Raw genomic sequence first — 72,089 nt, 5'->3', positions numbered from 1 at the left:
AAGACAAGAAGCCCTCTTTGAAGCCAGTATCACCCAGAGAAGTGCCAGAAACAGGCACTACGATGATGCATGAAACAGTGCTCGCCGAAGTTGCACAAAGGAGTCCCACGTCGACGGAGACCAACTTAGAAAGTCGTGCAATGCAGGTTAGAGTGCCGTGGACCCAGGCTTGGCTGTGCACAAAGGATTTCCACTGGAAGTGCACAGGGGCCGGAGTATTAGCAAAAGTCGCGGTTCCCAGCAATGCAGCCCAGCGAGGTGAGGCAAGGACTTACCTCCACCAAACTTGGACTGAAGAGTCACTGGACTGTGGGGGTCACTTGGACAGAGTCGCTGGATTCGAGGGACCTCGCTCGTTGTGCTGAGAGGAGACCCAAGGGACCGGTAATGCAGCTTTTTGGTGCCTGCGGTTGCAGGGGGAAGATTCCGTCGACCCACAGGAGATTTCTTCGGAGCTTCTGGTGCAGAGAGGAGGCAGACTACCCCCACAGCATGCACAAGCAGGAAAACAGTCGAGAAGGCAGCAGGATCAGCGTTACAGAGTTGCAGTAGTCGTCTTTGCTACTATGTTGCAGGTTTGCAGGCTTCCAGCGCGGTCAGCAGTCGATTCCTTATCAGAAGGTGAAGAGAGAGATGCAGAGGAACTCGGCTGAGCTCATGCATTCGTTATCTAAAGTTTCCCCAGAGACAGAGACCCTAAATAGCCAGAAAAGAGGGTTTGGCTACTTAGGAGAGAGGATAGGCTACTAACACCTGAAGGAGCCTATCAGAAGGAGTCTCTGACGTCACCTGGTGGCACTGGCCACTCAGAGCAGTCCAGTGTGCCAGCAGCACCTCTGTTTCCAAGATGGCAGAGGTCTGGAGCACACTGGAGGAGCTCTGGACACCTCCCAGGGGAGGTGCAGGTCAGGGGAGTGGTCACTCCCCTTTCCTTTGTCCAGTTTCGTGCCAGAGCAGGGCTAAGGGGTCCCCTGAACCGGTGTAGACTGGCTTATGCAGAATAGGGCACATCTGTGCCCAACCAAGCATTTCCAGAGGCTGAGGGAGGCTACTCCTCCCCTGCCTTCACACCATTTTCCAAAGGGAGAGGGTGTCACAGGGCAAAGCCCGCCATGGCAAAGCACCGCTGAACAGTCCTGAACCGCCATGTCGAAGAACCGCTGAACAGGGCAAAGACCGCCATGGCAAAGCACCGCTGAACAGTCCTGAACCGCCATGTCGAAGCACCGCTGAACAGGGCAAAGACCGCCATGGCAAAGCACCGCTGAACAGGGCAAAGACCGCCATGGCAAAGCACCGCTGAACAGTCCTGAACCGCCATGTCGAAGCACCGCTGAACAGGGCAAAGATCGCCATGGCAAAGCACCACTGAACAGTCCTGAACTGCCATTTTGAAGCACCGCTGAACAGGGCAAATACCGCCATGGCAAAGCACCACTGAACAGGGCAAAGACCGCCATGGCAAAGCACCGCTGAACAGTCCTGAACCGCCATGTCGAAGCACCGCTGAACAGGGGAAGCACTGGGTAGGAATGAATAGACCGCCACATCAGGCATCCTTATCCCATGTGCAGCTGGGACAGTGACAGGACAGGAACTTTCACGGGGAGACTCATCCAGTCTGGGCACCAGTCCCCCTCCAGAACCAGTGGAGACCTGCATCCACTCTGTCTGTCCTGCACAGGATGAAACACTCTGGGCACCAGTCCCCCCCCAGTACCAGTGGAGACCTGCATCTACTTGAGAGACTGTGGCTTTGCACTCCCCAGGATGGCACAGTGGGCACCCCACCCACTGTAGAGACTTGAGAGACTGTGGCTTTGCACTCCCCAGGATGGCACAGTGGGCAAGCCACCCACTGTAGAGACTTGAGAGACTGTGGCTTTGCACTCCCCAGGATGGCACAGTGGACACCCCACCCACTGTAGAGACTTGAGAGACTGTGGCTTTGCACTCCCCAGGATGGCACAGTGGGCAAGCCACCCACTGTAGAGACTTGAAAGACTGTGGCTTTGCACTCCCCAGGATGGCACAGTGGGCACCCCACCCACTGTAGAGACTTGAGAGACTGTGGCTCTGCACTCCCCAGGATACATAAATGGGCATGGAGCCCCGTCGTGGATCTGGCTTTGCAGTCATCCGGCTGAGGTGCCCCCCCTTTCCTTCCCCCTGAGGTGCCTGTAGTATTTTTATCTGATGCCCCGGCAGTGTTCTCTCCGATTGTGGTCAGGTATCCTTTGTGGGCCTCGCCCATGCATTTTTGGACTGTTGGTGCACGGACATTGTTGTGTACATATCTGCACTACTTCTCGTACTGTATATAATTATGACTGATTTTCATATATATCTGTATATTTTTGTATGACAAGTATGTTGCCACATTACAATGTTTGACCGAATTTTGCTTTGTCTTTTCATTCTTCCGGGGGATTGTAGGTTGTTACTGTGATTTTTGTGAATGCATTGGTGTGTATGTTGTATAATGCGAGGTTGGGGGTGGGGTGGGGCTGTTTGGTGGGTGTCCCCTAACTTTTGCCTCCCCCATGTCGTAGGTGCAGTACTCACCGTTGCGTTCGGCGCCTACGTAGATGATGGTCGTAGAGGAGCAGAAACACAAGGGCAGGGAGTATTTGGAGTTCCGGGTCCATGGAGTCCTCGTGGGATGTGTTCAGGTGAGCGTTTTCCCATTGCCAAAGCTGTTTCCGCTGTGTTTTTATCCACGGTGAATCCGCCCCGGAAAAGGTGGCGGGTTGGCGGGTTGTGATACTATGGGTGGTACATTGTGTTCCGCCTGTCTGTTGGCGGTGACCGCCGCGCTGCTTGTCTGTACCGCTGTGGCGGGCGGTGTGTTAAAGTGGCTGTCCTCGTTGGCAGCTCCCGCCAGGGTCATAATTCTCTTTTTTTGTCCGCCGGCCTGTTGGCGGTCTTACCGCCTCTTTAACACCGTCCGCCAGGGTTGTAATGACCACCTCTGATTCCTGAGTAATCCCACTTGAGCGTCGCTGCAGGAGAGTCCATGACACCGACTGAGGCGGTTCTGGACTTTATGCGCTTATGATGCCGGTGTTGCGGCCACACCGTGGGTCCCGCTACAGGGGACAGACTGTCAGCCAGACTCTCAGCCTCTGATGAGCCGCTGCCACCCTCCTCATTCAAGTCATATCCTCTGCTCGCTGCTTCTGATTCTTCCGTCAATGAATAGAATTTATCTCCTCCATCCTTTAGCCATTCACCATTTCTTCCATCATACTCTACTTTTTCGATCTCCGATGGACAGTTTTTATCCATATCCTCCCCTGCAGCAGCTCCTGTTCTTTCCTGCGCTGTCCTCTTTTTGACACAAGAAGCGGGACAGCCTTCAATCAAGCTTTGGGTTTCTTTTACCCTTTCTTGTTCTTGTATATTATTGTGAGCAATGAGATGGTCAGACCCCCTTATTTTCTGCTCCGGCCGCTTAGCCTCAGTCACCTGCCCCTCCCACAGTCTTGTGGATTCTTAGAGCCCAGACTGTTTTCCCCAAGTTTTGCATCCATGCATAAGCCGATTCTCCCCTGCTTGCCCTCCCTGAGACTTCCCTAGGGCTAGGGGGGTTCTTAAGTGTGGGACCTGGATCCCCATAAGCCAGAAAGTGAGTTACACTTGGCTGTGTCTTACTCTGCAATTTGTCTCTTGGCTTGTTATCGGGCTGAACAGCTCTGAGTTGATCCTTCCCATCTCTCATGGCCCCGGCATTGATCTTACAACCAGCTTTTGTTAAACCCCCCCAGAGCCCGTTTCCCGGCAGAATGACCATCACTGCCCTCTTTTGCCATACGTGCCTGGCGTACACACTGAGTTTTGTCTGCCATATTTCTTGCAATTTTGGGTGCCATTTCCAACTGCATAGACCAAGACAGAGACCAGGCTCTAAACAATTCACCAATGTTTTGAGCTAATGTTCGCAAATGTTCGACTTCTCTCTTAAGGAGTTCCACTGTTTTAAAGTTCCACTAAATATCCATATCGGGCCTATCCTGGCCCCCTCAGACAATGTACTTTTAAATTCGCCGTACATCAGCCATCTTTTATTTGCTTAATATGCCACCACAGCTTATAGTTTTGGTAGAGGTGTGGTTATCGCCATAGAAGAAAAAACATACAGTCAAAGAAACACAGTGAGGACTTCACCGTCAGGCACCAGCCATATGCATCCCACTTGCCACGCTAACTCCTCATGACATCTCTAAGGTCCAAGGTACTGAGGTATCGAAATACCGGTGGTGACATCCGAAGAGGGGGGTTTGCAGAAAACACAGAAACAGAGCCGGATCCAGCGCGTACGCGCGCACCATGCGTACACGCTCAGCATGCTCCGGCGTCCATCCTCGCGCGTCCAGGGGGAGGGGTCGAAAACCGTTACCCAGCTGCCATCTTGCTCACAAATGGGCAAGGATGGTAAGTAAAAAAAAAATACTTTCAGGTAGCAGCTGTTTTCTTTTTTTGACGAGAATAAAATGTGCAGACCGAGTTACAGCACACTCCCTTGACCTTTGCCATTGCATAAACTTATTTATTTGCTTTTTTTTGTGACCTGCATCTCGAAAATCTTGGCAACCAGGCTTCACAACTAATTCAAAATTAACATACGCTAATATTTTAGTAGGACAGGATTGCAACAACTTTCTTAAATTACCATCATATAACCTTATGTTTGCATTCCAACACAATAATGTTATTGAAAACACCTTAAAACATTTCTATTTGTCCTTAAAACAATTCTATTTGTTTGATGCACCTTTTCACCATCCCTTCCATGAGCTCCTTCCACACCCAACACATTCTCACTTCTTTTAACCAAACACCCTTCCATGCAGATTCCTTGCCCTGTCTGGGCATCCCACACACTGTCATCTTTTCCCACCATGTTCCCTTCAGTCCCCCAGAGGGGTGGAAAGGCCAGCCCCTGACTCTCCAGCTCCCCAACTAACGCCATCCAACAAAACTCCGACAGAAATCTTACGGCCAACAAACCCATTGCAAAACCACATCACCCTGATGCCCTGCACCACACCCTCTCATTCCACAGCAAACCTTACGAGTTCCTCAACTACAGGATGTAATACTAATTTCCCATATCCTAAAAATGGACCTCATCATCAATAAATAAGCCAGCGTTTTTTTCCTTACTTCCTCCATGCACTAGAATCTCAATATTCTTAAATTGCCCCATGTTTCAGTGCTTCTCTCTATTTCCTATGAGGCACAAACTCAGTCAATATCACCGTTGTCCCACCCAAGTTTTGTTGAATGAGCAGTAGGTCCCTTTGTATGTGATGCAGTAGGGTGGGATCCGATAAGCACACCAGATCGTTTTCTCCCAAGTGACAGACCAGCATGTCCGGGCATCCCCACTTCAGTATCACAGTGGCCAAAAAAGCAGAAAATGTCCCCATTTCATACCCTTTTCCCCACCAGAAACCCTCATGCTGGCTGCTCGGCAATCCCAAGCTTCATCCATAGATCTGACTTTCAGCATATTTTGCTGCCTAATGGATGAATGAATGTCCCACCAGCTATGTGAATATCTTAGACCTTGCAGGGCTGCTCACACACCCTATGATAAAACAAAGAATAGTTAACCCAGACCCACATATCATTCCAAGACACCCCCTCCATCCAAGTCATGCACCCTGTTCGTGTTTCCTGCCATCTGCCTGCCTCACATGTAGGCCTTGATCTGCTGGTCACCACAAGGCCGCTAGTGCCCTGTGTGCCCCTCACACTACTAAGCCCTCTGGCTGCACAAGCCTCCCCCTGTCCCCCCAGCCCCCACCCTTGATTCTGAGACCCATATTCATTATCCCCTGTTGGCCTGCACACAAGGTGCCTCACCTTCCCATGTGCCATCTTTTCATTTTCACTTTCTCCCATTGTGTCTCAACTTCCTGGCCTCCTCCCCATTCCCTGCAGAGCCTCTCTCTTTGTTCTTAGGCTTCATCCACCAACCTGCTTTGTTCCTTTGTCCTGGCCTTAATATCTACCACCAGCCATTTGTTGTTCTGCCCCCTAACAAGACTAGTGTACCCTTCTTCTGTCCTGACTCAATAGTAGCCACTCTCCTGTTGTCCCTCCCTCACCACATTCCCATTCCCCAGTACCATCCTTTAGTCATGCACCTGTATAGCCTTCTGTCCCCCTTGTTCCTGTGTTTTGCTATTTTTGTTCATTACTTTCTTACTCATTGGCCTTGGCTGGGCATCCCCTGTGCCACTCTGGCCCCTTGTTGACAAATCATGAGGGGCATCTGAAACAGGTGGCCCTCTGATATCTGGGGTCTCCTTGTCTTGCCACTTGTTTCTCGCACCCTCTCCCACCGCTACTTGCAGCATTATATGTGCTATTTGTGCCCCTCCGTGATACTGACAGTTCAGGTGGGCCACTGTCTAACAAGCCTGAGAAGGTCCATCTTACCTGCCTCACCAAGGGTCCTTGGTGCAGCCCGCACTGCGTTTGCCTGGTTCTTTGCCGACTTTGCAGGTAGGCAGTCCACTGAGCCACTCTCCCCGCTTGCTCGCCGTTGAAACCACGTACTCGGAAGGCCTATACTAACCCTAAGCACTAAAAAACGTTCTCTTTTACTAGTGAGAGGGTAGCCCAGTAAGAGGACTACCCCTTCATGTGACCCCCTCATATAGTCTCACAATATCCTGCCCCCCTCCAAAGTGATATTGTTGGTTTTCCACATGAATCATCTTTAAATCAAGAAACCAGCCAAGCAGATATCTCCTAGTTTCCACATCCACAAGAAATGATATCACTAAATCCCCTAGAATCCACCTAAAGAGAAAATGACATCATTTAATTTCTCAAAAGAAGCCTTGTCAGGAAGCACAGTCATTGGTGTTTCCAACAAAACCATAATTTAAAGAAGATGGCAGCCAAGCCAACATAATCCATCAGCATCCACCTCTAAAGTAAGTAGCATCTGTATTTTCCACTTAAAAACATTTTTTAAAGAATAAACCAGACATGTGTAGCTCATGTCCCACCATCCTCCTCCACAGGAAGTGGCATCAGTGCATTTCCCAGTATTTACCTCTAAAGGTTTCACGGCATTATTCATACTACTTACAGCATCCCACCTTCAGGCACCACTGCTAATGCTGGACACAGGAAAGGGTATTGATTGAGCTTACTTGGTCCTGAAGGGCCTTTGGCTAGAACCGCTGCTCAATCTCAGCACTGCACACTACCAAACCCCATAATCACATCCAGTACTTAACCATACCAACACACGGGATCCTCACAACACATAGACCAAATCTCAAACAACATCCCACTAACCACTGCACATCCTCAAACTATCAGGAATTCCAATTCATGATCTTTAAAGCACTCTCTGCAGCACTCCATGCTCCAGACATCACAGATCTCATCCTCTATCACAAACGTGACACACTATCACAGAAACTGTCTCATCTCAACTTCTTTGCAGATTCTAGAGTTTCTTCCTCCCAAGGGCTACCACATCCAGCATGCTGACTCTGCTCATAAGAAAGCAGAAGGTCTTGCCATTGTTTAGAATTCTTTTTAGTCATGACCCCATATGCAAGCAAGCAAAACTCAGCTTCAATGAGCTTCTCACCTACCACTTCCCACTCCCGACAATCAACAGTCCACCTCCTTCAACCTCATCTACAGAATAAGTTATTTTTTGTGTATTTTTATTATAAATTGCTTTAGACTATCACTGAGATTAACAATAAAAACTTTATCACAAAAATTAAATAATTATAAATGCATTATTTGAGTAATGAATGATGTACAATGTACACCATTATAAAATATTTGTTTTAAACTATGGAAAAATGTTATTTTTTATAACAGACATGTTCCTTCTGAGGATTCATGAAGATGTGGATGAATGTGTTTTCTGAATTCATTTAATACTAGACATACTTGCAATAAATGATACCAATCTTGCGTTCCTGTCATGCACAGATCTCAGTTAAGGGAGTCCGGGTGATAATCTGCCATTCTTCCTTTCAGGGATTTGTGAAGCAAAGTGCCCATTCTAATAATTATTAATAATCATTTTAAGTAACGGTCAATAGAGAAGGAAAAGATATGGATGGACTTGGATATGTTTGCTGAGAAAGATTTGGGCATTTTCAGTCACCAATAGATTTCCATATCTAGATTAAAATTTAACAGACCAATCTGACGTTTGAGAAATAGTTGCAGCAGCCCAGTGATCTATGATTTAAGGAATTCCATCTGAGAACTACATTTTTCTAGTACCTGTTTAAAATTTGTAGAACATTTCATTTGCTCCCTCAAGCTGCAGGCCATGTCTTTGCTGAAGAGAGCTCCTAATAAATTATCTGTGGTATGTAGCAGCTTATAGCCCCAGAAATTAACTTTAGCTTGATTGAATGGACTGGATAGTCCAAATTCTAACAGATGTAGTTGAATAGGGATTGCTAGTCTACGGTGGTGGAGGTTTTACTTGGTAGATATTCAACAGGTGTCTCCCCAGAGACTATTAGAGGTGTTGAAGAGTGCATGCAAAACCTAAAACTTTACTCCATCAGTGGGACAAGTGAGATTTGTTACTTAGGTTACTTGAGAAGAATCTTTCCAAGTATATGAGAGATGTCACTACCTCAAGTTTGTCCTGCCCTAAAAACCAGCTGCACCCTAGAGACTAATTTTTCCCCCTAAATGCCAAGATCTTTGTTTTCAGCATAATTAATCAATTCTGTCAGGTACCCATTCACATTTATGGGGGTTATTTCCAATAAAACCACATCATCAGCAAATAAAAGAGTGTGTATCGATTTACCTCCTATTTGTGATGGTACATTTTTCACTTTAAAAAAGTGATGAGGAAAATCAGTCAAATAAAGTGCAAATAAAATTTCAATGGTTAACCCTGTTTCAATCAGTTATTTGTACTCATGGAGAGGGAACTTCCTTCATTTTCCCAAGAGGAATTTGCACCATGTAGCAATGAGGCAATCAGTGTCAGTAGGTTATATATATATATATATATATATATATATATATATATATATATATAAATATATAGATATATATCTTGTGAATTTTTTTTCAATGCATAGTTGTCTAAAAACTTCTGGACCACTGCAATGCTGTCTATAACATAACAGTGGGGTCTGAAACCTGAATGTTCTGGGGTATTACTATTGTCCTCGTCTGCCCACTTTTTCAGATGTTCCAGTAAATTCCTCCCAAACTATTTTCTAGCAACATTGAGCATGGCGATTTGCCTGTAATTACCTCAGAGTTTTAACAACCATTTTAATGTACAGGCACAATAACACTCCCTATGCATGATTTTGGATTAATACCATCTTGTAACAGTTTGAGAATAATAGAGTAATAGTTTTTGGTCCATTTTTCAATATTTCATTTCAACAATGCTACTAGGATTTCTTCTGTGCCTATTGCAGTTGAAGGGATTGCTCTATTTATGAAGCAATTTCGTTGTGAAAAGTTTGGTGGAGTGAAATATTGATTCAAATAGAAACTGGTCATTGGAACTGAGTACTCTGAATTCAGCTTAAAAAAATTTGGTCATCCCAAGCACGTGCAGGCATTAAATTTACTGAAGTTTATTTTTTGATCCTTAATTTAACACTACCGTTCACCAAAAGTTCCTTGAATCTTTTTCTTGAGCTGCTTGATGTAAATCATGCCAGTATGAATCAAGTTGCCTTTGCCTTTGTGGTGCCTGATTTTCATTTAGTTTTTCAAGGGACCGGTTGGAAGTAGTTTGGAGATATAGCTCAAGTGCGATTTGAAGTATAGCATGATCACTATATAGTCTGTTTATAATATTAATTTTCAGATACTATTTTATATGAATTGTAGGTTGCAATAGTGTTGTCAATCACTGAGTGCTGGACTTGATCCTTTGTGCAGGGCTATCCCCAGACTTTTTGACTTCACTTCTCCTATTTTTGCTGAATTAATTGTTGTTGGCCCTAGGACTCTGCACCCTTTACCACTTCTAACCAGTGCAGAAATGCTGATTTCTTCTCCTTAAAACATGGTACAATTGGCTTATGCCCAACTGGCACATTTAATGTACCTGTAAGTCCATAGTAAAGTGGTACTATCTGTACCCAGGGCCTGCAAATTAAATGCTACTAGTGGGCCTGCAGCACTAATTGTGCCACTTACTTAAGTAGTCCTTTAAACATATCGAAGGCCTGCCAATTCAGCCTGTATGTGCAGTTTAAAATTGCCATGTTGACCTGGTAAAATAAACCATTTGCAGGCCCAAAAATTCCTTTTAAATACTATAAGTCAGTCTTAGGGTAGGCCCTGGACAGCCAATAGAGTATGGTGCAGTGTATTTAAAAAGTTTGCATGCCCTCATAGTGAAAAACAAAAAAAAATATTTTTCACTACTGCAAGACCTACGTCTCTAATAGGAGAACATTGGAGTTATCTTATCAGGCAACCCGTTCATCTTTTCTTTCTTTGGATATATAGTGAAAAATCATCCTTTATCTTAAAATCTGATCCTGAAATAACATTTTCAAAATGTCACTTTAAGACAATTGTCATTTCCTTCCTTAGCCATTTAGTGCCTGCAGCCTGCCTCTAGGTCACATGACTGGATGTAGGTGACAGTTGGGCGTTGTATATTCCTCCTGAACAGCCTTACACTGCAGAGACTAAGGTGTGCCTGGATAGACCATCACTGGCAGGATGGGAGGGTGGAGAAGGCCCCAACCCTAGTTACACTTGAATAGGCTGTGTTCTGCCTCCACAGAAAGTGATGCATACCTCCTGTAGTAGTCTGGAGCAAGAGCAGAGGAGGCTGGGAACCTGAGTACTTCAAATGGAAAACTCTAAAAGCTTCTCCCACATCAAAGGAAGCACCTAGTATAAATATTGGGTCTCAGAAACCAACTCTTCAGTACACTTCTGGACCTGTGGAAGACTCCGCCAGGTAGAATGACTGCTGTGCTACTGAAGGTACTGCCGCTCTGCTGTACTGCTGCTCCAATGGACTACTGCCATACTGTGCTGACCTGCTGCCCGCTGCCCTCTTGCTGGGTAAGAAGGACTGGACCTGCATCTGTTGAACCCAGGACCCCAGAGTGACTGCAAGTTTTAATTGCCTGGCCTCCTGACAAGAGTCTCAGAGACAGAAGGTTCCAACAGCCTTCAACCCAGCACATGAACTGTTCCATCTGTGAGTCCTACCCTGCCAAGTGCCACCCCAATCTGGACACTTGGAAGTATGCCTGAATATATCCTGTTAGCCCATCTGTAGATCAAGCAGAATTGAACATCTCCTCTGCTGCTCAACATAACCCCAAACAGAACCAGCACATCACCTCAACTGCATGATGTACCTCCTGACACCAGACTACACAGCACAAACCCTCATTGTTGGGATCCTCACCAAGGATGCAGGATTTCACATCACAGCTTCACAGTTCTTTGGAATCGGTGCATCGCCTCAGATGCACAACCCATCCTCGATGCGGGACCTCACAATGCTCTGCAACCAAGATTTAAGGTACTCTTTCTGCAGGCCTAACTCGGTCCCTGTGGCCGGCCCGCTCTCCATCACAGTGGGCCTGTACTTGTGACTTTGTCCCGGTCCAGGGTGACCAGGACGCGATGACCAGGTCTCCACAGTTTGCATTTTGTGCTTTTTGGTGCTATTTTGACTTACATCTGTAAGCTTGCATATTCCCGGTCCTACTGATTGGATTTTTGTTGTTTTGGACATTTTATTTATTTTATTTATGAAACATTACTGATTTGTCTAATCTGGTGTAGGATCAATTTTGTGGTGTGTTTTCATTTCATTGCTGTTTGAATTGTTGAACAAATAGTTTACACACTGCCTCTTAGTTAAGGCTGACTGTTCTGTGCCAAGCTACTTGAGGGTTGAGCTCAGGTTAAGTTGGGGTTTGCTTGTGACTTCACCCTGACAAGGATTGTGGTTCCTGCTTGGGTAGTGTTTGAACCCCCCCCCCCCACAAGTAACCTGGCTTCTTACAGAAGGGGATATATATTTCCATTCCCTATTTTTTCACCCTTTTTTCCACAACATTAGCAATTTACCCTTAGATGACCGTGCTTCTTCCATTTCCAATTTTATTAGCTAAAGTATTAACTTCTATTGATACAAGTGAAGAGCTTTGTTTGAATGAAACTTCCTCTAATTTAGTTATTCCAGCGTTACCCCTTATCAATGTCAGTAGAATAGACAATATTTTCAAAATATGGTCAGAGTTAAACATTGTTTTTCTAGAAGATTCAGAATTCCCTGCAGCACATGTAGAGCCTTGAACACATGGACATAATCTTCAGGTAAGTGAGAACTGGTCTTCTTTGGAATTCATGTGTATTAGTCAGATAGGGAGCGGACTACGGTCAAAATATCTTAGGGTCTCCTTTGCAAGTGGACTTTTAGCAAAGGCACCTGAAGCTACCTTCATATATTTTTTTAAATTTTGGAATGAATTTGACAGTCTAAATAGATCACAGCTTGAGTGTATCCCAAAGAGATCGATGAGAGGATTTTTAAACAATTGTATTTTTTAGTTTGCGCTACTTTTGCATTACAAAAATGACGCAAATGCGGGGCTAGACAAGTATAAATATGGGCCTAGGTAGTCTTCATTTGGAGTATTTTTTTAAAAAAAAGATTTGACTGTTAAACTGCACTTTTCCCATGAAAATGGTCCTTGATCATGTGGCATTGCAGCAAGATCAACCTTGAAATTTGGTTCTTGAAAACTCAATTGCCCAGCATTAGGCCCCATGATGGTAGATATCAAGCATCAATTTTGTTCTATGAGTGTCTTGGTTTACTTGCATCTCTATTTAGGGTGGTGTGTATGTTTGTGAGGTTTCTATCAAAAGGGTGTCTTGAAAGTACTGTGGCAACATATCAGCACCACAAGCAGCACTGAAAGCTACCAGTCCACCCACAATGCCTTGGCTTACCCTCCTTCGTGCCTCACACATCTCCACACACCCCTCCTCACTCCTTCCCTACTCACCTATTTCACAATTTGGAAACATGCTGTGACAAGTGAGCAGGGGAATAGGGTCACAAACTTAACAAGGTCAAGAGGACAATGGTGGTTTGGATGAGATGTTTCTGTGTAGCCTAGGGTGCCTCAGTATGGCAGAAAGGGGTGCAAGATTACTTCTGAGGTATATTCCTTGGTGAACAATGATGCCTGTCCATGGGTGTACACAGGTGAGCAGTAACTAACAATATTTTCCTGTGTAGCCTAGGGTGCCTCAGTATGGCAGAAAGGGGTGCAAGATTACTTCTGAGGTATATTCCTTGGTGAACAATGATGCCTGTCCATGGGTGTACACAGGTGAGCAGTAACTAACAATATTTTCCTGAGGATCATGCACCTTGAGAGAGATGTGAGTGAGGTAGCATTGCAGTGATATTTTCCTTCCCGATTTGACAGGGTGGTGCTATTGGCACTCTGTGTGTCTGTTTGGTGCAGCTGCTAAAAATGTGAATAATATGAAAGTCTTTAAGGGGCTGCATAATCTACCACTAGTGCACCAGTAGCCCTTTGTAACACAATTGCTGTGCAGTTTCAGTCATGTGACCTCACTGCCTCCGTCACAGGCCACAGTTGGCCTCAGAAAACCACCATCACCCCTCTATTGTAAGGGAGCCAGAGTTCTGGTGTTGCTATTTCAATTATCCTTTTTACGGCTCGGTCCATGGGCAGTCTGAGGGCAGAAAAGTAGAAATTAGGGAGTCAGCCAAAAGGGTAATCTAGGGCCATATGTATCATTATTCCAAATTGCAATCACCTAATTCTGATTATCTGTGAATCACAATTAGGCAATTGCTATTTGAATATATGAAACTCCACGAGTTTCATTTAGCGTTTTCTAATGGGTCATAAGTCGACCTACCTTATTAATAATAATAAGGCAGGTCGCAATTTGCGACCCATTAGGAAACACAATAATCACAAGAATGGTGGCCTGCTGGAATCAGCATACCACCATGTCTTTGATTGCTTTTACATAAAGCAATTTTTTAAATGATTTAAAAAGAGAAAAATTACAATTTTCTTTTCATTTTCAAGAGTAGGCAATGGTCAGTGAGGCCACTGCTTGCTCTTAAAAAACATGTGTGCTACTGTTCACACAGTGGAGGGGGTCCCTTGGGGACCCCTTCCAGTTTGCAAATGGGTTACAACCTACTTAAAGTAGGTGGAAAAATTAAATGTTTTTTTACTGCGTTTTAGTCACAAAACATTCCTACATACAGGTGTGATTCAGTATTAGAAAGGGACGCCCTTGACATGCCCCTTCCTAAAACCGAATTGGGATGTATGCGAAATTCCAAATTGCGATTTGGTAACATGTTACCGAATCTTAAATTGGAATTCATAAATACCAAAAAGCATTTTTCCAATTGCAAACGCCCCGAATGGGCCATTTCCGATACACATGGCCACAAATGTGATCCTCTAGGACTCAGCTACATGACACGCGTAGGCTCCTTAGGCAGGTTTGGACGGGTTTGAGTGGGTTTAGGTGAATTTGAGGGGGTTGGCCCAGTCAATCAGCAGCAGGAGCAGGACCGTGTTCTGTCAGCTCTCCGATATCTCCAGTGTCTATAGTGTCCTCAGTAGTGACACCTTCCTCTCAAGGCCTGGCCTAGGGGGTTTAGAGACCATAGGGGGTCATTCAGACCTTGGCGGACGGCGGCGGCCATTCAAACATTTCCGCTGGGCCGGCGGGCGCTCTCCAAAAGAGCGCCCGCCGGCCCAGCGGAAATGCCCCTGCAACGAGGACGCCGGCTCAGAATTGAGCCGGCGTAGTTGCTGGGGTGCGACGGGTGCAGTTGCACCCGTCGCGTATTTCAGTGTCTGCAAAGCAGACACTGAAATACTTTGTGGGGCCCTCTTACGGGGGCCCCTGCAGTGCCCATGCCATTGGCATGGGCACTGCAGGGGCCCCCAGGGGCCCCGCGGCACCCCCTACCGCCATCCTGTTCATGGCGGGTTTCCCACCATGAACAGGATGGCGGTAGGGGGTGTCTGAATCCCCATGGCGGCAGAGCGCGCTCCGCCGCCATGGAGGATTCAATGGGGCAGCGGTAAACCGGCGGGAGACCGCCGGTTTACCCTTTCTGACCGCAGCTGAACCGCCGCGGTCAGAATGCCCTTGGGAGCACCGCCAGCCTGTTGGCGGTGCTCCCGTGGTCGGTGACCCTGGCGGTCACCGGCCGCCAGGGTCAGAATGACCCCCATAGTGTTTCACATGCACCCTACCCTGGCTTGATTACCATGTTCTCCCAGATGCGGCAACTGTGACGGAGATACAATCATCCTCCTCCTGCTTCAGTGTCTTGCTCCTGTTCTGCTCTGTGACCTCATTTTTTTGCTTCATCTTTATTAATTGTTTTCAACATGTATCAAATACACCGTGTGCACACATTTTCCCATCATTCATATTGTTTACAATACTACACAATTCTGCTTCAATTATACACATATTTGCTTAATAACAATACTAAGTGGCTTCCTCTACCTGCCCATATGTACTTGTGCCTCTTTCATTGTGTGCACAGTATTTCTAAAAATCCTCTTTCTAATTTTTCTTGTGTTCACCTATTTATACTGTATAACAAGGTATTTTGAGACACACAGTTTAAGTACTATTGAAGCATGTCTCCTTGCTTGACTTAAGGTTTATCTGAGATATATGTCTAAGCTCACTCCATATTTGTCCTCGTCTCTTCCTAAGTATATCTGATTATTTTGTTTATTTTTGTTCCCTTGTTTATTGTCGCTCGCTGTGGTCTAGAATCTGCAAGATTTGTCAATGTCTGAATGATAATTCCCATTTGGTTAGATCCTTCATGAGATTTTCATCCTTTGATTTTTTTTCACCTGTGTAACTTCAGCCGTCATCCATTCCATGACATATTTCAGCCTGCGGTCTTTCAAGTGTATAGCAATGCACATTTCACAAGAACTGTCCCCAATACAGCAAATTTCCTTTTCATTTAAAATTTGCTTTTATCCGACAGCAGGTATATTTCCCTGTGCCTCTCTTGAAATTTGCTATTACCTCCTACCAAAACGAAAATATTTTTGGGCTGTGTCAAGTCATGAAGATGAGGTTAGCCATACCTCATCACATCTGGGACACTATTGTGAGCTCTCAGGGTATATTTTACTCATTTTAAGCGGTGTGAGATAGGTCATGTGTATGAAGAGGAAATACATTAATTGAAACCTTGCTTCGGAGTGCCCCAGGGATCCTCACTCAGCCTGATGCTTTTCAACATCTACATGGCCATGACAACATGAGGTGAACATAGTCTCCTACACTGACGAAACCCAACTTATCCTCTTTTTGTCCAAGGACTCTGCGCAAGCCAAGAGGAATTTCCACAATGGGATGAGAGCAGTTCCCGCCTGTTTTGAGGCCAGTTGACTCAGGCTCAACTCGGACAAGACAGAGATCCTCATGATTGGCTCCACCCCTTCTGCCTGGAATGACTCCTGGTGTCCCACCAGTCTGAGTATCGCCCCAGCGCCCACAGACCATGCGTGCAACCTGGTCATCATCCTGGACTCCACTCTATCGATGACCGGCCAAGTTAACACTGTCTCCTCATCAAGTTTCCACACCCTATATATCCTGTGGAAGATTTTCAAATGGATTCCCCACGACACGAGGAAGACAGTCACTCACACACTCATCACCAGCAAACTGGACTACGGCAACGCACTATATGCCGGCATTACCAAGAAACTTCAATCAAAACTACAAAAAGTCCAAAATGAAGCAGCCAGACTCACCCTATACATCCCCTGTCACAGCCGAATCTCCTCCCACCTCAGAGACCTACACTGGCTCTCAGTCAACAAGCGCATCATATACAAACTCCTGATCCACACCTTCAAGGCACTGCACATCATAGGACCAGTGCCTCACCTTCGATGTACCCAGCAGACGTCTCCGTTCCTCCCAGCTCGCAATTGCAGTCATCCCCAAGATCTGGAAAAGTACAGCATTAGGAAGATCCTTCTCCTACCTAGTAGCCCAGACATGGAACACACTTCCCCTCAAGCCCAGGCAGACTTCATCACTTAAGCAGTTCAGGAAGGACATCAAGACCTGGCTCTTCAGCTGAGCAGCATGCCTACATTCAACGCCTTCAGACCATATAGGCCATTAGCCGCAATCTACAAATCCTTCATTGATTGATTGAAACTTGTGTCACCAGATATATCTTTAACCATCTCACATGCCCATCACCATTTCCATTCAGTGTGTCGCAGACCTTCTTCCCTCTGTTTCGGCTGACTGTCCCTCTCCCTTCTCAGTGCCTTGTAAATATTTGCTACAAGTCTTCAACAGTGTATCAGCAATTTGGGTTCATGATACATGATGACTCAGACTCTTCCGGGAATGTGTGCCACATCTCTTTGGCTGTTTGTGCAATTTTCACATATTAAAGGAATTATTGCACTTCAGTGCCAACCATTTCTTGTTCTCCTTTGTATGTTTTAAATCTATCTTCTTGGTAAAGGTCTCCTCAGTGAGGACTTGATTGATATATTCTTGGACCTCCTCACTAACTCATTCATCTGACATGCCCACCCCACCCTTTTGGGCAGACAACGAAAATATGAAAAAAACAAAGATACCCTTAACAATCTCATCGACAAAAACAATGAGCATGAACATGTCACAGAATGAACACACTCCAAAGGCCTTGATCTCATCTGCTTAACATCACTACCAATCCAGTGCAAATCCCCCATAACTCTGGACTGAACAGTCCACCTCACTTCCTCATTTTCTACTCAATGCCCAACATCCACACTGAAGTCAGCACAACAGAGAATAAACAAACTTTAAATCCCTCAAAGAATTCTACGCATAGACAATCTTCACCATCAGGGAATACTTTGCCAGTAAAACAAAAACACTCTAGTAACAGCTCTCTTTTCTATAGCAAGCAAATCTGCTCCTCCATGAAAATTACTTTAGAATTGCTGTACAGGTTTCTAGACTCAATATTGGATACATTTAGGGGCACCCTACTATCAGACCTGGCATCTTTGGTGTGGTTTCCCCATCCTTTTGCCTTCTGGCCTCCTGCTTCACTTCATTTTTTCTGGCTATAGGATTCCGTGTACTTTACCACTGTTGACCAGTGCTAAAGTGCAGGTGCTCTGTTCTTTAAAACATGGTGCTATTGGCCTATCCACAATTGACATATTTAAAGTACTTGCCCCTAGTACAGAGCACTAAATTAACTGCTACTAGTGGACCTGTAGCACAGATTGCGTCACCCACTACAGTAGCCCATTAAACATGGCTCAGGCCTGCCATTGCAGAGGCTGTGTTTGAAGCTTTAAATTGCCATTTGCACCAACTTGCCAGGCCCAAGCCTTTTTTTATATTAGATATAACCCCTAAGGTTGACCCTGGTGAGCCCCAATGGCAAGGTGTAGTGTATTTTAAAAGTGTGACATGTACTTTTAAGTTTCACATGTCCTGGTAGTGAAAAAAAGTATATTGATGTTTCACTACTGCAACTCCTATCCCTCCCATAGGATAACATTGGGGTTACTGTGAAGCAACCTTGACATGTAACTTCCGATATGGAAGAGATAGAAATGTTGAGTTTGGTGCCTCTGGACTCACAATTTAAAATACAAACATATGGTGAAGTCGGATTTTAAATTGTAAGCCTTGAAAATGCCACTTACAGAAAGTTGGCATTTTTTTACTTTAACCCTTCTGGGCCTCTGCCTGTCTCTGAATACACAACTGGGGTGTGCGACAGGTGGGCTTTGTGCATTGCTTCAAGGCAGTCACACAAAGGGAGCTGGAGTGTGACACATACATTCTGATTGCCCATCACCAGGCTGATGGGTCTTCCTGGGCAAGATGGGATGAAGAAGCTGACACACCTGCACAGGGCTCTGCCTCTCCCCACAGAAATCTTTAAAAATTCATATCTTGAGTTCAACTTATTGGATTTTCGTAGTTTTGGTCTTGTTTTACTCAGATAAATATTCTCTATTTTTCCAAACTGATGTGAAGATTTTCATGGTGTTTTCACTGTGTTACTGTAACTTAAGTGTTTCACAAAAACTTTACACATTGCCTCTTAAGTTAAGCATGACTGTTCTGTACCAACCTACTCGGGAGTGAGCACAGGTTATATTAGGGCGTGAATCTGACTTGCCCTGACTAGGATTGTGGGCCCTTCTCAGACAGGGTGCATATGTCTGCCAACTAGAGACCCAATTTCCAACACCTTAACATAGCAACATGTTTCCTGTACAACCTGATCAAATACGACCAAATCTTAATTAAACATCACTAGCTTCCTTGATGGCACTACCTTCAAAACCAGTGACATAATTTACAAAGCTTTCATGACCAGCACACCCGCATATATGGCTCCAAGCTTACCGTCTTGCCATACCCGCAGCTATGAGGCTATCAGAATTGGGCAAAGAGGTGTAAAAAAGAAAATACAAGGCATTAGCCCTTTTCCATTCATGCACCCAGAATCTGGAACAATATCACTACATCTTTCATGAACTCACCAACTCTACTTTTTGGGAAATATCTAGAGGCATACTTCTTAAAAGAATATCACATCACAATGCAACAACAGCCCACATCTGATCCCAGAACCCTGTTACCTTTTCAATCATTTATTGGCAGGTTTTTTGCTTATGACTTTGTACTGGGCTCGCCTGCCTTTTGATCTAGTTCACTGTATACGAATGCTGTCAGGAGTGTCAAGTACTGGACAGCTGGATTCCTCAGGAGCAGAAGCTAGTCCCAACCCCCCTTCACTAATATCCACACTGACCTTCTGACTATTACCAGTGTGAAATATCAACAGGGGAAGGGGATGTGGATTGACAAATAAGAGAGACTGCCTTGTGGGGGAATCTTCACTGCTATAATTCGTTTTTGCCTGATGTTATAACTTACAGCTACCTAGAAGGGAAGACAAACACAAACATGCAATTCGTATTTCAATTCATATTCTAATGTTACAAAACTCTATTTCTATTATATGTATTACACTGTTCCACATCCCTACAGAGAACCTATAGAGCAAGACTTGTGCTCTTCTCTTTTAAATAAACTCTGTCACAAATAGAATAAGATTTTGAATTTTCCTAAATTAGCATATGATTTTTACAGTGCAACAGTATGACAGTAGTGCGGTTGTAGTATTTGACTGAGTGAGTGCATACAGTTCGATAGTTAAGAAATCTATAATTTTTCACGGTTGTGTTCTAAATGACATGTATTTTCGATTATTCACAATATATTAATTGAGTTGTGAGAAGTCTTGAATTTTTCCTAAAACGTTATGCCACTTGAAAAAGTATCTCTTATTTGACCTTTGCAAAGACGTTAAATGAGGAGCTAGCACTCGAACACTCTTTGAACTATGAGTGCTGCAGCAAACTGAAATACTTGCTATTCAATGAAGAAAAGACTCTGTTCCAAGATGTGTGAGCTGCCTTCCATGACCAGGCTGAGTAGTGTCCTTTCTGACGAGGAATCTTCTGTGAGGTAAATATGTGCTGACGAGTGCTTCCATGTTGAGCTGAGATTTTAGCTCATGTGGGAACACTAGACCGCTAACTTTCCAGGAAATCTGCTATTTTGGTGATCTTAAAGTCAGACAGTGTAGCAAACATGGGGGGATGGCATTTAACAACACTTTTGCAGATGGCTTACCATGCCGCCAATGTGGACAACGGCGGGCTCTTGTCCATCTCTGGCCTTTTGGTCTTTTGCACAAGCAAGTCTTTGTTCCTGCTATTGAATTCCTGATAGTGCCACATGCAGACATGCATACATACATGCAATAAAGCTTCAACAGTCAACCCCGGGCTCCTGACAGCACAATTGACAAAGTACAACTCCTTTCAGTCATTTCCTTGTTTTGTTAAATGCCCTTCAGATATTGTCTCTCTGGGTTGTCAGTCACATTTTTGGACCAGCCTCAGGCATTTCAGTGATTTTTACAGTTGCCATAGGTGACAAGAAAACAAAGTAGTTCCGATTTTTGCATCTACTCCTAACTTGTGGGAACTATTTAATGACTCACCAGTTTTTTTTTCTGTACCCTACACACTGGGTATGTATGTAAATGTCTTATATTCTCAGGATGCTTACCAGCAACCCCCAGCACATACAGCTCATGATGCATCTTCTGACCCTGCATGGTCCTACTGCTCCAATATCTCTGGAGCATGGGAATGCATGGGAAGTGGGCCTCCTGCAGTAGAGCACAGCATGGTAGTTCAGCCCAGGCCCCATCTTCTGGAGCCACAAGCACTGGTGGACATGCAGCTGCGTGTCTTGTATGTAACAGCGATTACAATTATTCTGGCTCTGAGCAGCTGCAACGGTCAGTGCCTGACATGCATATGTGGCATACCATCTACAGTATGCCACACCCAATATTTACTTACTTGCTGAAAATAGTTTAAAGCAGGAAGTGACAAATGTCATAACACCAGGTTTTAGAATAGAGAACCTCAGTACAACTCTAGACTTATTCCTAGAAGGGTACAAGTCCCCATTGCCAGCCACAGCTGAGCCAGGCCAGTGATTGCAGTTTTCTAGGGTTTTGATTGAAATATTGAATGAAAAAATGAAAAGAAGGGGGTTGTGCCCATTTCTGATAAAGATGGCAATGATGATAAGCACAGACTGGTTGTAGACAAAGAAAACAGGCTTCTGCTCTCTTATCTTGGAAATGGATGAACCTTCAGTAGGGGTAGTGCATGTGCATGTTGAGTCAGGGCAGGAGCTGACCGGAAGGTCACTACTTTCTTGTTTGGTTAATTGCAGATATAAAGTCTCATTGTGATTTAAAATTACACATGTTAAAGTTGGGCTATGGTTTTACTCTAAATTTATGTTATCCAAAGCTGCTTAATTGACATGAGTAGATATACACAAACTGCCAAAGCTTTCTCAGTCCGTGGTAGTTTGGCAAAGCATAGCCAATATGTGAGGGATAGACCCGGTCTAAAGGGACTGTAACTGTTTAAACCCAAGCTATCACATGGCTTTCTTTTACAGAATATTGGTGCAGTGAGCACCTGGCCGGTCGCACTACATCTACCATAATTGCACACTTTACATTATCTCCTCATCTTATAAAAAAAGTGACTATAACCAGGAAGATTCCTTCTTCATGACCATAGCCCAGAGAAGACAGGAAGAAGTCATGCACCTCTTTATAACTATAAATTGAGTTTAAGAAACACACCTTACTAAATAGATCTATGAGAAATTATTAATTAAAAATCTTTTGGTGAAAACTCAATTCTGAAACCCAATCCAGATTTGGGGCATCTTTACGTGTTTGGTAGTACACGGACTCGCAGTGGCAGTCAGACCGCCAGGAGACTGCCACTACCACCAGGATCATGGATCTCGACGGGTTGGAGGTGGTCAAAGTCATGGTCAGCCATGGCAGTGCTGAGTTCGGCACTGCCATGCTGATCACAACTTCACTTTCTGCCAGCCTTTTCGTGGTGCACTCTCCCCCATGAAGATGCTGTCAGAAAGCCAGTGCTGGCGGGTGCACTGCCCACAACTCTCAGCACCCTTGGAATGTGCCCTGTCTGCTATTGCAGACACGGTGCATTCCGAGGGTGCTTGTGTGTGACGGCATTGGCCTCGGCTCTCTAAGGGAGCCGAGGCCAATGCTGCTGCACTGTTTCCACCGGGCTGACCAGTAGAAATGTGGTAATACAATGTTCCCGCCGGTCAGCCCGGTGGAAACATTATAAGACAATGGAATGAGGCTGCTGGCTTGACGTCTGCCTCACCTTTGCCGTATTGGCAATGCCGCTGGGGTTGTAATCAGACACTTAATCTGCAATGATTTATAAAAGGCAAGAGGTTAGCCCATGTGGCAGCTCTGTCTAAACCCCAAACTGATCCCTTGCTCCAGTCAGTCCATTCCCCTGGTGGTGAACTGAACAAGAAACCTCCACGCTTCCTTACAAACAACAAAATCACCTCTTTAACTCAAGGACTCATCATTTGTATAGATGATTTGCATAACGTTTGAGCTGAGTCAAAACGAATAAACAAAAAGTCACAATGTCTTAGTTCAGATGATCCGTAAAGATAAATCTTAACATTTCCAACCACCTCAAAATAATTTAACAGTACATCTTAGTCTAACACTGGGCTGGAGCAAACACAGGAAGGAGTACCTCTGCACCCTCATGTAAAGAAGAATTCACCTTTGCAATAAAGTCTGTCTTCAAATATTCTCAAATAAGGAAAAATCACCTGCACATCTAGCTGTAGAATGTATTAAGAAACTTCCTCCATTGGTCCAAATGGCGGGTTTTGTAAAGATTAAAGTGTGTTTGTTTAACTAAAAGGTAGGCACTAGGCTGAAAAGTATATTATTGTGTCTGTTGACTGTTGAGGTCTGAGCTTCTACCCTACCTCCCTGAGAAGCCTATGAACATTCACAGTCCAAACTCTAGACCCATAATGCAAAGTCTTAATAGGACTGACCTCAGGGCACTGGTGGGATTGGCAACCCAGGTATGCACCACACATATATCCACTGTCATGGCAAAAATGAAATTAACTCAGCATACTGGAGACATCTGACTTTTTATCTACCAAATTCAGCAGAATAATGCCCTCATTTACAACTGCAGTCTGACCTGTCAAATGTTCCAACAATGGATCTATAATCAATGACAGATGCAATTTTTGTTTACTTTTGGACAGAGGAAATTACTTCTCATAAACCTCAAGACTGAAGACCTATTAACATCCTTCCATTCATTCCTTAGAAAGCACTAAACCACAATATAGAAATATGAGTTCTGCAGGCATGTAAAACTCTCTAGACCACTCTACACTGATGGGAGACTGCTCCTCATCATGCAGAAGATAAATATAGACACACACTCTATTGTTCCTCTTTCTAAATATATTTTCACCACTGCCATCCTTTTCTATGTCTTAATTTGGAGACCATAAGGAGTGTCCATTATCTCTCAGGAGACCTAGTTGGTGGTAAGTATTGTCCCTGTCATTTGTTAAAGGCATCTGAGATGCCTCCAAAATGTGAAGCTGCTTATCTTACATTCTATCAGTATTATGTTATTTTGGAGAATGGTTTCTTCTACTGTGGTATCTATACTGTCTCCTTGTGAAGGAGGAGGCAAAGGATGCATCTAATAAGACTGCTTAACTATGGTAAATAACAGTTACCAGTCATCTGTGAGAGCCTTAAAATTAAATGCAAACAACTCAACAGACTAGATAACACTCCTCCTTCACTCTCTTTTTAATATAAATTCAAAACAATTCCTCAAAAAGGAAGTAAAGCATTTCCTCTATTAACTTCAACCTGAAACAATTCACTTGCTATGTTATGTTATACGGATTAGTAGCGCACACTATCAACAGAGAAGCTATCCTGGTGCCAAGAAGGTACAAGTCTAGCCATAACTTGGGCCTAGTGGGACTACTCAAAAATTAAAGTCTTCAACTTCTTGCAGGATTCGAGAAGGAGGATGCTCTTATTTGTAGCGGCAGGTCATTCTACACTATACGAGCTAAATAGGAGAATGTTCAACCACTGTATCTGGTTTGCTGCATGTATGGGATGTGTTCACATAGGAGTCCAGATGAATGGAGGTGTTTAGAAGGTATGTGAAAGCAGATGCAATTGTTGAGGTACGCTGTGCCTGCGTTATGTTGTGCCTTGAAAGTGTGGGTGAGTAATTTGAATTATGCTGTCTTGTGTATTTAAATACAAAAGCATTTACTTCAAACAAATCAAACTAAAATGACATTCTTATGCTAGTACAAAAAAAAACAAAAGGATTACAAAAAACACAACCACCCAAATCTCCACTTTACCTCAGGCTTGGTCTTATGTCATGAGAATGAAGCATTGCCCAGCTGACAGGCCACTGCTCCACTGAAGCCTCCAGGCTTCACATAATGTAGGGGAAAGTTTAGTTCATTTATAAGTGCTCACGTTATGCATCACTTGAAAACATGAGCAGGAACAGGTCTTTCACAATCATGCTTTGGCCAGAAATCATGCTCAGCATTAGAATCAAACAACATTGTTTTCATGCTGAAATGGAAGACCACATCTACAATACAGATTGTTTAAGCCATTGTATCCTCACCATCCAGGCAGAGGGAAAAATACTGTGGTGAATGGTTTGATCACAAAAAATCAACCATTTCAAGTGCTAACTTGATTTAGCTTCATCATTGGCTACCATTACTCCCCTTGATAACACAAATGGGTTCTATCTATTAGTAAAGGGCACTACTGTTCTATACACTCAGATAACTTCCATAATAACATCCCTCAGTTGCCATCCAATGCCAAAAGTGCCACAATACATAAAATACATTTTGTATCTCTTCTTATAATTACCAACAACTGTACAATTAGCACTCTTTCAAACGCTCGCAAACCAAAGTGCTTCTGTATCCCTGGTAACGCCTAATTTTGGTTGTACCATCATGTGTTACAGGAGTGACACAATAATGTAATTGACAATATATATATTGTGTGTTTTAAAGTTACCAATTTACACTGGAAGCATCTAAATTGTGTTACTGAATGCTAATTCACAGTAGAAAATTAGGAATTTGTATATATGTGTGTTCTAATGTATGAGTTTAACATGCTGAATCATAGTACTCATGCAAATTTGTTTACATGTACTCTGATTTTGTAGTATGGTGTAACTGCATATAATCACATTTCATATATCATTCTTCTTGTCATTTATAATTGTAAGATGCACTTATCATCATATATTAAGTTAACATAACCAAAGGGCTGAAACATTTGATTTCTTGTGTTTAACCTTCAGCATGGAGTTTTACTCGCATTGCAATATTATTTCTTTGCAGGTACGTTTGTGTGAGTCTAAAGTTAATGGAAGACATGTATGTATTGAAGATAGTGGTGTACGGGAGGATACTTTAGTAAGGACAAAGGAGTGCTAACAAACTGAAAAGAAAAGTCTCCTGTTTGTGTACCAGATACCAAGCAACATTCAAGGCCCTCCTGATGTCAAATTCATGGAATGTGAGGTTCGATTTGAGTTGCTAATCCTAACTGTGAAAGGAAGGTGAAAAACGTCTGGCATGAATGACATGACATGATTTTCTCAAAGGTTCTGCAGATTTAACTGGAATTCACCTAGTTAGACTAAGGCAGATTTTATTGAGACGTGGAGTGGTACAGATCTCTCTACTCTTTACTCCTATGTGTGGCTCTATGCCATGCATTACCTCTCTTTCAGAACTTCTACTGAGACATCTGTGATACTGCCACTTTATTGTATTTCCTGAGATTAAATCAGGATTTCCCTTTAGCTTAGTTTAGGGTATTTAGATTAACTTAGATTCTCCAAGGATTAGGCAAGAGGGCCTCAATTTATATACAGATCATCAGATTCTCTTTCTAATCTTTCTCACTTTTGGTAATATTGTATTTATATAGCATGTTCTTGAGATTCATTTACATCAGTTTGGCTCTTAATTTGTAAGACATCTTTAAACATCATCCATCGCCTCCTGAATTTAATGTGTGACTAAATGGTTTACACTGTCAAATAAATTGAAAGGTTGATTTCTAACTCTCCTTTACTTCTATAGCATCCTAAAAAGGTCCAACGGAAGAAGAAAAGTAACAAAATGGGTCCCGAGTGTCATCAGATGGTAGCAGAAGGAGGGTGCTTTGGGTCTAGAAGTAAAGAGAGCTAGAACCCTCTGTATCATATTAGTTAGTCCCTAGAGCAAGTCCCTAATGCTCATCTCCTAAAGTTGGAATATCAGCAGAGTTCTGGAGGTTTGGGAGAGAGTTTTGTCAGTGGCGGTGGGAGTATCAATAGGGTTGTGAGTTTCAGCAGTTCATGCTTAGCTTGCGGTGCTTTGTGGAGATATTTTGAATGTTGTGTAGGTGTGGTGTTCAGTAAAATAAGTTTAAATTGTTATCGGGTCTGACATGATTTAAGATCCTGGGGTGGTATTAAAAAATTTAGAAGACACTATATTGTGATTGTCTGCTAACTTTAGTGGTGCTTGTCGAGAGACGTCAATGGCACAATTAAGAAAGGGACATTTATTTTTGCCTTAATGTGAGATGTGGTTTCCATAGTGGATCCTAATGTGGAGGATGAATCTGTATCAGTCTGAACGATACACCACAGATCGAGGTTTCATTTGAAGTTCTTGATTACTTGGACTCTTGTGTGATTGGATATTATCAATTCCTTTGTAGAGCAGACAAACTTTATCTATAATGTATTTTGTTGTGTGTTTGATGCTGAGAAGAGTGTGTGCATGCAGATTGTAAAGAAGGGTGAAACGCTGTAAAGAGACAGGCTGACTCACAGTGTGCTGCACTGGTATTGATGAATTGGTATTGGGCCACACTGGCATTGGTTGTCTACATCACAAGGAGATATGCTGTGATTGGCTACTGTTGTTGAATGAGAACTGTGGACAAAGAGTTATTGTCTGGTCCAGAACAACATTTGTTCTGTAATTATTGATATTTAATTGAAAAACAAATTGTTTCAAGGTTATACAAGATTTATTTAGAGGAGATGTGTTTGTACCTACTAGAGAGGAAGAAGAAACACCACCCACAAATACCCCAGGTAGTTATATGGCACTAAATTTAGGGCTCCACACATAGATTTTGCTTATTCAGTGGCACAAAATCATGGAAAAAGAAGGTGCATTGAGAACTATTGAAATCTTGAGGAGTGTCTTATACAAGATAAAATAACCTCCTAGATCTGCACAGTATTAGGTGTGAACTCTTGGGAACGTGCTGCTTATGTTAGAGAGAAAGATAAGTATCAAGGAAGAGCTTGAAATGCAGTGCATACTTATGTTGATCCTCAATGGAATGCTCAACAAAAAAGATGGAGAACTGACATGATAGAGGTAATGAGATTGTACCTAGCCATATTGATTGAAACATTCAAGAGAGAAAAGGACAAGAAAGTGAAAGATGGAAAGCAAAAAAGGCAGATTTTATGAGTGAGATCAGTGACAGTGATTCTTGTGATAGCCTTTTGGATTTATTATTGTCAGAACATACACATCTGTATAATGAGACCAAAGTGGAGGGTGGAGATAGCACTAATGGTGGTGGGAATCTTGGATTAGCTATTGCCTCAACAATAAACTGAATTCTGATCAGTGGGGGTTACCCCTGTGAATGTGCATCATGAACCAATGGGAAAAGGATCAGGAAGTTGTGTTCCTGCTAACCCTACTATCTCAAACACTGCTGATGCTTTTACTGTTCTAGATAATATCGGTCCTGTGGGCCCCTTGTATAAGCCTGATTTCCCAGGAAAGACAACTTATAATTTGGCTGTCACTGGCGCAGCAGGTACTTCGGGTAATGCTGCAGCAAGTCCTGATACAAGAGGATTTGTCCCTCAAGTCGTGACACACACATGCTCTCTATGTGTTGTGAGTACTGATTTGACTTTGAAGCATACAGGGTGCAGTTTTATAGGTCCATATCAGAGAATGCCAACTTCTGGTTCTCCTGTATGGGGCCTACCTTTAAATTCCAGTTACTTCACCCCTGGAGATGGGAATATGTCTAAGGTCCCTGTAGTGTCAAAAAGACTCAGACTACAGAAACTGATGAGTGGGTGAAGGTTTTCATTACAAATACTGTTTTGGCTGATAGAGGGCGCTCTGAGTTGTTTTATGGAATGATTCAGTCACCTGTGAGAGAGAACTTGATGGATATGGCTAAACTAGTTAGAACTGGATGAGATGATTAGTGGGGAATCTTGAATTGACTTGTTTGTACTCCCACCGAGAAAATGAACTTGTATTCAAGTATAAGGATGTTCCTAATTGTGCAGGATAAGTTTACGACAAACTATTTAAGTTGGCTCAACAATATGAGTTAGGCTTGAACAAGACCAAAGCTTCTCAGAGGAGTTACTGTGTATACTTTAATAAATAAGGCATAGGCCCTCATTATGATGCTGTCGGTCCGAAGACCGCCAGGGCCGCGGTGGTAGTCTCACCGCCGACGGGACAGCGGTGAAGACTGCCATGATATGAGGTTGGCAGTTTGGCCAAAGCCAAACCACCAAATCCTCACCCATCCCGCCACTTTTCCCTGGTCCGCCATGCTGGAGGTGAGCACCTCCAGCACGGCAGATCCCGCGATTCCACCAGTGGTATTAGGAGCCGGGAGACTGCCAACATTTTTCTGGTGGTGGCACTACCAGCAAAATTCTGGCAGTCTTGTATCCTGGTGATGGGAATAAGCATTCCTGTTTCTTAACACACTCGCACACACATCAACATGCCTCCATGCATGCACCCAAACACTACTACACGCACACAAATACAACCCCAGGCCCATTCACACTCACACATACACCACTGCATGCAAGCACTCCCCCCTCCACAAGGCATTCATGCATCTCCACTCACCCACGCATTCACACAAACATACACGCTCCGCCACTCAGCCCCGAATTCATGCATTTAAACACGTATCCCCAATCAGCCGTGCATTCATACATTAAAACATGCACTCACGCTCAGACTCGCATTCATATATTAAAACATGCACTCACACTCAGCCCCACATTCATATATTCAAACATGCACTCACTCAGCCCTGCATTCATACATTCAAACACACACTCACACTAAGCCCTGCATTCATACATTCAAGCACACAATCACACATGCACGCACGCATTCAACACCCCCTCCCCCAGCATTCAAACCACACGCAGACACCACACACACTGACTCAACATCCCCCACCTCATTCTCCTGTCAGACTATCAACTTACCTCATCGGTCGACTAGGTCGTCTGGGAGGGGACGTGCCCTAGCACTTCCACCGACAGCGGCGCCCTGCCATCAGGACACCGCCACGCCATATTACTGGTCGGAATACAGCGTGCGGCGTCCTTTTGGCGTGGCAGTGCCGACGGTGGGATCACCTCTTCAGCACCAACCGCAAGCATGACTGCTGACGGATTGCCGCCTGATTTCTGGTAGAAATCCCTCAGCACTCGTAATTTGGTGGTCTGAAGACAGCCAGCACTGGTGGTCATTTGGCAGCCGCGGCTTTGGCTGTCTTGAGAAAAGACTGCCAAACTAGTAACGAAGGTCAAAGCCTGTATTGGACCCTTCAGGGATGAATATACAAATTAAAGAACTAATTCAGAACATTTTGAAATACAATGAGTTAGACAAATGGGAACATCAATGGGGGAGAAAGAAAGAAGAAAAGAAACAGACAAGATAGCTGCCCTCTCCTGTAACAGGATAGGTGAGAACATCGAATTTCCTGCTGAAAGACGTGTCAGGTGGAAGTCACATTCATGTGCCTTGGAGCAGAATTGATCTTGAATCATTCACTTACAACTTTCTGAAGCGGAGGGAAGAGCCAGTAGAGTGATTCAAGCAGGTTGAGCAATCTGTGAAGATTTCACAAATGTTGTGGATCAATTTGAATACTTTGTCCGACATTGTGTTTCTCAGTGGCTGACTTGTGGGCAGAATGTAAAATAGCCATTAAATGCCCTGAGTCAAAACCACTGAGGAGCCTAGTGGAGAAAGGTCCATCAGCAGGCAACAACATTTTTAAAGTCAAAGGTCTTACCCAGAGATATTGATTGGATCAAATATGACAGAACAACTCAAGAACCTAAAGAATTGATTCATATTTATAATAAAAAATTGTTGTAGGTGCTCAAACAGTATAGTGGAATGGAAACGCTTGAACCAAATGATATGAGACATTTTGTGTTGAGGTTTGTGACAGGATTGAGACTTGAAATTAGCATGATCAGTCAGCATCATTTGATTTGTTGGCAGCATAAATTGGTTGATGAGATTTGGAGATATGCAAAGTACTACAGTGATGAAAAAGAGATGAAACAGAAGAAACTAAGGGAGAAGTTAATGGTTGCTCAGATAAAGGTAGCTCAGAGTAGTCAGATCCAGCTTTTTGTAGGGAATGTTGGTGCTAAGCAAGAACTGTATCAGCAGGGATCTACTGTGATGCAGGGTGAAGGGTGCGGTGTCCCAATTGATCCTAGTACAGGGATAATGTGGGTAGTTTGAAGACAACAAGCCCCTGTCATTTTTTGCAACAAGTTAGGGCACTGGAAGAAGAAATGTCCTCTTAATTCAGCAAATCAACTCCAGAATTCAGTGTTTGTATAGCCCCAGGGTAACAACCTGGTACAGATGCAAAATGTAAAAAGACAGAGAGTGCAGGATTTTGATATGCCACAACCTCCATTGATACAGGTGTCATAACCCCCAATATCACAGTGAAATATGAATATCCCTAGTTTGAATTATGTTCACACTCCAAACATGAATTTAAATGCATTCCAAGATAATAATCCCTTCCAACGATTGAGACATCTGAGAGTTATAGATCCAATCAGTCAGCCTTTCAGTGCCTGAGGGGGAGGGAGATTGTTTACTTGGCATAGTCTTGGGTATACACCAGAGTGGTCCATTCAAAGATGGTGAAGTGAGTTGCTACCCTGTGTCATTTTTGGTTGGCACTGGTACTACCTGTTCTACTCTCAGAACAGTAGAAGTCCCAGACCTACCCCCTCCTGGGAAAAATGATCCAAGTTATAGGAGTTACGAATAAATAAATGACCCCAGAAACAACAGAAGTGCCTATGAAAATAGGGTCCTTTGAGGAGAATCACCAATTTGTTGTGTGTGATTCTAGTCCAGTGGGTCTCTTGGGGAGAGACCTCTTTTGCTAGCTCAACTCTGTCTTCTACTATGCGCTGAGAGGTGTAGAAATGCACTCATTCTGAGGATGTCACCTTCAAGCTGGTGAATAATGGTTCTTACACTGCATTGTTTACCATGATGACTATTGATGATTTGCCACTAGACCTTAAAGACACTGTCAGGTCTGAGGTTTGGAATTTTACAGGAAAGGACATTGGGTTGATGAACGGAGTTGAACCTATGCCAATAACAGTGAAGTCAAATGCTGAATATCCGAGACCACCCCAATATAATATGACACCTGAAATTATTGCTGGGATTACGCCGATAATTGAATCCATGATTCAACAAGGAATTCTGAAAGAGATTATGGGGAGGTCATTCAAATCACCCATTATGGGCTTATAAAAGCCAGCTGGTAAATATTGCTTGGGTATAGCCAAATTTCAGTTTTGCAGTCGTGTTTTGGGATGGGGCCAAGACCACAAGTGTATACCTAGAGTCCCGCCATTTTCAACCAAATTCTCAAGAAGAATCTGGAGTCCCTTGCAACTCAATCCTGGTCAAATATATCAACGGCCTACTGGTGGTGTTGAGTACTAAATAAGCCTGTAAGCAGGATACTATTACTGACTGAGAGTGGAAATAAAGTGTACCCAAATAAGTTGCAATATGTCAGAAAGAAGTCCAATATCTTGAACATCACAATGAGAAGTGAGTGAGTAAAGTGTCACAGAAAAGTATTCTGGCAATTATGTAAATTAATCCACCAACTACCCAGAGAGAAGTCAGGATGCTTTTAGGAATGGTGGGCTACTGTTGCTAGTAGGTACCCAACTTTTCTCTAGTGGCCAAGCCTTTGCAGAAGCTGACACAAGGATGTATCTGATCCTGTAGCCTGGGACAAGGATTGCTTGATTGCCTTCCTGGAGCTGAGAGAAAGTTTCTGTCCCTGTAACGTCACTGGTAGTGCCTGATTACAATAATTAATTTGTGCTTTTCTGCAGTGAGAGGGAGGGCTGCGCTCTCTAAGTGCTTACACAGTTACAGTGCCTATGACATATTTCTCTGTTACTCTTTATCTCGTAGCTTCTGTGCTGCCAGGTTGCCTTAAAGAGGTGGCGGTTGTCAGTATCAGAATACAGAAGTGTGAAAACACAGTTGTGGGTCACCAACTAACCACTTATGTCCCTCATTCTGTGGAGATACTGTTGATCAGGACTAGCATTTGGCAAGTAGCTGTCTTCTTAAGCATGAACAAACCATACGTGCAGCTGAAAATGTTATTGTCAATCACTGTGGTGTTCTAAATCGATCTGCACTGTTACCTGTACCAGACAATGAAAAGGATGATTGTGAAGGGGAACATGACTGTCTCGATGTCACTGAACTATGCACCCAGCTGAGACCAGATCCATGAGAAGAGCCACTACCTGAGTCTGATTTTGTGCTACATGTGGGTGGCTTGTGTTTAGGAGACAATAGAGGATGTTTGAGAGCTGCCTATGAAGTCTGAACAATTCCAGGAGTTGTTGAAGCTTCCTGTCTTCAAGGAATATTTTCAGCACAATTGGCTGAATTGTTTCCTCTTACTAGAGCCTGCTTTGCTTCAGACCAGCTGAAAGTGACGATTTTCACTAGAAGTCAGAATGGACTTGGTGTTGTGCATGACTTGGGACAACTATCGCCCAAGAGGGGATTCATCACTTCTTCCAGATCTGCCATCTGGAATGGTGAACAAATAATTAATCTTGAGGAGTTGCAGTTGACTGAACAGGTTGTGGTGGTCAATGTAGTGGAAATGATCATGTAACACTGGGCAATAAATAGACTGATGAGGTTGTAAAGTACTATATTCACAAGGTATGCACCTTTAATAGAGAAAATACCAATGAGGGAATGGATGACACCAATTACAACCTTGTGTTAACAACACAACACACACAGGGGACGTGGTAAAGAGGTTTAAGGTAGAGGTGTCACAGGACAGCAGAACTCGGCCAAAGCAGGTTGTGTCAAGAGAGGGGATGATGACATTTGGCTTTCAATGGATGGAAGACCTGTGCTGCCAAATAGTTTGTTTCCCCCAATGGCTAGGCACTTCCATGGTATAGCTCATGTTGGAAGAGATGCCATGGTGCGATCGTTTAGTCAAATGTGGTTTAATCCCAAGTTCAGATTGATGACTGAAGTGTTGTGTCACAGATGTGCTGTGTGCCAACAGGACAATAAATAGAACTGCAGTAACACTAAGGAGAGTTTTACAGCCAATCCGCCGCAGCGGGGGCCCGAGTACTCCTCCAAGCAGGCAGTGTTCCAACCACCATATTCAGATGTATTGCGGCTGAGCCACCGACAGCCACAGCCTTCAGGCTGGCTGGTTCCCGATGACCATATTTAGATTTTACAGTCCTACAGGCGGCGTACTGGTGGCAGATTGCTGACAGAGGGAGGTTGTCGTGGGACCGAATGGACATCGTACAATGGCAATGGCTGTGGAATAGATGTAAGTCACACACACACGCACACTGTACCTTAGCCAGGTGTATCACCCTGCACAGCATACTACACAACACACCACACACACACTATTACTGATTGCCATTCCTCCACAGCACAACAGGCACATAGCAAAAACACACATTACCGTACATCCATGACACAGCATGTGCATACTACTGACACTAGACCCACACATGACATAACCAACTCAACTACACACTCATATACAAAAAAAACTCACACATTTCACAACCACACACATTGCAACAATACCCACTATATAACAATGACAAAAAGTCATTGGGCAAAAAGACATAACACACAAATATACACAACAACAGCATACACCCATGTAAGTGGCGGACAATCTGACACAACCAGATCATACAGATCTCTCCACCTCAATCAGCCAATTCAATCGCACATACATGAACACATACTCACTCAGATACACAACTGGTAGCACATCATTACAGGTGCAGGTCCCCTTGCAATGTACACACATGGACATAGTTGGCAAGTGCGAAGGTGATGTTATTGTGGTGGTAGCATTCATTTGGCAATGAATACTGATACCTTAATGATGGTTGTGTATGTGTGTGATATGTGTTCCATACCAGTGTGTCCCCATCTATGTCTGACAAAATTGTGTTCCTGACATAAGCATGACACAGTAATTTTCAAGATAACTGTAACATGTATATGACTGCAGCGGTCCCGTGCTCATATGCAGTAACCCCACAACGTACACAGGCAATGCGGGTTCCCTATCTTCGAGTCTACTGATGGAGAGGGGATCGTGTTTTCTCAATGATCCAGTGACAGAACCACCGGATGGACTTATCTAGTCGTGTCCAGTCAAAAACGGAACTGAAATTGGGAAAAAATGTTTTATCTCATTTCCTCCAATCGACTATTTCAGGTGTGGAGGTCGGACACAGCACAGTTGACTTGGTAGTAAGGCAGACCGAAATCTCCTTGGTGGCAAGAGTTGCTGGAGTTCCACCGGTAGCCACTATTTCTAATGGCGGTGTTGATGCAGCTGAGGATTCCTGGCGGATGGGGTGGTACTTGGGTGGTCTATTGCCTATAAGACCGTCAATATTTAATTCAGTTGGGTGGAGCACCAAGCTGGCAGATGGGCTTTCTGTCAGAAAACCAACAGTAGGACCATTGCCAACAAGATCCAGATCAGGCCCTAAGTTGCATAGGAAGATCAGGAGGTCCATTTAACAGGATGAGGTTTATCAAGATGCCTATGTGTAATGGGCTGAGATATGCACTGGTGATCATGTGCATCATATCGCATTGGATTGAAGCTTACCTGAAGAGATGAAGGGACAGATGTATGAAGAAATGGCTTTGCGAATTACAAATAGCGATTTTTAAGAAATCGCTATTTCTGAGTGGCAATAGGCCATGTACCATAATTGCAAATCGAAATTAGCGATTTCTCAAAAATCGCTATTTGTGGTTTGAGAGGCAGATTTACTGAATCGCAATATCCATTTTCGCAAATTGTGATTTGGTAATTGCGAGAAATTGCGAGAAAGCACATCTGGAGTAGCCTGATGACATCACAAGAAGGAAGTGAGTCATCCCAGGCAGTTTCAGGTGCCACACCCAAACCAGCATCCAGAGAGAGTCAGCTCAGCCACGCTGAGCAACACTCTGAAGGAGGCAGCACACCTGAACAACCATGGACACCTCAGCCCAAGGAAAGGAGAAGGGAGAAAGAAAGCGGAAGCTCAAATTTAGCGAGCAAGAGCTGGAGGTGCTGACAGAGAAGGTGGTCAGGAGCCATGACTGCCTTTTTGGCAAAAGCTCACTCCAGGTGCCGGAGAGTGAGAAAAGGAGACTCTGGGCAGACATACAAACAAAGATCTGCGCTATTGGAGTGGCACAGCGCTCGGTCGAAGAAATTAAGTAGAGGTGGTACGATCTGTGGTTCCGTGCCAAGGAAAGGGTGGCAGCACGACTGCAGGAGGCCAGGAGCACAGGAGGCGGTCCACCCAAAGAGTCACCATCCACCCCGTTAGAGGACCTAGTGGAGTCCACACTCCTGCCTGAAGCAGTCAGTGGGGTCACAGAGATAGACACCTCCGGCACACCAAGTACCAGCAAAGGTAAGTGCAATATTGAATTGTAACCCCATATGTGTATGCACAAAAGCCCCTTAGGAATTAGCAAGTAATGTAAAACATTGTGATAAGTGGTCCATTCCACATCTTAGAAGCAGCACAACAATGCATTATGGGAGTGGCAGTCCACAACCCAGAGCTGAAAGTAGCACAGCCAATGTAATTAAGTAGAGCGACACCCAGAAGAACACAAAACCCACAACACAGTGAAGAGATGTACCTGTACCTTTATTACCATTGTGTGACCTTACTTGTAACAAACATAACTGACATGCTGCATATTGTCTTTGCAGGTGGGCCAGGCCCAGCAGCCACAGCATGTGCCAGCTTAGTGGAGATTGACACCCATCCAGCCTCAGACTCAAACACGAGTAGGAGGCAGGTGAGGGAACCTCCTTCTTTGATGGCCTGGAAGCGGCTATGTTGCAGCAGCAGCGCCTGCAGAATAAAAAGATCACTGCTTTACAAAAACAGATGTAGTGACATAATGCCAACATGGGAGGCCTGCATCGCCAAATGGAGTGCCTGAATGCAAATATGAAACAGCTACATGAGGGACAGGTCCAGGCATCGCAGGACACAAGGGAGCTCACTTCTGCAGAGCAGGAACTATGCCAGGAGCTGCGCCATGACAGTGTGAGCCACCGCAGGCATGAGCGACGCTTCATGAACATGTTCGGGGGATTTTGTTGCTCTGTCACTAGGCTAGCTAATTCAACCTCACAGATTTCACGTTGTGCAGTGGCTGCAAAGGTGGAGGCAGCACACAGCAGCAGGAATGTGGCTCACGGACTAGTCCAAATCACAAATGTGATTGACAACATCATGGGACAGAGGTCAGCCACACCCAGCGAGCTTGGACTGGAGGACACGGAGGACACTTCCAGCCTCAGCAGCCTAGCTGTCCCCCCAATGGACACCAGACAGCACAGTGCCAAGCACAGCACTGAGGCAGACAATCGAAGTGCCAGTGAGGCAACTGGGCACCCAAGTGGTGTGCGTGGCCGCAAGAAGTAACTGTAGCGGCCAGAGGGGTAATGAGTACACTATGAAGTATTAGTGCTTTACTCTGAACTTCCATTGTTTCTAATTTTTAAATCACTTTTGTTGGTATTCGTTGGACTAACATTACCTGACATTAAGGTAATAAATTTACTCCACTACAGGTACATTTGTCAGTGCATTTGTCATATTCATACTTACGTCTGAAATGGTTGTGTGTGATGTCAGCACGCCTTTGCCTTCCCTCTGCTGCACTGGTCCTGTCTGCTGGCTGTAGAGGTGGTATGGGATCATCATCCGCATCAGATTCAGTATCACATATTTCTACAGGTATGCCCCTGGTGGTAGCTATGTTGTGCAAGATTGCACAAGTAGCCACTATTCTACATGACGTCTCTGGGCTGTACTGTAGTGCCCCTCCACTTTTGTGGAGGCACCAGAAGCGACTCTTCAGCAGTCCAAAGGTGCGCTCCACCACATTGCGGGCAGCCTGTGTGCTGCATTGTATCTCCGTTCTGCTGGTGTTGCAGGATTTAGATAGGCCGTCATCATGTAGGTGCGCACTGCATAGGCACTGTCTCCTCGAAGGGACAGAGGGTATGATGAGTAAGTGAGCCATCTGACATCAGCACGCCATCAATGCGCCACTGTATAGAGGTACAATACCTAGTAGATATCCTTCTCCAAACTCCTCAGCTAGCAGTCTTGTGTGAATGCCGCTATGGCGAAAGATGTACTAATCATGTGTGCTCCCTGGGTACCTGGCCACGAGATCAGTAATGATGTATGAGGCATTGCATATCACCTGTATATTCATGGAATGTTGGTATTTACGGTTGCGGTACACATACTCTGTGGCTGATGGTGGACAGATTGCAACATGTGTACCATCTGTGGCACCTAGGACGTGTGGGAACTGTGCTATCTGGTAAAAATCTATTTTTGTCTGCTGTATTTGATGTACTGATGTATCCTGCTCAGCATGGCGTTAATAAATGCAATGAAACATCTAGAGAGGGTACCCCTCCAGCTGCTGCTATGACCCCCTTGATAGCTCCCTGAGGCAAGTAGGTGGAGGGAGCATAATACCTGCACATGGGTGGGGATACTATGAGTCCTATGTGTTCTGTGCTGCAGTATGGGTTGTAACTCAGCTATCAGATCAAGTATCATGGCTGAGTTCAACCTATACCTCTCAAATATTTCCTCCTCTGTCTGGTCAAAAAGGGCTATGCGCACTCTGAAAATGCGCTCCTGTCTCCTCCTCCCTCTCCTCAAACCTGCCAAGATCCTCATCCTTCTTGCCATGACGTAGAGTACAGCCATTGTGGAAAAGAGTCTGAGGCATTCTGGGCCTCTTTATAGGTTGCACCTGGTTACCACCTGGTTTCACTTAGTGGTATTTTGCATGCGCAAAATGCCATTCTGCGAAAAATTGGAAATTGCGATTTTTTCTGATGCATCGATTTGCGATTGGGATTTTGCAAATCACATTTTGCGTCTCACAATTTCCTACTGGAAATACTGAATCGCAAAATGCAACTCGCAAAACAAGGCTTCAATGCTACAAATCGCAATTTCTGTGATTTCTTATTTTTGGTCTGCGAATGCCTTTCATGCATCGCAGACCACGTGTTTGCATTCGCAAACGGCTGATTTTTGCGATTCGCACCGTTTTGCGAATGCAAAAAAGTTTCATACATCTGGCCCGAAATGACAGTCACATTGTAGCAAAATTGTTTTTAAGAGAACTGAATCCCAGGGTCGGGTTCCTGACTTCTCTAGAGTCAGATCAAGGGACTCATTTCTATAATGAGGTCCTGAGAGTGTTGTGAGTGGCATTGCAAGTGGAACAGAGACTACACTGCAGCTATAGTCCTGAGGCTTTGGGTTTTGGTGAACGAGTGTGCTTCAACATCTTTGAAATGGGCTGATACCTTGCCCCTTGTGTTGATGAGCTTTCACAGTGTACCTGATCAGAAGACAGAACTGTTTCCCCATGACATAATTATGGGTAGAGCTATGAGATTGGCAAACGTACCTGCAAATGCACTTGTGAACATCACGGATGATATGAGCCTTGATTACTGAAAAGGGCTAGTTGATGTGGTGCAATTTGTATCTCATCAAGCCTGAGCAGCCACAGCCCCTATGTATCAGGGACAGTGCCATGACCTTAGTCCTGGCGACTGGGTCTTGATGAAGAAACACATAATAAAGACAGGTTTTGAGCATCGTTGGTGTGGGCCATAACAACTCATCTTAGTGACAATAGCAGCAGTTAAATGTGGAAGTCTCCCTAACTGGATGCATGCTTCCCATACTCACAGAATTGAGTGTTCCCTTGATGTGACAGCACCTGTCCCAGAAGTACTGGGGGTGACACACAGACAATAGGAGCAAGTTAGTCAAGCTGGTGGGGATCAGAGAGAGCCTGAAACAGCACATGCTCAGTCTGAGAGGGCTCTGGAGAGATCCACAGTTAAAGCTGAGATGGAAGAGTCTTGTTCTGCGGTGGTGAATGAATCAACCTCAGATTCAGACCCTGACAAAAGATCCAGTGCTGTGAGAAAGAGAGTAGAAGCTGGAGACCGTTGGCCCAGAAGGCAAGAAAGAGGGAAACTGAATTTCCCTAAGGACTTGTGCCGCAAACAATTCCAGAGGACACTGAGACCTCTGATCTTAGTGAAAGTGAAAATGAAGGATTGGCACTGAGGAGATCTAAAAGAACTAGAATGCCCTGTCTAAGGTATTCTTTACCAGAATGGACATACTTTGCTACAAATGATGGAGAGAGAATGTTTTAGGAATTTTGGGATAACGCTGCAGATCAATCTGCACCTCCTTGAATTGAACATTGTGCTTTAATTTTACTTCCAGTTTTCTATGCTGTTGGATAGACTGAGACATTTCATTCTGGATGTGATTATTATTCAATGTAAACTGTGCCCTATGTAGAAACTTTGCATTGACTTCGTTACAGGATTAAGAAGAGTGTTGAGGCCCAAATCTGCAGAAGAAGGAAGGGTTGTCCTTTTGAAGAACATAGGCTAGGGCTAAGAAAGACTCATGAAGACCTTTGTAAATAAATATGTTGCAATTTATCAAATGGGCTTTGGCTGCTTTGCACAAGTGAATCTTCAGCAAATCAATACTGCTGCTGTTGCATTTGATTAAAACAGGTCTGCATTCAGAGAAATCATGGAACCTAGTAAATAAACACTAGTAGACAGACACATACTTACAGGAGTGTTAGTTTTTATATTCATAGTAATAACTGCTTTGCTTATATGATTGAGCTTACCTACACAGTCGAGTACAGAGGACATCAGTTCTACAAGTGTCCCTAAGATCCCATTTCCTACTCATGATAGAATGCATTCACTAAATGAGAAAGGTTTGCACGTAGACACTTCTAGAGGAGAACTTTCATCAAATGTTTGTTATAAGTTGCTTTATGTGTATATTGACACTATGAATGCAAGGGAATGCTAAGTTTGTATGCAATTATCTGCCTCAATTTCACAAGGCATCACATACCATCACATTCCTTTGACCTACATAGTTTCCATTATTTTTTTCTAGACAGGGTAGTTTTGAATATTACTTCTCGAACTATGATTTAGTTCGCCCGGAAGTTCCTTTGTTTGTGCACCTAAATAAAAATCCTTATTTTAAAGGTGCAAAAATAGCAGGTAAATATTTTGTTTCTGTCACACCACTAGACACTGGATATGCACATAGACATAATTTGACTTGTGACATGACATACGTAGAGAAGTTTTTGAATCTAGTGGAAGACAGCAGAAGGAGTCTAGAATCTGAGTCTGAAACAGATAAAGAGCTGAAGAGACAGCACAGGTGGTAGTACAGGGAGGAGATTGAACATCCAGTGAAGGGAAATCAACCAGCATTAGCTTTAAATAGGCAGCATAAGGGAACGTTGTGCATACGTATAGACCAAAGTTATTTGGATCCATTATTTATAGGAAAGAGTGAATGTGAACACTCTTCGAGGCTAAAAGAAAGAGTGAATTATTTTTAGATGGAAAGGATCCTGTGATTCTTGGAATAGACTTTATTTGTGGAAGGAGTGCTTATTTTAAATTGCCCAAGAGATAGTTTGGTACATGTCATTTAGGTATAGTATTTCCGAAGATTTATCATATGGAACATTTTAAAGATCCTGTATGGGAAATAAAACCTAGAACTAGGAGAAGTGGTAGTTATGGAGTAGTGGTAGGAGATATTTTTGGTGCATTGATTTCATCTGTTGGTGTGCTTTTTAATGATTTGAAAATTAGGAAGCTGTCTACAATAGTGGATAAACTGACAACAAGTACAGCAAATTCTTTATTGCTTGTGGATACTGAGGTTGTAGTGAAAAGATCTGTGGTTTTGCAGAACAGACTTGTGTTAGACCTTCTATTCACAAAACAGGGAATAGTCTGCCAGATGCTAAGGTTCAGCAATGCTGTACTTTCATCCCAGACAAAAGTAAGGATTTAGAGAAATACATTCAGAACATTACTGACTTGAAGAATGATTTGGAAGGGTTTAAAGCAACAGGTGAATGGGAGGCTACTGGAGATGGTTTTGAAAATTGGGAAGTGGAATTGTGGGTTTTGTTCCGAAACCGTTGTTAGTTATTGCCATTGGTGAAATGGTTTTAGTTGTTGGTTTCAGAATTTTTCAGAAGATGAAAGCTAAACAGGCAGGGAAAAGAAAGAGAGTGGATGTGGACCTGGAAGTGAATCAGTCTAAATATTATGATGGGGTGAGGTGGATGGAGGACTCTAGATGGAAACAGTTGAAAACTACAAAGTTGTAGTTGGTCTCATCAAAGGATTTTATCATGATTGTGATGACTAAATTTGTAATCAGAGGGGGGATTGGTAACAGCTAATTTTGGATGTACCATCATGTGTTACAGGAGTGACATAATATTGTACTCAACAATATATATATTGTATGTTTCAATATTACTAATGTAAAGTAGAGCATCTAAATTGTATTACTGTAGGTGCATTCAAAGTAGAAGATTAGAGCTTCATATATCTGTATGTTCTCAAGGTTGATTTTAACATGCTGAAATGTAGTGCTCATGCACATTTATACTCATGTAATATGGTGTAACTGCATATTGTCATGTTTCTTTTATAATTTTTCTTTCAATTTATAACTGCAAGCTGCACTTACAATCATGCATTACAAGTGTGCCTTCAATGCCTTATTAAGTTACTGTAACCAAAGGCCTGAAACATTTCATTTCTTATGTTTAACCTTCAACGTAAAGTTTCACTTGCATTGCAATATTCTGTCTTAGCATGTGTGTTAGTGTGTGTCTACAGTTAATGAATGGCATGTGTGTATTGAAGATAGTGGGGGTATGTGAGGATACTTTGGCAAGGACAAAGGAGCGCTAACGAACTGTGAAGAAAAGACTTCTGTTTGTGTGCCAGACACCAAGAGACAGTCAAGGCTGTCCTGATGTCCAATTCGTGGGATATGGGGTTTGATGGGAGTTGGCAATCTCAACTATGCAAGCAAAGTGGAAAACTACTGGCGTGGATGATGTGGATTTCTCAAAGGTTCTACATATTTATATGTACTCACCTACTTAGAAGAGAGAAGACTCCCTTGATGCTTGCAGTAGTAAAAACTTCTCTACTCCTTATTCCTTTGTGTGGCTTTATGCTATGCATCACCTCTCTATCAGAACCTCTACTGAGGTTTCTGTTATGCTGATAATTTCCCATAATTCCTTAAACATACATAGGTTTTCCCTTTAGTTTATTTTAGGGTATTTAGATTAATTTAGAATCTCAATAATTAGGCGAGGACAGCAATTTATATACAGATCATCAGATTCTGTTTCTTATCCTTTAATTTACTTCAACTGAAATTCTTGAATGCCTTATGCTTATGTGATTTAAAGTCATTTAATGCTTCACTTAAACTTTATTGATATTGTGCTCATGTAGCATGCTCTTGAGATTAATTTACATCAGTTTGATTCTAAGGCACATATTTATACTTTTTGACGCAAAACTGTGCCGACGCAGTTTTGCGTCAAAAATATTACCACAGGCTAACGCCATTTCTTTGTGCTGTGCAGGTGTCAAATTTATACTTTGATGCATGGCGGCGCAAACCACGGGTGTGAGTCATTTTTTTTTACTCAAACCACTGTGTCACGTCGGAAAGGAAAACAATGTTAACGCAGCAAAAATTACTGTGAGCCAGTTTGTGACGTCGCAAACACTGCAAAATGTGCATAGGAGAGCCAAAATGGATCCCAGATGCTTGCACAGACCCCAGGAAGATGACAACAGACCAGGAAGCAGCCAGGAGGACCCATACAAGACCCAGGACAGGGAGAAGAAGAAAAGAAAGTGTTGCTTCAGTGCAGAGGAGCAGGAAATTCTGGTTAAAGAGGTGACAGAACACCAGCACTAACTGTTTGTCACCTCAAAGTTGCCAATCAGTAGGAGAGAGGCAATATGGCAACAAATTGTTGACAAGATCAACAGTGTGGCAGAAGTACGGAGAACAGTCATTGAGTGCAAGAAATGCTGGCATGACTGCAAGCGCAGGACCAAGGAAAAGATGGCCAGGAACAGGAAGGCAGCACTGCAGACTGGAGGTGGGAGTCCAGCACACCAGGAGGCCCTGGACCACATGGAGGAGATGGTTGCAGCCATAATCCCTGAGGAGATCATCACAGGGATTCAAGGACAGGACAGCGCAGACTACCAGGAGACAACGCATATGCAGAGTAAGTTGCATGGGGAATTAAAATGCACAAATGTTAACTGCAAGCAGGGGGGTGGACATACCTACTACACAATGCATGTAAGTCATGATATTCATGAAGTGGAATGGGTAAAGGGGCACGGCACGGGGGCATGGCCAGTTCTGAGGAAACCTGGGGCACACTACTACACAACACCAACGACCTTTGCCAGGAGGGCAGGGTACAACGTAAAACTAGCAGCCCGTCACACGTCAGCCAGTATTCTCCTTACAGTAACTAGGGCCCACTTAACAACCTCTGGCCATACCTGCAATTGGAATGTAACCTTGACAATAGTTGCCACTACCACCTCTGCTGTGTGTGCAGGTCAAGTAGCTAATGGCAGTAACGTCCCCATGGATCAAACACACCCAAATTAGGGGGTTCAGGATGAAAAAGTTATCAATCCCCTGAAATCAAGAAAAATGTTCCAATCCAGTCAAATGTGATTGTCCAAAGTTGCTACAAACATCAGCCATTGTCATTAACATTAGGAGGTACACAGCACTAATGTCATACCCATGCTGCATATGTCAGGGTCCACCCTGTGCCTGGGTCACAATAGCTCCAATGACACCATGCAACATCCCAAATGTCATACTGCTCAGTCAACAGCATTGAGGGGGAGGACACATGTAACTGGTTACAGAAATACACCTGCACAGTCAGAGGTGGAAATAGAACACTGCTACGACTATCAGTGCAATCCAATGTACCACACATTCCCCAACATCAGCAGTACACATTACCAATGCTGACATCCATATTGTGCCATAACAAAGCTAGACATAGTATATGCTACATCTCAACTACATATAGGTGGATGTGAAAGATCAGAGACTGGGGCAGGTCCAGATATTTAAGTGCGGTGCTTGTGCCATCAGTGCACCCACAGCCAGTGAAAGGCCTCACCATGAGAATGGAAGTAGACGGAGGGTTGAGTAGGAAAAGAAGGTGGCAAATCACAATTTGGTCTGAACCAACACCTAGAGGATATGATGCTGACAAGTCCACAAACTGACCACAATACATGTGACATGCAGGTGGGGCATAGGCCTGGGAGAATGCTAATATGAAAGACAGGAACAATGAACAGGAACCAAGATCACAATATTAAAATAATCGGAAGGCAGGCATGTCACATTACAAAGCCCACAACACAGACACACTAATTGTACCGTATCACATTGAAGAGGACAATGGCTCTCCTGTGGATACTCTCCTGCGTAACTCCTGCGGACTTCCCTGATGACATGGATGACGAGCTGAAAAACATCAGCCAGCCGACCCTGCAAGATGTCCTTGGAACCCTCCAGACCCCACCTTCAGTCACAAGAAGGAGCACGGATACAGCAGCCATCAAAGAGGACACACCCACTACCCCAATTGTATGATCTCCCAGCTCCTACACAGCTGAGGACTCTGACGACACTGGCACCAGCTTTGAGCGAACTGTAGTTGGAGTACAGCTGGAGCTGGCCAAGGGGGTGCGGGTGGGGATGCAAACTATGGCAGCCAGCCTAGAGGGAGTGCGTTTGTGCATGATGTCAACTGAAGAACAGGCAGCTGCTATTCAAGGGCGAGCAACAATGTTGCAGGAAGTTGAACAAAGGTTGAAGGAAATCAGCACAGCTGTAATAGAGTTGACCCAACACTTACAACAACAATCCTGTCAACACGTGCACTAATGCAATATTGAACCCCTCAGGGCCGACCTCGCTGCCTCCCACTGTGATGTGGCTGCTATTCTTAAGAACCAGCAGCTCCTCCTTGCTGCAATACTGCCCTTAAGACCCCCACAGTTAGCAGCTACCGGGATGTCTGATTCCACGTATTGAAAGACTGCGGTGTGTGTTGCCCCTTCACAGCCACCACCACCAAGGGCAGAGGAGACTACACACATATCAGAAGATGAAGACGTGGAGCAGATCACATTCACCCGTAAGAGTACCCGGTAGCACTAGTCCCTGCCACATGGCCACCTATTACCAAGGTCCTGTGCTTTGTAACATGCCAGTCTTGCAACAACTGTACTCAAGCACTGTTCTTCAACCCACTGTTTATCTTGTCAGCCTGCCCTGTGATTGTCTCTCACTAACTGATTGGCAAATCCTGTCCCTCTGCACTGTCTGACACTTCACCCCAGCATGTCCAATGACATGGCCTTTTGCACTTGTGTAGGATCACAATGGAAGCTGTCACACTAATGAACTCACAATCATGGACAATGTACATAAAGCAATACATAACTTTTAAATAAATAGCACTTACATAACAACTTTGTCTCTGTGTAATGTGACACATCAACCGTTATGGCCATCATTGATGTTAACCTCAGGTCAAGGATCACCGATTGTCTATACACCTGACCTGAACGATTCTTGGCTGATAACTATGCACAGTGGCCTGGATTGTACCCTCATCTGCCCTCCATGAGGGTTATTTCTGAGGAAAATATAAACTATCCACCAAAATGCTGTGTTGTGCAGAATAACGCCTCCTCAAGGGATGTCTAAGCCAGGAAATAGTGCATTTGATTGTTACTGAAAGTCAAAACTTACGTATTTGACATTTTCACAAATGTTTACCTAACACACACGAAACAGTATGAAGGGATGTGTATGAGTTTACATACAAATAAGTAACCGTGCTGAACATTGTAACAAATGATATGTGTGAGTTATATATACCATACTACATGAGAGCATACTACCACTGACCTTATAAGGATTTGCTTGGACATCAGGCTGCAGGCAGACTTCACACAGTGTCCCCAATACCAAATCTGGTAGCAAAGTATGTGAAATTGAAAACATACAGCACAAAATAACCACACTTTGGGATCCAGAGTAACCGTGAATGGTGGGTGCAATGGATGGCCGCATCTTAGCTAAGTAGCTTTGGTGAAGCTGCCAATGTAACAGCTCAGTTGGGATATGGTTGCAGCATGGGACACAAAAGCTAATACAAAAGAGACACTGTTCACTCATGGCAAGGCCCTGATCTACAAGCATTTGACACATACTGTAAAAGGTTACATAGATATTTATTAAACAGTAAAAACAGAAGCTAAAACCAGGGGAAACACCTAACCTAACCTAATCTACTCTAACTACACATTACCCACAACTGTCCCTAACTAACCTAAGCTAAACATACTTATCACATTTAACGAAATGATCTAAAAATCAGCTCCCCACCCCCCTTATAAGACGGGACACATGGAGGACAACAGATACTAACCTAAACACATACTATCTAATACTAAACAAATATATATTTTATTTTTATTTCTTATTTTATTTTTATTTTTTCATTTTTTAAAACACCAAAACCCCAACATTCACCCCACCCACCCACTCACACACATAATAAAAACAGTTGAAAAAAGTATGAAACCCCCACTCCCCAGCCCCGACCCACTACTACTAAGTTAAAGAGCCAGGAAAGAGGAGGGAGGGTAGGGAATCGTGTCTGAGTATAAGCCTAAAAGTTGGCCCTTCTCAGGGTCTTTTGATGGCACGCACCCTCCAGTTAACTTGTGCCACCTCCTGCTGCAGTCTGGTCATTTTCTGTAAGGCACGGTCCAAGTTCCTTTGCATCTGGGCAAAAGCTGCAGGGTCTATGGCTGCAGAGGGGTGGTCTGGGTGCCAGTGGATGAAGTATGGGCCCTTGTCAGTGCCATGTCCGTAGGCTGAGGTGCAGGTGGTGCTGTGACTGGTCCTGGAGCTGTTGCTGTAGATGGTCCAGCAAAGGTTCCAGTTACTGTTGGTGCCACCTGGGTGGTAGTGTGTGGTGCTGGTGGTGGTGGCTGTGGTGGACACGGAAGGGCCCCCTTGTGCAAATGCCCTCCAAACTCCGGAGGCTCTTCCATGGCGATATCGTCTTGCCATGTTGCGGTACCCAGACACCACATCCAGAATATGGTGGTAACGCATTGCCCTGCGCTGAAACTCTCTAAGCTGGATGGGAGTCACATTGGCAGCTGTTAAGGTGAATAGAAAACCAAACATTAGGTACTGCATTGTGTGAAATGGCTCAAGAGGTAAATCAGACAATTCATCTAATGTACCTGTAACAGCCCATTTCATCATACAGATCACTGATAGTCCCTGAGTAAGTACATGGCAAGCCAGCATACATATATCCTATCATCAAATAGCACATCCAAACCCTACAAAATGGGTAACAACTGGAATGACTTTGGCATAATTGTCCTGCCAGTTGTCAGGTAAAAATCATGCTGCAAATCCTCCACCACTGACAGGCCAACAAATTTCTATGTTCTGGATGGCAATCTAGGGCCACAAGATCTGTGAGTTGTAAATGGAATTGCCGGTATAGAATGCATGTGCTAATTATGAGTGGGTGTCCTAGGTTTGGACAAGTGATTTACTGATTTACATGTCTGTGTACCAAACTTGGATCATCAGTCCTAGGTACACTACTCAAAACCCTACGCCTGTGTCTGAGGGGGGGTGGACAAGCAACTAATAATTTCTATCAACAAGGACACCCAGGAAGCTTTGGAAAGCTGTACGTGGGTTTGGCCAGTCCCATCAACACTTATCTTTGGAAATGCAGACCATTGTCTACATCCTTTCCTACCAGTAAGCCATGACTTACAACAAACAGATAGATGCAAGCACACCTCTGGCCATGAGCTGCATGCACACTTAGGCCATTATACTCAAGTGCCTCATACTCGTAGCACAACATATGGAGCTACATGCTGCTAGGAAGTTAAATATACAGTCAAACATGTTTATTAGTGAATAGGGAAGCTGAAGTCTGTGGGTAACACTTTGGCATCACTATTCTGGGAGAATCAGGGTCTGACTGGCTGACTAATTAACTAATATGGTCCACTGCTACATTTTCAGATTTCAAGTTTTATCCACATAACTCATCCCTATTCACATTGCCGTGCCTACCGGACTGACCTAGAATCCCAAAATATGACAATACGATGAGGATTGGCCAACTCAAAGATGGTGATAAAATGATACACCACTCAAGGAACAAAACAGATGATTGACCAGCGCATTACACCTAGCTATGTGTCCAACACACAGGAGTCAATCACACATCATCAGTAAACACAACACAGAACAGAAATATCAACACTTAATGGAGATTTCTGGGTTCGCAAATCAAGCCTCCTCTCCAATAGTGTCCACCTGTAAGGCATGGAAGGGAGAAATGTGCTCAATATCTGTGCACTGTAAAACACTTCAAAATACAAATACTATGTGTAATATTAACTCAGAAAGTAAAGCCTCTCAAACATGATGATACTGCATCCTACATACCACTGCAAACATGTACAAACCCGGGGACTCCAGTGAGTGATATACACATATCCGCACACATGCAGTGGCCCTAACTATCATGTGATGGCAAACATGCTCCTTCATTAGTGAGCAGACAAAATCATGGAGTGTATTCCTCTCATCATGTGTATCCATGAGAGACATCCAAAGCTACATTCCGTGAGGACTGCAATACCAGTCTCCCAGACATTGTGACTAAGACCAATTTTAGACACACAGGTACAATGTACAGAGGGCCAGGGACAGTTGTTATCTCTCAATTTGTATCATCTTCTTCATTTGATGTGCCACAGCTATGGTTAGTTGCACCAACCATAGAGATATGAACCCGTGTGCATATGTTTTTCCAGCCATCCCTAATTGAAATGTGGCACTACAAACTCAAAATATCACTCTATGATGTTACCTGAGGTAAGCTATAACTTGTTACTTATGTGTCTGAATCCAGTTCAGACATGTATCCGAAAACAATTGAGGGACACAATATTTCTGGAAAATGTCTGGATTTCCAAGGTATGTGTCCTGATACACTCACTGACCACATGTGAAACATATTTTTGAGCCACATAGCCATCATCAATTGACGTGAAGCCAGCACTAATTTTCAGGCTCTTATTGTGTTTAGAAAGTTATTCTAGCTTTTGCGTCAACAAATGACGGTAATGTGTAGGAAATTTGTATACCTCACAGGCAATTGTGGCCCATATCTATACATATTTTGCACCACATTTCTGTTGCTGTTTGACACAAAGGCGGCGCAAACTTACAAGATAGAATTGTATTTTGTAAGTTTGCGCCACTCTTGCTTCAAAACAGGTCACAATTGCTGGGCTGACAAAGTAGAAATATGGCCCTGTATGTTTCACTAGCATTCCACATGTTCAAAAACATTGCCGGCAGAATATGAAAAAATCAGCTACTGTCACTACAGAGCAATTAAACGTGCACATTACTCTGATTTGTACTCACCAACAGGGCCACCAATCACAATCCCCAGGTGGTCCAGCAGGTCTTGCTCCCTGGCAACAAGGTCAGCCCAGAGGTGCTTCAGCTGGTGGTTATTTCACGGTGTGTTGTATATTCTCTGCAGATGGTACAACACCTTTGTCCACTGGAGCCTCCTTGCCTCTGTGTGACATCCTTGGATCACACGACCACCTGCCTCTATCATCAGGGGTAGGAAGTGGCACACCAGCCATATAAACCCACCCAGCTCCTCCTCTTCCATCCTGCCAAGACAAGGCCTACCCAACATTATTGCACCAAAACTAAAGAGGGGATAAAGGGATACAAAGGAGAATAGAGGGAAAGTAGGACAGGAAAATGCAAAATAACTACGAACACAACACAACTATACCCAAACTACCACTACCCACAACAGACTCCCAACACAACATAAACAAATGTTGACAACACAAATGACCACAAAAACAGGATACCACAGACAATTATTATACACAAAAAGACAATTTAAAGATCACACTTGAGACAAAATCACAAAATGCACAAAGAGACAAGTCTATACACAGCTACACAGTCAGGAAATATCACAGACTGCAAAGTGAAAGTACACCCACTGTACCAAATCTGTAAACAGGATATCCTATTACATCACTTCCTGCCTCAAATGCAGTGCGTTTTTCTTGTTATGCGTCAAAATATTTGACGCTTACAGTCTGTGCGTCATTTTTTTGGGATGCACATGATAAGAAATAACCCTGCATCCATATTGTTAAATATGTTTCAGACTTAACCAATTTCCAAGGGGACAGTGTGGGAATTACCCTTCAGGGCCAATGGATGTTTCAGGGCATTGTGCGTCATATTTCAACGCATATGTGTCATTTTTAGACGCATGTGAGTCTTTTTTTTACGCCTATGCGTCAAAATTTCTGTCATTAACCAGGTTTGGGTCATTTCTCAGTTTGAATGGGACATGACAGTTGTGACAATACAGAGATAGGCTGATTGCACCCACATTGGGCATTACGGTGTATAGGGACATGTGACACATCATACTACTGTGGACCATGATCCTCTACTTGGTGTAGTGAATTTTCATGCTTCACAGACGCAATAGATGGTCAAACGTGTGGGATACAATTATGTATTACCCAGTTTGGGCATGTTATGCATCAAGAGAGGATAGCAAGGCGACGCAACACACTACAATAACTCAGTGCCTAAGGGTCAATGTGTGTGATTTGGCTACTACTATTGTTGTTGACCCACTGTGTGAACATCACAAGATGCATTTTTGCTAATCTGCTTGTATGCATGTGGAGTCAATGTGTCCAACCCTCAGATGCAAGTCAGTGTGGAAATGAGAGAGGACATGTGTAAGTCATAAACATAGCAACAACTGCTGTGTGCACTTCCTAGGTTTTTTGGAACATAAACACCACTAATAACAAAGCATGCACTGGATAGATTGCAGACGGTTGTTCATGTCAATGTTCCAAAACTTAGCCATCACATGTCTGGAATGTTGGATACTACTTCCTAGGCACTTGTTTGTTAACCCACCATGAATCAGCCATGTGATCATACTATGTGGGCACTGTGTTTGTGACACGGAGTCCCAAATATAATACAAAATTGTGATGTTATGCCACAGTTGGAGTCATATAACAGAGCCATGTCTCTCCTGTGGCAGTGGAGGACCAGCAGACCAAGCAGCACGTGTTCACATATTTCCAGTGGTAAAATGCACAGAGGTGTCTGGTTCATGTGTGTGGGCTAATGTTTAGCCTGTATTATTATTGGGGTCTACGTTGTCACAGTCACATGCAGATCTAGTCATGAGTCTGTGGAGCTATTTCCTGAATCTACAAAATATCCTTCGCAGATCAATAGAAGGAAAGCCAATGGGGATGGTCCGACTGCAGACGTGTTATTGATACTGCCAGCAACAGGGCAACCTTGGTGTGCTGACAAAGTTAATGTCTCAGGATTCTTATACCGCCAGGTTTCCTCACAGCATTTGCACACAGGTTGACCTCTAAAATTCCCACAGCATCTGGCAACACCAGTGCCTCTGTGCTGATTACTTTCACAGCTATTCACCACACAAGCCCCATCAATATGTTGGGAGCAATGTGGATCAGCGTGTGGACTGTCAGGGTCCTAACATGTGTAGACATTTCATGCACATTATCTGACGTTGTTTGTTGTGCTGGAGGCACTATACCCAATCCATGCATACAGCCATGGTACACTGTCACAATTTGTCACTCATGCATACATGAGACCCAGCTAAGGGATAGGCCATGATTTGGCTATATGGAGACAAGTCCCCCCCCCCCATGGTACAATAAATAAACTGATTATGATATACAATGTATTTGAGTATGCATTGTAGACCCACCGGACACAATACCCCAGGAGGAATATGAGGGTTGGGAAAGCAACAATGATACAAATGTGGGCCCAAGGAACCTTTAGGGTAAGCAAAGACAGGAGCCAGTCAGGCTAACGGGATGCAGGTTCAATCAGGATCCAAACATTTCACAAGGTACATACACAGTGGTCAGACTGAGAGTGGCTTCTATGCTGTTCCAAGCAGCTGCAAGGGCAGTGCATGTTCAAATGGCTGGTCTCCATGGAGGTGCTCACAGGTGTGTGCAGCATCAGTCTCTCACAAGTCCTGTAGGTGAGATTCAAGTTCAAAGGGCCAACAGTACCTTTCACATGGGAAGCAATGTACAGGTGATAACAGGTCTTAGAGACTACATGCCAGTGCATTATTTAACCTGACATCCATGCAGACAGAAGTACAATGACTATGGCATACCATACTAAAGAAGGAAGCACACTGGATTTACATTGTGAGTCTGGAAGTGTGTAGAGGATGGATTATCTGGGGACACATATTACCATTCCAGGGACCTCTGAAGAAGGGTGGGGTGAGACTAGGAACATGGGTGTGTCAGGACTTAGGACACGGGCTGCCATGTGCAGGGGATGTAATGTGAGCAATGCTAGTCATACCTGGGGCACTTGTGCGATGAATTTGCTGCTTATATGGAAATCTAGTCACACATAGGGGGTGATTCAGACCTTGGCGGACGGCGGAGGCCGTCCGCCAAGGTTCCGCCGCCGAATGACCGCACCGCGGTCAAAAGACCGCGGCGGCCATTCAGACATTTCCGCTGGGCCGGCGGGCGCTCTCCAAAAGAGCGCCCGCCGGCCCAGCTGAAATGCCCCTGCAACGAGGACGCCGGCTCAGAATTGAGCCGGCGTAGTTGCAGGGGTGCGACGGGTGCAGTTGTACCCGTCGCGTATTTCAGTGTCTGCAAAGCAGACACTGAAATACTTTGCGGGGCCCTCTTATGGGGGCCCCTGCAGTGCCCATGCCATTGGCATGGGCACTGCAGGGGCCCCCAGGGGCCCCGCGGCACCCCCTACCGCCATCCTGTTCATGGCGGGTTTCCCTCCATGAACAGGATGGCGGTAGGGGGTGTCTGAATCCCCATGGCGGCGGAGCGCGCTCCGCCGCCATGGAGGATTCAATGGGGCAGCGGTAAACCGGCGGGAGACCGCCGGTTTACCCTTTCTGACCGCGGCTGAACCGCCGCGGTCAGAATGCCCTCGGGAGCACCGCCACCCTGCTGGCGGTGCTCCCGTGGTCGGTGACCCTGGCGGTCACCGGCCGCCAGGGTCAGAATGACCCCCATAGTCCTTGCAAAGATAGGTGATGTACAACTTACTGCCGTCAAGGGTCTGGTCATAATTTCCTGTTACCAATGCAATAGCACATCCACTGCCTCATCTATGAGGCTTTTCTTTACCTTATGGACTGATGGTGTCTTAGTTGTGTGCCATATGCTGCAATGAACCATGTTGCCAACATGTATGTGTGAAATAGGTGTGGTCCTCTGTTATTGCCCTTCAAATGTGAAATGGACAGGCTATATGTCATTTACTGTGTAAGTGAATGTGGCTGTACATTCATACACATCAAACTAGTTTAGGAATGTTCTGTTTCCTAATCAGTATTTCAGCAATGCTCCATGAGGCTACATTCTGATTCTGATAGTTAGAGATAATGTTATGCAAAAATGATTATCCAGACCATGATATGGTGATTAGTATAGGTGTTTATTTACATATGGTAAGACAGTGGTGATGGGTGAGTAGAGTTAAAAGAAATTTTGGGCAATATTTTGTCTCCAACGCAATCCTGCAGCTGTGTTTGGATGGTCACCCTCATGTTGATGCACAGCATCCTCCTCCTCCTCTTCAGACATTTGTGGGTCGGTTTCATATAGGGGAATGTTCCTTCTTACACATATGTTGTGCAGGATGGCACAGGTCAAAATTATTTTGCACACCATTTCAGGTGAGTATAGGAGGCTGCCTCCGGTGATGTTGAGGCACCTGAATCTTGACTTAAGGATGCCAAAGGTCCTCTCGACTATGGTGCGTGTCCTCCTATGTGCCTCATTATAGGCACGCTCTGCTGTAGTGCTTGGGTTTGCAAATTAGGTCATGATCCATGGCTGGATACCATACCCCTGATCAGCTGAAAGAGAAAATGAGTGAGAACATGTTGATGTAGCTTGCACCATAAATATCACTTTGCATGGCAGTTGTTCTCTTGTGTTGTCTGTGACTCATTGGTGTTTGTGTTATTGTGTGGATTTCTAGGCTTATAGGATGTACCATGAGCATTGGATTGTTTCCTTATCTGAACAGTTGCTTGGCTGTTGACCAGATGTCAGCAGTATTTTTGTAGTGTTGCAGTACAGTGTGTACTCCCTTGCATTGTGACTTGTGAAATAGGTGTCCCTGTGTCTTAACTGGGGGTGAGATGATACTTCCATACACAGAATCAATTTGACAGTGGTGGTAACACAGTTGCATCTATGTACCCTGGACATCACACACAATTTGACATATGCAATAGATTTATTTAACTATCAGTGAGACCCTTAGATTTTGCAAGGTGCAAAACATCTCCGTATGTTGTGAGCACTGACGTGTTAACAATTGACTATGCACTAATTTCACATGTGTGACAAGTTCACTGCAGACCTATTTCCCTGCCCTTCCAAGTCGACTCAGGTTGTAACGTGTACCTATACTACTGAACATGTTCTAGTTCAGATGGCTAACTTGGATGTGAGGTTGTCGTTTAGAGTTTCAGAAGGTCCGTATGCCAGTATATCTGTTGTGTGTGTGTTCATTTGTCGCAATGCGTATGTGTAGGAATGTGCACTTTCAATATTGTCCCATCAAGATGTGTTCTTCGCACAGTCCACTTGCTTCTTGGTAGTGGGCAATGTGAGAGCAGGAGTGATGAGAGATATTGGCACAGCCTCAATGATTGCATGTGACCTTCATTGTAGTCATCAACATGCTATGTGTGTCATGGTGTTTGACCTGCGGCAAAACACATTACACACCCCTTACACAGTACATATTGGTTTGAAGGGTGTTGGATTGATGTGATATTGAAAGATTAATCTTACCAAATGTACTGCCAGTTGGGGTCATGTGTTTGTCACTGTGTTGTTTTAAATTTTTCCCTTGTGTCTGTGGAGTGGCATCTGTTGTTATTTGGAACTGTCATTTGTCCCTAGGTCTGTCTCCCATTGGGTGAGGATATCAAACATGCCTAGCGGTGTCACAACCTCAGTGTGTTCCTGTCCACGTGTCGATATTGTGGTGTATGTGTTGTGTGTCCTAGAGGGTTGCTGTGCAGTGTGTGTATAAGTAGGTTTCTGTACTTACCAACAAGTAGGCCATTGCCATATAGGCCATCCTAGAAGTGTTGATTAATGGTGCAGTGACGGAAGATGAATGAATCATGTACCCTCCCAGGATACTTTCCCATGATGTTGGTGATCAAACCATGGTGATCGACAATGGCCTGCACATTAATGGAGTGTGTGTACTTCCTGTTGCGGTATGGATGTTCCGTTGCAGCAGGTGGCACAATGCGTACATGTGTGCAGTCAATGGCACCAAGGACGTGTGGGAAGCCATTAATTTGGTAAAACCCCTGTTTTGTCTCCTGCTGTTTCTGCTGTGTGTTGGGGAAACTGATGTGGCGGGGTGTGAGTGAGATGATGGCATCCAGTACCTTGGGTAGGAAGGCGGAGAATGATGGCTGTGAGATCCCAGCAACCAGGGTGCCAGTGGTTTGAAAGGAGCCACTTGCCAACATGTGTAGTACAGCTAGCAGCTTGGTTTCTGGTGGAATGGTGCGGGGTGTCTGCAAGCTGGGTGCCAACTGTGGCTCAATGTTGCGCAGCAGCTGCTGAATGGCTTGCCAGTTAAGCCTGTACCTCTGAATGATGTCTTGTCGGCGGAGTCCCAGAAGGGTTGTCCTGGTTCGGAATATCCTATTCTGCCTTCGGCGTTGCCTTTGGGATCCGTGCTGGTGTTGTGGAAGCTGCTGTTGTTGGTCCTGTGCTCTGCGTCTGCGTGCATGCCGGATGAAAAGCACCTCCACGTCTTCCTTTTGGAGCTCTGCTGTTGCTACTGTGTGTTTTCCTTAAGTAGTGGTGTGTTTGCCCTGACCTAGGCGTTAATTTTTTACGTAAATCGGGTTGTGCGTCATTTTCCGACTCCGCCTCCCGGCCGTGCGTCATTTTTGCGCGTTAGCATAAATATGGCACACGGGCGTTTAAGTCATTTTTTGGACGGGAACGCCTAACTTGCATGCCATTAACGCAAGGCAGTTTCCGGCATCCAGAAAATGACGCACACAGTGGAATTTTGGCGTTCACGGGCTCGGCGTCAACGTTTAAATATGGTGCACAGTTTGCGCTGCTTGTGCGTCAAACTTTTTGACGCACATTCAGCGCAAACAGAGTATAAATATGCCCCTCAGTTTGTAATAAAATGTTAAACTTTATCCTACACCTCCTGGATTTAATGTGTGACCAAATAGGTTGCACTGTCAATCAAATTGAAATGTTGATTTTTAACTCTCCTTCTCTTGCATCCTAATGAGGTCTGTTGGAAAAGGAAAAATAAGAATATGGGCCCGAGTATCATCAGCTCTATCACACACTTGCCAAAAACAACTTGTGTAAAAACTATGCATCTATGTAAACAGCTCCTCATCACGCAATAACCAGTGCTGTCAAAATAGGGTTTTCACATCCAGCAATTTGTTTTTGACATTAATAAATCGATCACAAATGTATTCTATGTGTACCTCTTGTATTTGCATTTATGTATGATATTGTGGATGAGCCAGTGTGTGAATGCGAGAATGTGCCTGAAGGAAAAAGTTAATACATTCGAGGTGCTTGAGTGTATGGATGATGGGCGATTGATTGCATAAATGTACACTTGAATACAATTAATAAACGCTTTTACATTAAAAGCCAACTTTTGATTTATATCTCGAAATGTCTGCAAACTTTGTAAGAGAGAGAAAAATGCTGGAAGGCGTAATGCTTCTTAACTCCCTACCTTGCCCAAGAGAGAGGGAAGCATGCATTTTATGAATACTCCTGTTTTTCCCAAGGATACTATGATATGCCCTGTTTTGTCCAAGGGTGAGGCCTGTGCTTGTGGGATACTGGTGTGCAATGTAAATAAAAAAAAATTAAAAAAAACAATACCTGAGCGGCTCACTGCTGCCATTTTCCAGGAATGTGACGCGGAGTGGCGAACCTTTGGGGGGCAGATGGAGAAGGGAAAACGTCTCTGTCATATTTTAACCCGACACTACAAGTACCCTCTGATACTTTGCACCTTATAGCAGAGGCTGGTGGTGGACTGTGAAATGTTAGTTTACAAAATTAAAAGCTACAAAAATGTACGTGGCGAAAAACATAACAAATTTGCTGTATTATAAAATGTAGGCCGCCACCTTCTCTAAAATCAGGCACTTGTCCCAAAATATGCTAAAACTGAAGTTAAATTAGTAATTTAGCAAGTCCGACAATGGGGTGAATTATAGCCAATTTTTAGATTTTTTTGCTTTATATTTTGACTCTATATGTTCATACTTAATTTTGGCAGTCTCTATTTTCAATGAGCAAAAAAAATTGCATCACTCTCAGAACCTGTCAGTGTTTTATTTCACCATGGCAACAAAAGAGTTGCAGAAATATTCTGGAAGCAAGTGGATCACGATTTAGCTCGATCCCCAGGCTAGCTGTTTAGTCATTTTTAGCAATGCATTTGCTTAACTGCTTGTCCTCACCAGTTTCGTAAATAACCTTCCTTGAAAAATGAGTGTAAAATACAAATTACCTAAACACCATTGCTAAAGCTGACGTTTAAACTACACCCTTGAGCCTACGGTTTCTTTCTCTAGTTGCACTCTCAGACTAATTTAATCGATGTCGCACAGCCAAACACTTTGCATTCTGAAATTATTGTTGCCTCCTCGTCTGACTTTCTCCTCCCGTCCTTAAACTCCATATACCTTGAGATTTGGGGCCAGATGTAGCAAGGGTTTTGCGAGTCGCAAACGGCGAAAATCGCCATTTGCGAGTCGCAAAAGCCTCTTTTCTATTCAGAAATGCATATTGCGAGTCGGGACCGACTCGCAATATGCATTTCAGAATCGCAAATAGGAAGGGGTGTTCCCTTCCTATTTGCGATTCGGAGTGGAATGCAATTCCATTTGCGAACGCATATGCGGTCGCAAATGGAGTCGCAGTTACCATCCACTTGAAGTGGATGGTAACCCACTCGCAAATTGGAAGGGGTCCCCATGGGACCCCTTCCACTTTGTGAATGGACCCACAAATATATTTTCAGGGCAGGGAGTGGTCCAAGGGACCACTCCCTGCCCTGAAAAAATACTGAAACTAAAGGTTTCGTTTTTTTTTTTAAGTGCAGCTCGTTTTCCTTTAAGGAAAACGGGCTACACTTAAAAAATAAAAAACTGCTTTATTTAAAGCAGTCACGAACATGGAGGTCTGCTGACGACAGCAGGCCTCCATGTTTGCGAGTGCCTAGACTCGCTATGGGGCCGCAATTAGCGACCCACCTCATGAATATTAATGAGGTGGGTCATTGCGACCCCATAGCGAGTCGCAATCGGTGTCTGAGACACCGTACTGCATACCAATTTGCGAGTTGCAAATTGCGAGTCGCAGGGACTCGCAATTTGCAAGTCGCAAATTGGCGTTTTGCTACATCTGGCCCTAAGTAAATTAAATAGTCCAATCAGGTATGATCCAAGGTTACCATGTTTAAAAAGGGAGGGAGCATATGCACTTTAGCACTGGTTAGCAGAGTCTAGAAGCCATCAAAACAGAGTCCAAAAAGTGGAGGGAGCAGGCAAAAAGTTAGGGGTGACCACCCTAAGGCATGTCAGGTCTAACAATGCCAAACTTGATAAATGTACACTGCTTAATTCAATTACAGAGGTAAACTTAGCTGCCAAAATCAATTAATCAATCAAGTGGATTTATAAAGCATGACTAATCACCCAAGAGGGTATCCAGGTACTTGAGGGTAATGAGGGTTCAGGTGGCTCAGTCCAACAGCTAAGTTTTGAGTGCTCTCCAGAATCCTGGGAGAGAGCTGGAGGTTGTTCCAGAATTTCACCTTAAGGTAAGAGAAGGTATGAGAAGGAGCGTCCTCTGCTATTGCTCTGGTGGATGTAGAGGGTGAATATGAGTGAGAGAGAGGAAGAGCATAGTTGTCTGGTAGAGTGGTGGAAGTTCAGGGGACGGATGATGTAGGTTGGTCCTTGGTTGTGCTGCGCTTTTGTAGGTGTGGATCACCAGCTTGAATTGGCATATCACTGGATGGCTAGGCAGGCTCTGTGTGGAGGGAATTATTCTGCTCTCTCTGTATGGGGTAATTAAGAATGAAGGGTACTAATGCAGCAGAGTAAGACACCCAACATCTCCAATAATCATATCAAAACTACTGATTCTGTGCATAGCCATGCATGTGTACAAGGGACTTTCAATTCCTTGGCTCATCAGCAGTGGAATGGCGGCCTCAATTAAAGCACTTAGAGAAAGGGAGATAGAGGCTGCTTAGGAGATATTAATTGTGGCTGACTGTCCGCCAGTAAAGAGAACCCCTATTGCTCCAACGGGTAGCGATAGTCCTAGGAGGGCAGCATCCTCAGATATCACAAACACAGTGATTGCTTGCCTTTCCCTCCAAGCATGGGGAGGGGCAAGGAGGGTCACAAAAGAAATGCACACGGGGTAAACAAGAAAGGTCCCTGAGACATGGAGCGCCGAAACTGCCCACACAGAGAAGAGCTTCAACATGAGGGCCGGAGGGATTTACTGGCTATCGAACCAAACAAAGTCCCCTGGGGCAGGCTACATTGTGAAGGGATATACATGGGAGTACCCCCCAGAAAGCAACATAAACACCAGGGCCATGGAGAGATGTCAGCAAATGGTGGCAGCATTGGACATGGGCACTATAAGCAACATTCAATTCTGGGGACAGAAGGGAGCAAATCCGGCACCTCAGGGTGTTAGTTCACCCAATTTCAGTCAGATACCAGTGAGGAGCAGCAGGTTAACTGGGGAACCCACTGCCTGTGCCACAGAGTCAGAGGAAAGGTAAGGTCTGCCTACCAGAAAGAGGAAGGGAGGACAGCGATAGACTTGGTACCACCCACATTACAAACTTTATCCCTAGAAGACTCAAACAGGTATAGAGATTTTGTTTGGGAAGAAGCTGAAGGGGGAAAAAGGGCAAGTAATGAAGTGAGAAGTAAGGGAGTCATAGATGTGGTGTTACATCAGAAAGGCTTGGGATCTAGAGCCAAGGGATTGTTCATTACAGGCAAACTATGGACCAGCTGAGCAGATGTGTGGTGGTGGTAAATATATGGAAGGTACTGAGAAACATGAGGAATCTTTGGAGGGAGAAGGGAGCCAACCAGCAGCAGATAAGATGATCACACTATATATGTGCAGTACAGCTGGAAGGTGGGGGCAGTTAGCCTCAGTAATAGTGATGCTAATACAAATGAGTAGGGGGAGGGGATGGTGGTGATGCAAATGTGGCACTGTATGTAGGAAGGACAGAACAGTGTGTGCAAGCCCTCAACAGAAAGCTCCAGCATAAGGGAGATAAAGAAGACAATTTCCACTAGGAAGAATAACAGAGATGAGAGAAGCATCTGAGAAGTGACCAATATGGGAGGAGAACTCTGCAACTGGGAGATTGACAGGGTAGCGTGAGTGGGAGGGAAATTGTTGTAATATATGAGGAATGAGGAAGAAGGGGACAGCACACGCGAGAGCAAGGATTGTCAGTCAGGCTGACAGTGTGGAAGCTTCTTTCAGTATTTTTTAGAATTCATGGTGGGAATCTTGAGAAAAGAGGAGTAGCCAGGTAAGACAGTATTGACAGATGTAGGTGCAGACTACAGGTATTGATGTGGTGTTCACAGGGCAACAGCAGACAATGAGTAAGGGGTCAATGAGCAAATGGCTGGAGTTGAGGAACCTCAAATAGTTGAGATCACACCTTAAAACAGGGGTCCCTCGAACTGGGGGGCTTCAAGTGATCCCAGGTGGAGCGCCAGACTCTGGCCAAAAAAAGCATGTCTTTGTTTTAAGCTGAAAACATAGAGCAGCAGTAAACCGCTGTTCAATGGGCCATCAATAACATATTTTGTCATTTATATCTAAGCTGGGACAATGTATCTAAAGGGAAGGGACTCCAAATACTCTTCAAAACTCCAACCTCACTTCTAATATTCACACTGTTGATACGTTTACACGTTAGTAAGGCCAGCCTGACCAGAGTTGTATGTTTGGCATCATGTATTTGGTTGCATTTTTACATTTTTTTAAACAGTAATAGAACTTAACTGCAATGTTTAATTAAGTCTAGACATGTTTAAACATTGCCAGTTTAATAGAATAATTAGGAATAATTTGGAGGCGGCCCCAATGATATTTATTTTCACTTTGGTGGGGGCAACATTAAAAAGTTAGAAGTCCACTTCCTTCAACGGAATAGGATAAGATTGCATCCGAAGAAGAAGGGAAGAAAGGGATGCCCCCGGCATGAGTGAAGTAGTGAAGTTGCCAAACATGAGTATTGCAGCGGGTGGGCACTGAATAACCAGGGCTGAAGATAAATGTTTAGATGTGATTAAGACGACCCACATCAGATATATATCATGGTATATATCTTAAAGTGATTCCAGAGCAAGAATGAGACTTGACCTATTGAAATCATGAGGTGAGATCAATAATAAACTATGGCTGCATTAGATGACTCCAAACAGGCCTATTTCCTTTCATCAGTGAATATAGAAAGTGCACTCATTCTACTCCTTCTGACTTGGTTCTCCTTTGGCAGCGAGGAGTCAGAACTAACCTGTCACGGTCATGGCACGACAGAGGTTTAGTAAAAGAGCTTGCTTTAGTTTACATTCCAAGTTCAGGCATGAGTGCTCCAAATGTTATGAGAAGATCCCACCATTGTCCAGGACTCCAGTTAAGGACTCCAGTTAATCTGGGTGGGATGCAATGGAGATGTGGTTAAAACAATACCCAAAGAGATTGGTGGCCCTGCATTTGGTGAAAGGATTTGCCACTGGGATTAGGGTCCCATATGAGGGACGAGAATAGGACACAGGGCTGATCATACCTTTGACTAAGTTAATAAAAGGATTAAAATTAGGGAGGAAGGCAGGCCTCTTTTTGGTGTGCTCAATGCCTAACCTTATCTCATTACTGGTACTAAAAAAGCCAAATTACAAATTCAGGTTTAACTGTCACCTTTCATGGCTGCCAGCTGAATCAGTAAATGCCAACATTCAGTACAGTGATTGCTCAGTGTAATAATCTGGTAAATACAAGGCCATTGTGATGATGCAGAAATTCAGAATGGGTGATGAGATAGCAAAAGCAGAAATTAAGTCAACATTCTGGGTTTTGTTACTTCCTCTGCATGACTTTCCCTTTTGAGGGACAGATATTTGTTAACAAATTACTCCAACTTCTTTCCTGGACCTTAGTTAATGGTTTCACATCATCTGTCTAAAAAACATGAATGGAAAGGTGTGAACCAAACAATCTCATTTTGGTCCAGTTCAGAGTTTAACCGACCAAGGAACAAAGTGCTCTACACTGCTCTGCAGAGGTCTCAAAGCTATGTTGTGAACACAGCTGGTGTTGATGTGTCAGCCTGTCGTCTAGAGGTGAGGGGACATCATCTGAAATCTGCAGAAAAAGCTTCTGGCATCCCTACTGCTTGGAACGTTGCCTGCGTGCTCAGAGAGAGAAGGAAAATGTCTGACATTGCATTAGGAAGACTGTCCTGGAAAACAAGCCCAGCTGTGTTCTCAGTGTATGGGGCACTCAGAGAAAGATGACTGGTGTCAGATGCTAAACTGGCACATACCCAAGATTTGAGGGGTCACCTGGTCTCTCTGTGCATTTTATGTGGTGAACTGTGCTGAACTGTGTACAGAAACCTGGAAACCAGGCCAATGATGTGTTGCCTGCACAAAGTGTATCTAGAAACACTTGTGCTGACACTGCTTAGCGCACAGTGTATCCTCAAAAGATCATCATTGACACCAAAGAGGAGAGCTTATCCATGTCCTGGAAGCCCCATTCCAGAAAACAGCACCCACCAATCACATCTTCCATGTTGTCTGTTATCAAAGAGGCCCAAGTAAGGGACAAGGCTGCTATTTGTGGCCTCTTCACTCCTGTAGATGCCTCGGGCAAGAACTGGACAAGTGGCCCATCCAACACTTCACTAAGCAGCAGCCACTGTGAACAGATCAAACAGGCCTAGAGTCAAAAGACTAACCAACTGCTGTTAGACCTGTCAGCCTTAGGGTGGTCTTTTTCCAAATGTTTTGCCTGCTTCCCTCCATTTGTTTTGCTGAAATTCCTTTTTGTTGGCCAGCACTTTGTACACTTTACCACTGGTAGCCAGTTGTAAATTGGTTGTTCTCACTTCCCTCAACATGGTAAAATTGGATTACACCTGATTGGCATATTTCATTTACTCATAGGGTCCATGTAGAGTGGTATATCGTACACCCAGAGCCTGTAAATAAAATGCTATAAGTGAGCCTGCAGCACTTAGGCCCAGATTTATGCTTTTTGCTGCAAAACTGCGCTAACGCAGTTTTGCAGCAAAAAGTTTAATGCTGGTTTGCGTCATTTAATAATGTCAGCCGGGTGCCGTATTTATTGAATGGTGCAGGTTGGCACTAAACTTGGGCTAGCATCTTAAAAGAAGATGCTAGCCGGGTGGCAGTGGTGGAAGGGAAGGAGGGGGTTGTGCATCAGAAAATGATGCTAACCTGTTTAGAGGCAAACTATGCCTCTAAACAGACTAGTGCCATTTCCTGGAGCACAACCACCATAAACATTAGTCCTGTCTTAGGAAAGACAGGAGTCATACCACCACCCCAGTGGCCAGCACAGGGGACAAGTGTCCCCTGGGCATGGCCATTGCAACCTGTCCCATGCAGTCGGCCCCTAGTTAGGGCCCGATGGTACCAAAAAAAAAAAAAAGACTCAACAATACTTAGCCTATTTACGTGGGATGGGATCCCTTATCCTCTGGTGTCCCTCTGGTGTGGGTGGGGGTGTTTCTGGGGCTTGGGGAAGGCACCTGTTGACCCATTCCTTGTTGTGTTACCATGGAAATTGACGCACTGGTCCCCTAACGCCTGGTCTGACCCAGGCATTAAATAATGGTGCAAACAAGCTTTGCACCATTATTTAGCCCCTCCTCCCACCTGTGTGTCATTTTTGCACGGGGGATAGATATGTGGCTATGGGGATAGTGCCATTTTTTATATGGGAATGCCTACCTTGCATTTCATTGACACAACTTAGGTTCTCGCATCTAAAAAATGGTGCAAACTCCAATATTTTAACGCTAGATGTGTCTAGCATGAAAATATAAATATGGAGTTAAGTTTTCGCCGAATTTGCATAAAAAAATGACACAAACGTGGTGCAAACAGAGAATAAATATGCCCCCTAATGTGCCATCCACTTATATAGCTCCTTAAAACATGTCCCAGGTCTGCCACTGCAGCCTGAATGTAGTTTTAAACTGTCAATTCAATTTTGCAATCTAACCCCTGTGTCAAGGCTTAAACGTCCCTTTTATTACATATACATCCCTGAGACAGGCCCTAGATAGCCTATGGGGCAATGTGCTTTGCAACTGAAAGTTGTTTTGTGTACATTTATGTTTTATATGTGCTGGTAGTGAAAATCTCCTAAATTCGTTTTTCACAACTGTGAGGCCTACCGGGCCCTTGGACAACATTGGGTTGCCCTATTACATTTAATAAGTGCTAATCTTTGGTTGGGGACAGGTAAGTATTTCATATTCGATATCTATGAAATTGTAATTAAACATCCTCTTTAATGGAAAAGTTGGATTTTAAATTACAATTTTGAAAGTGTCACTTTAAGAAAGTTGACATTTTCCTGCTCCTTACCAATCGGTGCCTGCACCCTCCTGGGGCAAATTAATTTGTGAATTCCTTTATAAATTCCTCCCAGATAGTCACACAATATAGGGATGATGTGTGCCTGAATGGGCCAGCTGCTGCTAGGATGGGGGGGACAGAGCTGGGCACAGTAGCTCTCTTGCAACTGGATAGGCTGTGCTCTGCATTCACACAAAGGCTTGCCACCACTGCATTACCTCTCTAGCCAGCTTGGATCTAGGGCAGGGGAGTCAGGAAATTCCAAGAACTCTTCAGAGAAGTCTCAAGAAACTTCTCCCAAATCAAAAGTGGCACCAGGTATACCAATAGGGCACTCAGACCCAATTTTAGAAATGGGGTCTCTAATTGGTAGTGGTTTGCACCATGTCCAACTAGGGACCTTAACACTAGCCACAGTAAGGGAATCTCACAGCTAAGATAACTCCTGCTTTCCCCCCTGGTGGCTTGGCTCAAGTGGTAAGGCTTATCTCAGGGCAATGTGTAAATTATTTGAACACACACACACAGTAACATAGTGGCAACAATACAAAAGGACTACACACCAATTTAGAAAAACAGCCAATATTTATCTCCATAAAACAAGACCAAAAACACAAAAATCCAGCATACACAAGTAAAGATATGACTTTTTAAAGGTTGAGAAGAGTTTTCATCCATAGGAATCAACGGTTATCTCCTTTTAAAACACAGTACCTGGGATGTGTCAAAAAACAAAGACGATGAGGGCCGCAAAGGAGGGGATACATTGGAAAAGCAAGCGATCCATAGATTCTTTCCTCGCAGACGAGGGGGTGCATTGATTCTTTCCTCGCAGGTGAGGTGACGGATTGGTTCCTTACTGCGGTGTGGGGTCAATGAGAAAATGACGCCCAGGGACATTGCATGGAAAATCCAGACAAGCTGTGGTGATGCATCCTTGCTGAAACAGGTGTTGTGTCGATTCCTCTGCAGTGGAAATGTCACTGTGCCGACTTTTCAGTTTTGGGGCAGGCGTTGCATCGATTTTTCTGCTACAGCACACCAATGCATGGATTTCCTTCTTCAGTTCACCAGCGTCCAACTCCAAGGGCCCAGGGACTGGATTTGGCATAACTTGGCAAGTCAGGACTCTCAGCAGACGAGCCCAGGCACTAGCAGATGTGACTTCTAACAGAAGGCAAGCTCAGTTCAAGCCCTTGGAGAACCTTGGAAAGCAGGATGTAGAAAGCAAAGTCAAGTCCTTTCACTCCCAGGTCAGAAGCAGCAAACAGAAGGTCAGCACAACAAAGCAACATGCAGAGTGACAGTCCCTTCTACATCATGCAGTTCTTCCTGGCAGAATGTGCTCAGTCCAGAAGTGTTCTAAAGTTGTGGTCTCAGAGGTCCAATACTTACACTCCTTTCTGCCTTTTCAGTAGGCAAACTTCAAAGATAAGTCTTTGTAGTGCACATGACCCTGCCTTTCCTGCCCTGTCCCCAGACACAATCCATGGGGGTTTGGAGACTGCTTTGAGTAAGGACAGGTACAGCCCTATTCTGTTGTAAGTGTCACCTCCTTCCACCACTCTAGCCCAGGAAGACCCATCAGGACATGCAGGGCACTCCTCAGCTCCTATGTGTGCCTGTCTAGAGTGAATTCACAAACAGACCAACTGTTATCCCGACCCAGATGTGTATTCCACAGGCAGGTAGAGGCACAGAATGTTTAAGCAAGAAAATGCCATCTTTCTAAAAGAAGCATTTTCAAATGTACAATTTAAAAACCAACTTAACCCTAGAGAGATTCCTTGTAATAGTGAACCATTGAGCAGTATTTCACTATCAAGGCATGTAAAACACACCAGTACATGTTCTACCTTTTAAATACACTGCATCCTGCCCATGGTGTTGCCTTTGGCCTTCCTTAGAGGTGACATACATGTATTAAAAGGGAAGATTTTGGTTTGGCAAGCAGGTACATTTGCCAGGTCAAATTGGCAGTTAAAACTGCACAGAAAGACAAAGCAGTGGCAGGTCGGAGGCATGTTTACACTGCAACTCATGTAGGTGGCACAGTCAGTGCTGCAGGCCCTCTTGTAGCATTTGATTTACATTCTTGGGTCACACATAGTGCACGCTATTAGGGACGTACTAGTAAATCAAATATGTCAATCATGAATAAACCAATCACCAATACCATTTAGACAGAGAGCACTTGCAATTTAGCAGTGATCAGCAGTGGAAAAGTGCCCAGAGTTCTAAAGCTAGCAAAAATGAAATACAGCACAAGATAAAATAAACAGGAGGTCAGAAGCCAAAAAGACAGGGGAAACCCTGCAGAAAGGGCCATTTCCAACACCCTGTCTTCAGTTCAGTTTCTGGACCTCTAGAAGGACTCTCAGAAGACTGCCTGCTGCTGTGGCCCGACATGCTCACAATAGGACTGCTTTACTGACCCTTGAATAAATGCTTTGCTGGCTGGAGCCTCCCTTGCACCTTCTGAGCTCTGTCCTGCTGCTTGATCCTTGCTTCTCTTCCTGAACGCAGTACTACCAGAGGTACTACAAAGGCTTGGGGTCAGGCTAAAAGTGCCCAGATAGCCAAAGTCTAAAAATTGGCACTTATAAATGTTTTGGCTAAAAACAGTTCTGAGGATGGTGGGAAGACCAGAACCAACCTGATCACCGATCCACCCAAGATGCATCACAAGTCATCCGGACTTCACCGTAACTTCCACTATGTTCATCTCTGCAGCAGCATAGCCTGTTCCTCAGTCTTCCTCCAAATGGGTATCCCGACTCCTGGCACTCTTATCAGCTACAGCCTCCTGCCTCATCCCACTAGAGATTTTTGACTTGCATAAAAGTGATTAAGTTCTAACATAGAAAACTTCCTGTGACTTTGTCCTTCGGTTCCCTGAGAATTACGTTATTTCCTCTGTAACCACCTGCAGGTTTGTCCTGTTGAACTTTATCTTTCCAGACCACTTTTCTTGAAACCTCTTCCAAGTCTGAAGGTGAGCGTCCACCGGACCAAATCCACTTCTTGGATCTGCCTTGAGCTCCATTGCTGATAAACAATTTTTTTTACTTTGACCTAGTCTCACAGGACTAGATGTCCGCAGTGGGCTCTTTGGTCTTCATGCACTAGTTTTTACTAAAAACGTAAAAAATGTGGACTTTTGAACTCAATTTTTTGAAATTGATTGGGATTTTTTCTTGTGTTTTCTTTTTACTTGATTACTGTTTGTGTGCTGGATAAATACTTTACACATTGCTTATAAACTAAGCCTGACTTCTTTTTGTGCCATGCTACCCAGTACTAAGCACAAGTTTATTTAGTGACTTTTTGTGGTTCACCTTCCCAGGGATTGTGGTTATTGCTTGACCAGGGCTCACGCCTCAAACAACCAACAACCCAATTTCTCACAAAGGCATCTTGAACAATTAAGATAAGCCTGCCTTTGTGGAAGTAAAGACTTTCAGGTTGCCAAATGTGATAGCCATATATTGAGCACCAACATGTGCCCTTTGTTGCCGATAACCTTTTATGCCCCCCTATGCTAAAGATATTGGGGACATCAGTGGAACTAGAAATTAGGCATTAAAGGTGACGGGACACTTACCGATCACATGTATCTGGGATCTCTGGGATCATAGAACCTTGCCATGAGCCTGAATTAGTATGTGTAGTATTTTGCTTTGCTGTGGCATTAAAGTAATTATTTTTTATGAAGACATGCACTTGGCTGAATAATTGACTATTGCGTCTATTGATTTACTGCTTAATCCTGAGTCTTTGCCTCAACACTACATCCAAGCGAAGTATTTAACTGCGTGGCCTCACTACCCTGATAGTCGTCTGCCGAAAGGGGGTGCACTTAGCTCAATTTGCAGAGCCAGAGTAAGAAGGACCCCAAGACGCCAAAGACAAATAATACCAACCACAATCTGATTGCACTGTGGCTCTTGAAAAAGGTCTGACAATCATCTTCTTCTTTCTGGGTTGCCTACAGCATAACTGCTATTCAGTAGTTCTGCATTGTTTGGAGATCTCTGACACATTGACCTAGATATCATAGTACTTTCAGAAACCTGTCTCAAGGACACCTTATACAATATTTTGGGCCTCCTTCTTCCTCCACACCACTCTATGCCCTGAAGTGATTGTGAAGACAGTTAGAGTTGTGGAGTAGGAGTTATTCAGAAGAATACGATCTGTAGTAGAAAGCTTTTTGCTGATCAATTACACTCCTTTCAATAACTTTCATTTGAAAATTCTGTCCATTAAACCTCCATCGTTGGAGTAAATGTCATCTGTCAACCTCTCGTCTATAAAGTTATTCTCCACGCTTCTTCATGACAGCAATCTCCACCAACCCTGAAAAAAATTAACTTACTCAAAAGGCTCCATTTTTCACTGGATCATCACTAAAGAACGATTACTGACCACCCTTATTGCCAACCAGTTTTTGTGGTCTGACTGTCTACAGATTATTTCCAAGTTAGCCTTTCTCCAATGTAAAACTGATAGTTAACAAAAACTGGAGATTGCTTTTGGGACAAAAACTGTTAGACATTAACAGTCATGTAGAGTGAGCAAGATAGTCTTTCCACTTCTGGATATCATTAAGACATTAAGACAATAATGTCACCACAGTTGACTATATTGACTGTATAAAAGACCAAACTACAGAATACTATCCTCCGAAAAGTGCTCATCTCTCTAGTTCTTGAAAGAATTATATGAGAAAAAAGACCCAAGAAGACTTGTGAATATTTGGAGCCAATTACCTTCTACCTCTATTCTGACACAGCCCAGGGTTGACAGAACCTACAAAACTTGCATTTCATAGCAAAGCCCTTGAACATAAAATAGCTATTCAATCAGAACTTATTTCTGAAGTAGTTAAACAGTCCAGTTGGCCAGCAGTTTTAGTACAATCAGTGGTAGTGAATGCAACAGTGAAGATAGTGAATTTATTTGCTGAGAAAGTAAAGTCCATTGAACCCACGCTTACTCCATAGTCTGATTCTCATTACAACTGCAAGTTAAACCTTAAAGCTCAGTTGATTTGGTCTCATTTAATGACATCTCGGAGCTAGGGTTACTCAAAACTATAACCAAGGTAGAATGCTTGAATTCCTTAATTTATGGTCTGCCTGGCAACATTTGTATTGTGCTGGTCAAACATCTACTACCCTAAAGGATCAATTTGGGATATTACACTTGTGCAATGCACACTCCTGGGCTGTCCAAAAATTGTCCAAAATTCACCACTTTTGAAGAAACCCTCTGTTGATGCTAATGAGTTTAATTCTGCCCTGTTTCAGGAGTACCTCTCCTACAGAATGTGTTAAAAAGTTGTGTAGCTTCAAAACTTTACATTCAGTCAATTAATCTTCTAGTACATTATCAGTTCAGGTTTATAAAGGCCCTAGAACAGAAACTACTCTTCCAGTAATTGTTAATGATGCACTCTGCTTTTGTGTCTTGGTTAACCCTCACCTCTTTGTAATTCCAGGCCTAGTAGCTGCCTTAGATACAGTCAGTCATCTCTTTGAAGAACATCCAGATGGAACTAATGGACATTAAAGGTTTAGAAATAAATGTACTTGTTGTAAAAGTAATGTTTTCTTTTACACCACATTACAAAACAGAATAATCTATTACAATACTATCAGTACCGAACCACCAGATGCAAAACTAAGTTCAACTCCTATTAGTCAAACTGAACCGTCATGGTTAAAATATATAGGACCTCATTTACGAGGTCCCTATCAGCACACTGCGCTACCGGAGTGTCATTTTTTCTTACACTACTGGCACAGTGTGCCACACCATATTTAGAAGGCCACACAAAGCCACCTAGTGTGGCTTTTCATGGCTAGGTAAATATGGGCCCCTTTCAGACAGAAAATTGTGTGAAGTGGTTTCTTTGTGTGTTGCGTTTGGTGCTCCCACACATCACCCATGGATTGTTAAGGAATCTGATGCATTCCCAGATTTACAAGTCTGGGAATGCGTCAGATTCCTGCACCACCTCAGAGGTGGCATAGAAGTGACACAACAGGGAGAAATATCTTTATTTCTCACCGTTTTTTCCT

Source organism: Pleurodeles waltl, chromosome 4_2, assembly GCF_031143425.1.
Source record: "Pleurodeles waltl isolate 20211129_DDA chromosome 4_2, aPleWal1.hap1.20221129, whole genome shotgun sequence".
Classification (NCBI taxonomy): domain Eukaryota; kingdom Metazoa; phylum Chordata; class Amphibia; order Caudata; family Salamandridae; genus Pleurodeles; species Pleurodeles waltl.
The sequence above is the reverse complement of the archived record's forward strand: the minus strand, read 5'-3'. Positions refer to the sequence as shown.